At 44.6% G+C, this 68,738-nt stretch overlaps 29 non-coding genes and 2 pseudogenes across 29 annotated transcripts; 14 read left to right on the top strand and 17 right to left on the bottom strand.

Annotated features, from left to right (window-relative positions):
• The first annotated feature begins 17,416 nt into the window (after positions 1-17,416).
• On the top strand, positions 17,417-17,580 carry LOC135037424 (U1 spliceosomal RNA). The gene has a single exon (XR_010231977.1). It is a non-coding gene; the product is annotated as a U1 spliceosomal RNA (small nuclear RNA).
• A 152-nt stretch (positions 17,581-17,732) lies between these two features.
• LOC135037435 (U1 spliceosomal RNA) lies at positions 17,733-17,895 on the top strand. The gene has a single exon (XR_010231988.1). It is a non-coding gene; the product is annotated as a U1 spliceosomal RNA (small nuclear RNA).
• A 671-nt stretch (positions 17,896-18,566) lies between these two features.
• On the top strand, positions 18,567-18,730 carry LOC135037421 (U1 spliceosomal RNA). The gene has a single exon (XR_010231974.1). It is a non-coding gene; the product is annotated as a U1 spliceosomal RNA (small nuclear RNA).
• Positions 18,731-18,882: 152 nt separating this feature from the next.
• LOC135037439 (U1 spliceosomal RNA) lies at positions 18,883-19,045 on the top strand. Its single transcript, XR_010231992.1, has one exon. It is a non-coding gene; the product is annotated as a U1 spliceosomal RNA (small nuclear RNA).
• Positions 19,046-19,691: 646 nt separating this feature from the next.
• LOC135037427 (U1 spliceosomal RNA) lies at positions 19,692-19,855 on the top strand. The gene has a single exon (XR_010231980.1). It is a non-coding gene; the product is annotated as a U1 spliceosomal RNA (small nuclear RNA).
• Positions 19,856-20,007: 152 nt separating this feature from the next.
• Positions 20,008-20,170, top strand: LOC135037444 (U1 spliceosomal RNA). The gene has a single exon (XR_010231996.1). It is a non-coding gene; the product is annotated as a U1 spliceosomal RNA (small nuclear RNA).
• A 671-nt stretch (positions 20,171-20,841) lies between these two features.
• LOC135037429 (U1 spliceosomal RNA) lies at positions 20,842-21,005 on the top strand. The gene has a single exon (XR_010231982.1). It is a non-coding gene; the product is annotated as a U1 spliceosomal RNA (small nuclear RNA).
• A 152-nt stretch (positions 21,006-21,157) lies between these two features.
• Positions 21,158-21,320, top strand: LOC135037446 (U1 spliceosomal RNA). The gene has a single exon (XR_010231998.1). It is a non-coding gene; the product is annotated as a U1 spliceosomal RNA (small nuclear RNA).
• Positions 21,321-21,991: 671 nt separating this feature from the next.
• Positions 21,992-22,155, top strand: LOC135037425 (U1 spliceosomal RNA). The gene has a single exon (XR_010231978.1). It is a non-coding gene; the product is annotated as a U1 spliceosomal RNA (small nuclear RNA).
• Positions 22,156-22,307: 152 nt separating this feature from the next.
• On the top strand, positions 22,308-22,470 carry LOC135037433 (U1 spliceosomal RNA). Its single transcript, XR_010231986.1, has one exon. It is a non-coding gene; the product is annotated as a U1 spliceosomal RNA (small nuclear RNA).
• Positions 22,471-23,141: 671 nt separating this feature from the next.
• On the top strand, positions 23,142-23,305 carry LOC135037432 (U1 spliceosomal RNA). Its single transcript, XR_010231985.1, has one exon. It is a non-coding gene; the product is annotated as a U1 spliceosomal RNA (small nuclear RNA).
• Positions 23,306-23,457: 152 nt separating this feature from the next.
• LOC135037428 (U1 spliceosomal RNA) lies at positions 23,458-23,620 on the top strand. Its single transcript, XR_010231981.1, has one exon. It is a non-coding gene; the product is annotated as a U1 spliceosomal RNA (small nuclear RNA).
• Positions 23,621-23,772: 152 nt separating this feature from the next.
• On the top strand, positions 23,773-23,914 carry LOC135037447 (U1 spliceosomal RNA; annotated as a pseudogene).
• A 10,165-nt stretch (positions 23,915-34,079) lies between these two features.
• On the bottom strand, positions 34,080-34,242 carry LOC135037438 (U1 spliceosomal RNA). Its single transcript, XR_010231991.1, has one exon. It is a non-coding gene; the product is annotated as a U1 spliceosomal RNA (small nuclear RNA).
• A 152-nt stretch (positions 34,243-34,394) lies between these two features.
• Positions 34,395-34,558, bottom strand: LOC135037423 (U1 spliceosomal RNA). The gene has a single exon (XR_010231976.1). It is a non-coding gene; the product is annotated as a U1 spliceosomal RNA (small nuclear RNA).
• A 671-nt stretch (positions 34,559-35,229) lies between these two features.
• LOC135037442 (U1 spliceosomal RNA) lies at positions 35,230-35,392 on the bottom strand. The gene has a single exon (XR_010231995.1). It is a non-coding gene; the product is annotated as a U1 spliceosomal RNA (small nuclear RNA).
• A 152-nt stretch (positions 35,393-35,544) lies between these two features.
• On the bottom strand, positions 35,545-35,708 carry LOC135037418 (U1 spliceosomal RNA). The gene has a single exon (XR_010231971.1). It is a non-coding gene; the product is annotated as a U1 spliceosomal RNA (small nuclear RNA).
• Positions 35,709-36,381: 673 nt separating this feature from the next.
• LOC135037440 (U1 spliceosomal RNA) lies at positions 36,382-36,544 on the bottom strand. The gene has a single exon (XR_010231993.1). It is a non-coding gene; the product is annotated as a U1 spliceosomal RNA (small nuclear RNA).
• A 152-nt stretch (positions 36,545-36,696) lies between these two features.
• Positions 36,697-36,860, bottom strand: LOC135037422 (U1 spliceosomal RNA). The gene has a single exon (XR_010231975.1). It is a non-coding gene; the product is annotated as a U1 spliceosomal RNA (small nuclear RNA).
• A 698-nt stretch (positions 36,861-37,558) lies between these two features.
• On the bottom strand, positions 37,559-37,694 carry LOC135037448 (U1 spliceosomal RNA; annotated as a pseudogene).
• Positions 37,695-37,846: 152 nt separating this feature from the next.
• Positions 37,847-38,010, bottom strand: LOC135037431 (U1 spliceosomal RNA). The gene has a single exon (XR_010231984.1). It is a non-coding gene; the product is annotated as a U1 spliceosomal RNA (small nuclear RNA).
• A 671-nt stretch (positions 38,011-38,681) lies between these two features.
• On the bottom strand, positions 38,682-38,844 carry LOC135037436 (U1 spliceosomal RNA). The gene has a single exon (XR_010231989.1). It is a non-coding gene; the product is annotated as a U1 spliceosomal RNA (small nuclear RNA).
• Positions 38,845-38,996: 152 nt separating this feature from the next.
• Positions 38,997-39,160, bottom strand: LOC135037430 (U1 spliceosomal RNA). The gene has a single exon (XR_010231983.1). It is a non-coding gene; the product is annotated as a U1 spliceosomal RNA (small nuclear RNA).
• Positions 39,161-39,831: 671 nt separating this feature from the next.
• Positions 39,832-39,994, bottom strand: LOC135037437 (U1 spliceosomal RNA). Its single transcript, XR_010231990.1, has one exon. It is a non-coding gene; the product is annotated as a U1 spliceosomal RNA (small nuclear RNA).
• Positions 39,995-40,146: 152 nt separating this feature from the next.
• LOC135037420 (U1 spliceosomal RNA) lies at positions 40,147-40,310 on the bottom strand. Its single transcript, XR_010231973.1, has one exon. It is a non-coding gene; the product is annotated as a U1 spliceosomal RNA (small nuclear RNA).
• Positions 40,311-40,981: 671 nt separating this feature from the next.
• LOC135037445 (U1 spliceosomal RNA) lies at positions 40,982-41,144 on the bottom strand. The gene has a single exon (XR_010231997.1). It is a non-coding gene; the product is annotated as a U1 spliceosomal RNA (small nuclear RNA).
• Positions 41,145-41,296: 152 nt separating this feature from the next.
• On the bottom strand, positions 41,297-41,460 carry LOC135037426 (U1 spliceosomal RNA). Its single transcript, XR_010231979.1, has one exon. It is a non-coding gene; the product is annotated as a U1 spliceosomal RNA (small nuclear RNA).
• Positions 41,461-42,106: 646 nt separating this feature from the next.
• LOC135037441 (U1 spliceosomal RNA) lies at positions 42,107-42,269 on the bottom strand. The gene has a single exon (XR_010231994.1). It is a non-coding gene; the product is annotated as a U1 spliceosomal RNA (small nuclear RNA).
• Positions 42,270-42,421: 152 nt separating this feature from the next.
• Positions 42,422-42,585, bottom strand: LOC135037419 (U1 spliceosomal RNA). The gene has a single exon (XR_010231972.1). It is a non-coding gene; the product is annotated as a U1 spliceosomal RNA (small nuclear RNA).
• A 671-nt stretch (positions 42,586-43,256) lies between these two features.
• LOC135037434 (U1 spliceosomal RNA) lies at positions 43,257-43,419 on the bottom strand. The gene has a single exon (XR_010231987.1). It is a non-coding gene; the product is annotated as a U1 spliceosomal RNA (small nuclear RNA).
• Positions 43,420-59,074: 15,655 nt separating this feature from the next.
• On the top strand, positions 59,075-59,148 carry TRNAN-AUU (transfer RNA asparagine (anticodon AUU)). The gene has a single exon. It is a non-coding gene; the product is annotated as a tRNA-Asn (tRNA).
• The last annotated feature ends 9,590 nt before the right edge of the window (positions 59,149-68,738 follow it).

The following is a 68,738-nucleotide window of genomic DNA, read 5'->3' as shown; positions in this document are numbered from 1 at the left end:
GCTGCAGTAAAGATGTCTATTAGACCTAGCCTGCTGGAGCCCTTGTAGATTCTTATAAAAAAAAGTTCTTCTTTTCTTGTCAAAATTAATAGCTAAGAATAGGCTGCCTGAGGCAGCCCCCTCTTAAGTGGCCTGCTACTGAAGGCACCAACTACAAACTGAGCTCCCTGTTCATGGAAGCGAGGTTATAGAGGAGGGGGCGCTGAGCATCTTGGGAACAGTCAAAAGCTTTGAGCCTGTTGGTGCCTCAGATCAAGATCCTACTCTACACCCTAATGTGAATCCTTGTGGAGTCCAGTGTACCCCACAGAAGAAATGAATGTGTCACACCCATTGGCAGCAACATTAGAATAGCTGCTGATGGGCACAATTGAGAAAGGAAGGGGGGAAAACATTTGAATCCAGCACATATATGTAATTTGAATATGTAATTTGTACCTTCCTACTTTAAAATGTAATGGATGAACCTCACCCTGTGAGAACTATCTTCATGATCAAGAGATCTCATACGCAAGAAAAGCATGTGCTGGGATAGGGCTGTGGAGGGCGGCTGCTCGGGCACACACCCGTCAAGTTAAGGAGATTCAACTGAGGAAGCACAAGGGAACTGCAGGGAGACCACATATTTTCAGATGAACATGAGAGGGTGGAAGGCTGCCTAATACTGAAGCACCCTCAAACATCAAACCATATGCAACAACTAGTACAAGCATTCCTGGGGAAAGGTCTGCAGCAGACGGATTTGCATACGGTGATGTCATCCAAGCAATGGGCATAGTTGGCTGCAACCCTCGTCTGCATATGAAAAGAGAAAATGGTCACGCAGGGCATGGCGGCCTTTGTGGGGTTGCGCTTGGATGACCCCTAGATCGCTTTATACACCCCCATCAGTGTGGGGCTCATGTTGGCCATGCCCAAGCCCCTGAAGCATTCAAGCTGATTTCTTGCAGCAGCTGGACCCAGTAACAGCTCCAGAGTTGCTCTACAAGACAAGTAAAAGGGTGTGAGCCCTGCAGCACCACCTGTAGTTTGCATACACACATATATAGGACAGCATCTCTTATATGCCCCAGGGGCAATAAAATAGTAGCCTTATCTAGGGTATCCGTCCATGCCGCTACAGCACTACACACCCAGGCCGACGCAATTGCCGGTCTGAGTAAGGTACCTGAATGTGTATAAATGGACTTCAGGGTAATCTCCTGTTTGCGGTCAGCAGACTCTTTGAGGGTAGCCGTATCCTGGGACGGGAGGGCTACCTTCTTGGATAAGCGTGTTAATGCTTTGTCCACCCAAGGGGAGGATTCCCATCGTAACCTATCCGTTGATGGGAAAGGGGAATCCTTTTGGAAATCTGCAGGAGATTCCCAAGCTTTTTCACATAACTCGTTCAGCTCGTGTGAGGGGGGAAAGGTTACCTCAGGCTTCTTTCCCTTGTACATATGTACCCTCTTGTCAGGGATAGGGGGCTCCTCTGTGATGTGCAAAACATCTTTTATTGCCATAATCATATATCAAATGTATTTTGCCAATTTTGGCTGTAACTTTGCATCATCGTAATCGACACTGGAGTCAGAATCCGTGTCGGTATCTGTGTCAACAATCTGGATAGTGGGCGCTTATGAGACCCTGACAGTCCCTGCGACATAGGATTAGGCATTGGTTGAGACCCTGACTGTCCCAAAGCTTCTGCCTTGTCTAATCTTTTGTGCAATGAGTTTACACTAGCATTTAAAACATTCCACATATCCATCCAATCAGGTGTCGGCGGAGACACCACGTTCATTTGCTCCCGCTCCTCTCTAATATAGCCTTCTTCCTCAGACATGTCGACACACGCGTACCGACACACCACACACACAGGGAATACTTTTACTGAAGACATTTCCCCCACAAGGCCCTTTGGAGAGACAGAGAGAGAGTATGCCAGCACATACCCCAGCGCTATATAACCCAGGAATAGCACAGTAACTTAATGTTTGATCAATCGGTGAGGGGGAACATCTTGAAACCCCAGTTTGTACCCTTGGGACACTATTTGTAAAACACACGAGTCCATGTCCGAATGAATCCAGAACTGACTGAAGAGTTTTAGACGTGCCCCCACTGGTGCGGGCTCCTGCAAGAGAGCCCCAGCGTCATGCAGTGGATTTGGCAGAAGCAGAGGATGATCTCTGCTCCTGCGATCTTGAAGAGGATGCAGACCTCTTCTCTCTTCTCCTTCCTCTACCTGCAAAGAAAGGGGAATCTTAACTTCTTGCATATCTATTGGGCCGAAATGACTGCATCAGATAATGATGCGTCTTCATCCGTTGGGAGGGAACATAGGGCAAGAAGGTTGACTTACCTGCGGGAGCTGCCGAGATCAAATTAACTAGGCAGTCACCAAACAAGGCTTCACCTTCATAGGGAAGAGACTCCCTTTCTTCTTGGAGTCAGCATCAGCATTCTCTTGGTGAATCCACAATGCCCTCCTATCCGACACTGCCATGAAATTGGCCCGTGAACTCAAGAGTCCTATATCCCTTGCAGTCTCACGTAAGTATGCTGCAGTGTCCTTGATATGATACAACGTAAGGAGTATCCCATCTCTCCAGGGTATCTATATCGGATGACAAGGTATTCGACCAATTCTTGAATACTACTACTCACCCATGCACATGTAATGGCAGGTCTAAGTAATGTACCCGTGGTTACATAACTAGAAATAATGTAGCTTCCTGCATACGATCCGCTGGATTTGTGACAGGGCCCCGTGCAGAACAGGGGGTGACTCCCACTTTATTCTGTCCGCGGCGGGAAATGAATAAACAACCAGAATCCTTTTGGGGATTTGAAACCATCTTGTCGAGCTGGCCCAGACTTTCTCAAACAGAGATGGAGGAACGTTACATCAGCTTTCATTATATATCTATATATACATACATATAGAACCCTTTGTCAGGAACAGCAGGGTCTTCAGTGATTTTAATATGTCCTTAATATCCACAATCATGTACTGAATGCTCCTTGCCAATATTGGATCTAATCAGGAAACATTATGGTCGACATAAGTATCAGTATCCGTGTCAGTATCAGTGTGTAGTAACTGGGCAAAATAACATTTTTGCGACCCAGCGGGGCCTGAGGGAAAAGAAACATAGCCATGAATATCACATCTATTCTCTACATCTGTGTCTGGGACACAGATTTATCCAACCTTACTCTGATATTACTGAAACATTTACCCAGTCAGTTATTGGTGGTGCCAACAGGGCCACCATCATATGTCTGCATTCCTAATATAGTTTCCTCTTGGGAAAAACATTCAGCCACCGACATGTTGACACACATATACCAAGTACCCACAGACACACCGGCTTATGGGGGACAGACCGTCAGTAAATCTGTCAGAGGGACACAGAGGATTTTTCAGCTCACAATCCAGCGCCAAAAGTACACAGTCTGGGAAATAATAAACTCTATAGTGATAGACTTGTAATGCTCTAAAGATGTTCTGGTGAGGTGAGGAAGAAGCCCCGCCGCTGTAATGGCGCGTATCTGTCCCGTTCAGAAATAATTAATTACGCTAGCGGGGTAAGGACAGTGCCCAGGCACTAATGTCCACTTTTTCCAGCCTTTTGTGAGGAATTTATGCTGCCCATGGTGCCCCCCCCCGTGCCCTGCACCCTGCAGTGCCTGTGTTTGTGTGGGAGCATGGCGCGCAGCGTTCCGCTCGCTGCTCGGTACCTCAGAATGCCGTCACTGAAGAAGAAGTCTTCTGTTCTTCTGCTACTCACATGTCTTCTGGCTCTGTAAGGGGGTGACGGCAGGCTGCGGGAGTGTGCATCTAGGCGTACCCAGCGATCAGCACCCTCAGGAGCTAATGGTGTCCTGTCAGCCTGAAGCAGAGCCATTGAACTCACTAGAAGTTGGTCATACTTCTCTCCCCTAAGTCCCACGAAGCAGGGAGACTGTTGCCAGCAGCCTCCCTGAAAATAAAAAAAACTAACAAGTCTTTTCAGAGAAACTCAGTAGAGCTCCCCTGTAGTGCATCCAGTATCACTGCGCACAATACTAAAACTGGAGTCTGGAGGAGGGGCATAGAGGGAGGAGACAGTTCACACCCTTTGAAAGTCTTAAAGTGCCCATGTCTCCTGCGGATCCCGTCTATACCCCATGGTTCTTAATGTGACCCCAGCATCCTCTAGGACGTATGAGAAAACAAATAACGCACACACGAGGAGGAGAGAACTAAGGAAGCTATAAGGAGAAGAGGGGAGGGAGGGGGGGTTGAAAGGTAAGGTAGTAAAGGCATATTGGATAAACTACAACCTTATACATATTCATTAATGTACCAGTAGTTAGAAGTAGAAGAGCTCTAACAGAAACCACAAAGCTTATCTAAAGCCACACCACACTGGATATGCCCAATCTCATTTGATTTTTGAAGCAAAGCAGTATTGGACTTTGTTAATACATGGATGGGAGACTGCTTGGTAGTATCAGATTCTTTAGGTGTTTTTAAACTACCAACACCATTTTCTTGGTACATTTAATTTTTACATGTATTCTTTTATGTACCAGAAGTTAGAAGTAGAAGAGCTGTAACAGAAACCACCAGCTCATCTACAGCCACAGCACACTGGATTTGCCCAATCTCTCCTGATCATGGAAGCTGAGCAGTGTTGGTCCTGGTTTTAGTACTTGGATGGGAGACCACAAGGAAATACCAGGAGCTGTGTGTATTTTTACAATACTAACACCGTTCTCTTGATGCATTCCATTTTGAAACATTGGGGCAGATCTATTAAGCCTGGTGAACTGATAAAGTGCAAGGTGATAAAGTACCAGCCAGTCAGCTCCTAACTGTCATTTTTCAAACCCAGCCTGTGACATGGCAATTAGGAGCTGATTGGCTGGTACTTTATCACCATGCAAATTATCAATTCACCAGGTTTAATAAATCGGCTGCTTACTCATTTATGTACGAGTAGTTAGAAGTAGAAGAACTCTAACAGAAACCACTAAGCTCATCTACAGCCACACCACACTGTATATGCCCAATATCACCTGATTTTAGGCCTGGTTTGTTCTTGGATGTGAGACCACCTGGGAATACCAGGTGCTGTAGGTAGTTTTATACTACCAACACCGTTCTCTTGATGCATTCCATTTTGAAACATTGGGGCAGATCTATTAAGCCTGGTGAACTGATAAAGTGCAAGGTGATAAAGTACCAGCCAGTCAGCTCCTAACTGTCATTTTTCAAACCCAGCCTGTGACATGGCAATTAGGAGCTGACTGGCTGGTACTTTATCACCATGCAAATTATCATTTCACCAGGTTTAATAAATCGGCTGCTTACTCATTTATGTACGAGTAGTTAGAAGTAGAAGAACTCTAACAGAAACCACTAAGCTCATCTACAGCCACACCACACTGTATATGCCCAATATCACCTGATTTTAGGCCTGGTTTGTTCTTGGATGTGAGACCACCTGGGAATACCAGGTGCTGTAGGTAGTTTTATACTACCAACACCGTTCTCTTGATGCATTATATTTTGAAACTTATTCATTGATGTACCAGTAGTTAGAAGTAGAAGTTAGAAACAGCAAAAATCATCTACAGCCGCATCACACTGGATATGTCCAATCTCATCTGATGTTGGAAGCTAAGCAGTGTTGTGCCTGGTTAGTTTTTGGATTTCAGGTCCTGCCTTCTGGTTTGGCCACGGCACCTCGGAAATTCACCAAGGTCATGGCCGTGATGACGACCCTTCACCATCGGTGGACCAGGGAGGAATCTCTCCTCCCGATAAACATTCTGGAATTGCGGGCAGTGTTCAATTCATTGACACTGGCCCTGCCTCTAGTACAGAACAGGCCTGTTCAAGTACAATCGGACAACGACACCACGGTAGTGTACACAAATCATCAAGGCGGCACTCGAAATTGCATGGAAAAGCTGGAAGTATCAAAAATCCTCAGTTGGGTAGAACGTCATCTGCCAGCAATATCGGCAGTGTTCATTCCCGGAGTCCTCAACTGGGAAGCGGATTTCCTCAGTCGTCAGTACGTTCACGCTGGAGAGTGGAGAGGCCGCAGCAGAAATGTCTGCACTGGTGTCAGTAGGTGACTGAGGCAGGGATGACTGGGAGATAGTGGGTGACTGAAGCATGTATGACTGGGAGATAGTGGGTGACTGAGGCCGGGGTGACTGGGAGATAGTCAGTGACTAAGGCAGGGGTGATAGGGATATAGTGGATGACTGTGGCAGGGGTGACAGGGACAGTAGGAGACTGAGGCAGGGGTGACAGGGATAGTGGGTGACTGAGGCAGGGGTGATAGGGTGACAGTGGGTGACTGAGGCAGAGGTGACAGGGATAGTGGGTGACTGAGGTAGGGGTGATATGGAGATAGTGGTTGACTGAGGCAGGGGTGACAGAGATAGTGGGTGACTAAAGCAGGGGTGACTGGTATAGTGGGTGACTGAGGCAGGGGTCGCAGGTATAGTGGTTAACTGAGGCAGCGGTGACTGGGAGATAGTGGGTAACTGGGGCAGGGGTGACAGGGAAAGTGTGTGACTCAGGCAGGGGTGATAGGGAGATAGTGGGCAGCAGATCACTGCCTCGCTGACAGCAGCACATTCCTGCTTCACTGACAGCAGCACATCCCTGCCTCATTGACAGCAGCACATACCTGCCTCACTTATAGCAGCACATCCCTGCCTCACTGGCAGCAGCAGATCCCTGCCTCACTGGCAGCAGCAGATCACTGCTTCACTGACAGCAGCACATCCCTGCCTCACTGGCAGCAGCAGATCCCTGCCTTACTGACAGCTGTATATAGGGCCTAATTCAGACCTGATCTCTGCTGTGCATATTCACACAACAGGAGATCAGGTCTGAAGTGTGTGTGTGTGTGCTGGTGCCGCAGTGCACCGGCACATGCCAGAGATGCGATCAGCATCTCTGCCCAGTGAGCGCCTCTGCCAACACATACTTATCTTGCATATGAGATCTCTTGTTCATGAAGATAGTTCTCACAGGGTGAGGTTCATCCATTACATTTTAAAGTAGGAAGGTACAAATTACATATTCAAATTACATATATGTGCTGGATTCAAATGTTTTCCCCCCTTCCTTTCTCAATTGTGCCCATCAGCAGCTATTCTAATGTTGCTGCCAATGGGTGTGACACATTCATTTCTTCTGTGGGGTACACTGGACTCCACAAGGATTCACATTGGGGTGTAGAGTAGGATCTTGATCTGAGGCACCAACAGGCTCAAAGCTTTTGACTGTTCCCAAGATGCTCAGCGCCCCCTGCTCTATAACCTCGCTTCCATGAACAGGGAGCTCAGTTTGTAGTTGGTGCCTTCAGTAGCAGGACACTTAACAGGGGGCTGCCTCAGGCAGCCTATACTTAGCTATTAATTTTGACAAGAAAAGAAGAACTTTTTTTATAAGAATGTACAAGGGCTGCAGCAGGCTAGGTCTAATAGACATCTTTACTGCAGCTCCATCACTCCCAGCGGCGCAGTATACTCCCGTGCCCTGGTTGCTGGGTCACTGCAGCGGAGGCTCCGGTTTCTTCCTAAGGTCAGTCACACACACACCGCCCTCCGGGATCACGAGGCCGCTGATGAAAGGGAGGTAAGGGGCTTCTGTGCCCACACTATACCGTGATCCAGCGTGGCAGTAGGGGGCGGGCCGTGTGCGCACTGGCGTGGACACTGATTACTGGGCAGCCGCACCACTAGCCACCAGGGACAGTTAAGGAGCACAGCTCTGGGGGTTTTTCTCCTATATTAACCCCATTTTGTACTACCTGCAGTGCATTGTGATAGGTAATAGAGCCTGATTCAGGTTGGATTGCAATCACAATAAGCAATCCAACTGCAAAAATTGCTAAGAGCATACGCAAGCGCCTGCATTTTCTGTGACTGTCAATCGGTGTGGGGGGGGGGTCAGCAACACTCCATTTCAAAGTCGGAGATGGAGCGGTGCGGGGGCAGGGCTTCAACGGAGAAACAGGAGGCGTGGTCAGAGCGGCTGCATGACATCACATGCAGCCGTTGCGATCACAAAAATGGTGGCGGCTTCCTGCGCACACGTACAGTCTGCACCAACAGGAGGCTAACCCATTTTTTATGATCACGCTGAACTGCACTGAGACTGCAATTTCAGCGTGGTCAAGAAGGGAGGCGGCATGCTGGGTGGCCATGCCCTGTGATGGGTGGCCCCAGCATGCGAACCAAAGGATTGCAAATTCTGTTACTTAGCAGAATTTGCAATCCTTACTGAATTAGGCCATTGATTACAAAATTGTAAACAATATTTGAAGTTTTTCTTCAGGGACTAACACAAAAGATGCTTGGGGCTACTAACACATGGGTAAGCCACGTAAAGCTTCCCATGGGTCAGTGGCATCACAACGGGGTTGCGGCACACACCCGAGTGTCACCCGCCAAGTGGGGTGACACCAAAGTGCCGGCTTTTCTTCAGTGACAGAATATGGGTGTTTCACTGTGACATTACGTGCAACACCCAGTTTCTGTCACTGTGCAGGAGCCAGCACCACTCACACACTAGTCCCCGGGTACAGCCCCCAACCCCCGGGATACCCGCAGCAACAAAATGGTGATTCAGGCCACGCCCCTACCTATGAGACCATGCCTCCTTTTTACCATTGCGCTGCTTATCTGCGCGCACTGCATTACAATCTCCCTCGCCGCCTCTCTGGGTGTCACCAGTGATAGTGACACCTCTGCCATGCTTGTAGCAGCTGGTCCTAAGATCTACGCCTCCAGCCCTGAGTGTTTTCCCTTGTGACTTGTTGATCATCATAGCGAAGCAGATGCTTACAGAAAACTGCAGGGGCTTAGATTGAAAAGAAAAACATTGACGAACCCATCATTTCAGCGACAGGGTCTGCCACACGACTGACTGAAATGACTGGTTGGTTTGGGCCCCCACCAAAAAAGAATCAATCAATCTCTCCTTGCACAAACTGGCTCTACAGAGGCAAGATGTCCACCTCATCATCCTCCGATTCCTCACCCCTTTCACTGTGTACATCCCCCTCCTCACAGATTATTAATTCGTCCCCACTGGAATCCACCATCTCAGATCCCTGTGTACTTTCTGGAGGCAATTGCTGGTGAATGTCTCCACGGAGGAATTGATTATAATTAATTTTGATGATCATCATCTTCTCCACATTTTCTGGAAGTAACCTTGTACGCCGATTGCTGACAAGGTGAGCGGCCGCACTAAACACTCTTTCGGAGTCCACACTGGAGGGAGGGCAACTTAAGTAGAATAAAGCCAGTTTGTGCAAGGGCCTCCAAATTGCCTCTTTTTCTCCACCATTCTTTCAAAGGTGACAGAATCATATGCAGTGACAGTAGACGACATGTCAGTAATCGTTGCCAGGTCCTTCAGTCTGGACCAGATGTCAGCACTCACTCCAGACTGCCCTGCATCACCGCCAGCGGGTGGGCTCGGAATTCTTAGCCTTTTCCTCGCACCCCCAGTTGCGGGAGAATGTGAAGGAGGAGCTGTTGACGGGTCACGTTCCGCTTGACTTGACAATTTTCTCACCAGCAGGTCTTTGAACCTCTGCAGACTTGTGTCTGCCGGAAAGAGAGATACAATGTAGGTTTTAAATCTAGGATCGAGCACGGCGGCCAAAATGTAGTGCTCTGATTTCAACAGATTGAATCCTGGTTAAGCAAATTAAGGGCTCCATCCACAAGTCCCACATGCCTAGTTGAATCGCTCTGTTTTAGCTCCTCCTTCAATGTCTCCAGCTTCTTCTGCAAAAGCCTGATGAGGGGAATAACCTGACTCAGGCTGGCAGTGTCTGAACTGACTTCACGTGTGGAAAGTTCAAAGGGTTGCAGAACCTTGCACAACGTTGAAATCATTCTCCACTGCGCTTGAGTCAGGTGCATTCCCCCTCCTTTGCCTATATCGTGGGCAGATGTATAGGCTTGAATGGCCTTTTGCTGCTCCTCCATCCTCTGAAGCATATAGAGGGTTGAATTCCACCTCGTTACCACCTCTTGCTTCAGATGATGGCAGGGCAGGTTCAGGAATGTTTGGTGGTGCTCCAGTCTTCGGCATGCGGTGGCTGAAGGCAGAAAGTGGCCCGCAATTCTTCGGGCCACCGACAGCATCTCTTGCACGCCCCTGTCGTTTTTTAAATAATTCTGCACCACCAAGTTCAATGTATGTGCAAAACATGGGACGTGCTGGAATTTGCCCAGATGTAATGCACGCACAATATTGGTGGCGTTGTCCGATGTCACAAATCCCCAGGAGAGTTCAATTGGGGTAAGCCATTCTGCGATGATGTTCCTCAGTTTCCGTAAGAGGTTGTCAGCTGTGTGCCTCTTATGGAAAGCGGTGATACAAAGCGTAGCCTGCCTAGGAACGAGTTGGCAATTGCGAGATGCTGCTACTGGTGCCGCCGCTGCTGTTCTTGCTGCGGGAGGCAATACATCTACCCAGTGGGCTGTCACAGTCATATAGTCCTGAGTCTGCCCTGCTCCACTTAACCACAGACAAGTGGACATTGGGTACAACTGCATTTTTTAGGACACTGGTGACTCTTTTTCTGAGGTCTGTGTACATTTTCGGTATCGCCTGCCTAGAGAAATGGAACCTAGAGGGTATTTGGTACCGGGGACACAGTACCTCAATCAAGTCTCTAGTTGCCTCTAAATTAACGATGGATACCGGAACCACGTTTCTCACCACCCAGACCTGAGTTATCCGCTTTGCAGCAGGATGACTGCTGTGATATTTCATCTTCCTCGCAAAGGACTGTTGGACAGTCAATTGCTTACTGGAAGAAGTACAAGTGGTCTTCCGACTTCCCCTCTGGGATGACGATCGACTCCCAACAGCAACAACAGCAGCGCCAGCAGCAGTAGGCGTTACACTCAAGGATGCATCGGAGGAATCCCAGGCAGGAGAGGACTCGTCAGAGTTGCCAGTGACATGGCCTGCAGGACTATTGGCTCTCCTGTCTAAGGAGGAAATTGACACTGAGGGAGTTGGTGGTGTGGTTTGCAGGAGCTTGGTTACAAGAGGAAGGGATTTAGTGGTTAGTGGACTGCTTCCGCTGTCATCCAAAGTTTTTGAACTTGTCACTGACTTATGATGAATGCGCTGCAGGTGACATATAAGGGAGGATGTTCCGAGGTGGTTAACGTCCTTATCCCTACTTATTACAGCTTGACAAAGGCAACACACGGCTTGACACCTGTTGTCCGCATTTGTGTACAGGATGCATACCTTCATGTCCCCATTTATCCACCTCATCAGGCGTAACTCAGATTTGCGGTACAGGACTGTCATTGCCAATTTCAGACGTTGCTGTTTGGTCTCTCCATGGCCCTGAGAATTTTCACCAAGGTAATGGCGGAAATGATGGTGCTCCTGTGCAAGCAAGGTGTCACAATTATCCCGTACTTGGGCGATCTCATAAAAGCGAGATCAAGAGAGCAGTTGCTGAACAGCGTATCACTTTCACTGAAAGTGTTACAGCAACACGGCTGGATTCTCAATATCCCGAAGTCGCAGTTGATTCCTACTACTCGTCTGTCTTTCTTGGGCATGATTCTGGACACAGACCAGAAGAGGGTTTATCTCCTGATAGAAAAGGCCCAGGAACTCATGACTCTTGTCAGGAACCTATTGAAACCAAAACAGGTGTCAGTGCATCACTGCACTCGAGTCCTGGGAAAGATGGTGGCATCATACGAGGCCATTCCAATCGGCAGGTTCCATGCGAGGACTTTCCAATGGGACCTACTGGACAAGTGGTCCGGGTCACATTTACAGATGCACTGGTTGATCACCCTGTCCCCCAGGGTCAGGGTATCACTCTTGTGGTGGCTGCAGAGTGCTCACCTTCTCGAGGGACGCAGATTCAGCATTCAGGGCTGGATCCTGGTGACCACAGACGCAAGCCTCCAAGGTTGGGGAGCAGTCACACAGGGAAGAAATTTCCAAGGTCTTTGGTCAAGTCAAGAGACTTGTCTTCACATCAACATCCTGGAACTAAGGGCCATATACAATGCCCTACGTCAAGCGGAGACCTTACTTTGCGACCAACCGGTTCTGATCCAGTCAGACAACGTCACCGCAGTGGCTCATGTAAACCGCCAAGGCGGCACAAGAAGCAGAGTGGCGATGGCACAAGCCACCAGAATTCTTCGCTGGGTGGAGAATCACGCAAGCGCACTGTCAGCAGTGTTCATTCCGGGAGTGGACAACTGGGAAGCAGACATCCTCAGCAGACACGACCTACATCCGGGAGAGTGGGGACTTCATCAGGAAGTCTTTGCACAGATTACAAGTCGGTGGGAACTGCCACAGATAGACATGATGCCGTCCCGGCTCAACAAAAAGCTACAGAGGTATTGCGCAAGGTCAAGAGACCCTCAGGCAGTAGCTGTAGACGCCCTAGTGACACCGTGGGTGTTCCGGTCGGTCTATGTATTTCCTCCTCTTCCTCTCATACCCAAGGTGTTGAGGATAATAAGACAAAGAGGAGTGAGAACAATCCTCATTGTTCCAGATTGGCCACGGAGGACCTGGTATCCGGATCTGCAGGAAATGCTCACAGAAGATCTGTGGCCTCTCCCTCTAAGACAGGACCTGTTGCATCAGGGGCCCTGTCTGTTCCAAGACTTACCGCGGCTGCGTTTGACGGCATGGCGGTTGAATGCCGGATCCTAGCATTCCGGTTGAGGTCATCCCTACGCTGATAAAGGCTAGGAAGGATGTAACGTTAAAACATTACACCGTATATGGCGAAATTATGTTTCTTGGTGTGAGGCCAGGAATGCTCCTACGGAAGAATTCCATCTGGGCCGTTTCCTTCACTTCCTACAAACTGGAGTGAATTTGGGCCTAAAATTAGGCTCTATTAAGGTCCAGATTTCGGCCTTATCCATTTTCTTTCAAAAAGAATTGGCTTCTCTTCCAGAAGTTCAGACTTTTGTAAAAGGAGTGCTGCATATTCAGCCTCCTTTTGTGCCTCCGGTGGCACCTTAGGACCTTAACGTGGTGTTAAGTTTTCTAAAATTACACTGGTTTGAACCACTTAAAACAGTGGAGTTAAAATATCTCACATGGAAGGTGGTCATGTTATTAGCCTTGGCTTCGGCTAGGCGAGTGTCAGAATTAGCGGCTTTGTCACATAAAAGCCCATATTTGGTATTCCATGTGGATAGAGCGGAATTGCAGACCCGTCCTCAATTCCTACCAAAAGTGGTCTCATCTTTTCATATGAACCAACCTATTGTGGTGCCTGTGGCTACGCGTGACTTGGAGGATTCCGAGTTACTTGATGTGGTTAGGGCTTTGAAAATTTACGTGGCCAGGACGGCTAGAGTCAGGAAAACTGAAGCGCTGTTTGTCCTGTATGCAACCAACAAGATTGGTGCCCCTGCTTCAAAGCAGGCTATTGCTCGCCGGATTTGTAACACGATTCAGCAAGCGCATTCTATGGCTGGATTGCAGTTACTGAAATCGGTCAAGGCCCATTCCACGAGGAAAGTGGGCTCTTCTTGGGCGGCTGCCCGAGGGGTCTCGGCACTACAGCTGTGTCAAGCTGCTACTTGGTCGGGTTCACACACCTTTGCAAAATACTATAAGTTTGATACCCTGGCTGAGGAGGAACTCATGTTTGCTCAATCGGTGCTGCAGAGTCATCCGCACTCTCCCGCCCGTTTTGGAGCATTGGTATAATCCCCATGGTCCTTACGGAGTCCCCAGCATCCTCTAGGACGTTAGAGAAAATAAGATTTTAAACCTACTGGTAAATCTTTTTCTCGTAGTCCGTAGAGGATGCTGGGCGCCCGTCCCAAGTGCGGACTACTTCTGCAATACTTGTATATAGTTATTGCTTCAATAAGGGTTATGTTATAGTTGCATCGGTCCTGCACTGATGCTATGTTGTTTTTTCATACTGATAACTGGGTAGTTTATCACAAGTTATACGGTGTGATTGGTGTGGCTGGTATGAATCTTGCCCTGGATTAACAAAATCCTTTCCTCATACTGTCCGTCTCCTCTGGGCACAGTTTCTCTAACTGTGGCATAGAGGGAGGAGCCAGTGCACACCCAGAACTAAAGTCTTTCTTAAAGTGCCCATGTCTCCTGTGGAGCCCGTCTATCCCCATGGTCCTTACGGAGTCCCCAGCATCCTCTACGGACTACGAGAAAAAGATTTACCGGTAGGTTTAAAATCTTATTTTCTACTTTATTCTTTTCTATCCTAGTTTATTACGACCAACTCTCATCCAAGGAGTTTGATATTCTACTACCTGCATGCAATTTAAATTGCTTAAATTGTTTATATGGTTGATTTGTCCTTCACAATCCATAATCTGCAACTTGGATGTACTTGTGTCATTGAAAATCTTATAATAAAAATGTATATACAGATACTCAACCTGTATATTGAAAAAAAAAAAAAGTTATAAGACATATGCATTCAATATTTGAAGAAACAAAATAAAATAAAGCTATCTATTGGGTTTCACTAACAAGCACATTGGAAGACTTGACTACTGTTAAAAGACATGCATTACATGGTATAGAGCCACAAACCACAATGTAGTAAAATAAAAACAAACTTACATGTGTATCAAACCTATGTGAGGCTTACATTGATAGTGCAAGATCAACACTCTATCAACTGTGCAAACTAGACTGCACATAAATGCCATAAAATTTATCTGAGATTTTAGTAAATAAGGCCCGTTGCTGTCCGGGTCACGCAGCCGTCACGGCCTGCCCCCATACGGTCCGGTCATGTCTGCGTTGTCCTGACTGTGCCCCCAAAATGGCGGCACAACGCCGCTGGCCCGACTCCTCCTGCCCAGTGACCGCCTCTGCCTGTCAATCAGGCAGAGGCGCTCACTGGGCAGAGATGCTGATCGCATCTCTGGCATGTGCCGGTGCACTGCGGCACCAGCACACACGCACTTCAGACCTGATCTCCTGTTGTGTGAATATGCACAGCAGGGATCAGGTCTGAATTAGGCCCTATATACAGCTGTCAGTAAGGCAGGGATGTGCTGCTGCCAGTGAGGCAGGGATGTGCTGCTGGTAGTGAAGCAGTGATGTGCTGCTGTCAGCGAAGCAGTGCTGTGCTGCTGTCAGCGAGACAGGGATGTGCTGCTGTCAGCGAAGCAGGGATGTGCTGCTGTCAGCGAAGCAGGGATGTGCTGCTGTCAGCGAAGCAGGGATGTGCTGCTGTCAGCGAGGCAGGGATGTGCTGCTGTCAGCGAGGCAGGGATGTGCTGCTGTCAGCGAGGCAGGGATGTGCTGCTATAAGTGAGGTAGGGATGTGCTGCTGTCATTGAAGCAGGAATGCACTTGGCTTTGTGGACACTTTTCAGAGAACAAATTTGTTAGCATAAAAATAAAGCCAGAAAATGAAGAGCTGTTTAATCACTCAATTGGATTTTTCTGCCAGCATATTTTTTTTCTCTGCAACCCACTGCTAAATTGTGCTTCCTAGCTGTTTTTTATAAAATCACTGAATCAAATCTAACTCTGATTACATCAGAGAAGGCCAGGTACCCTACACAATAAGAGTGGGTTTGAAATTTTGACTTGTCTACTTAAATATCACCAAAATCTGATCACAAGGTCAATTACGTCGCTGGGTGGGATTGAACCACCAACCTTTTGGTTAATAGCCGAACACACTAACCGATTGCGCCACAGAGACACTTTGCAAACAGTACATACTGACAAAGGCTAATAAGCATACATCTAGAACGTTTCCTAGAAAAACATTAAAAAATCAATAATCTGGAGAGTTTTTGTAAGATGTTTCTTCCATCAACCAATGAATAAACACATTGGTACTTTCCCATGATGAGTGAGTGCTTCAGGATCTCTTGCACTTACATGTGCAGCAGAGTACTGCAATGGAAGCATGCTGGACCCATAACCCAGAGGTAGGCAGATTGAAACTATACTTTGCTATATGCATTTTTTTTTTGTTAATTTAAGTAATCAAAACTGGGATTGATATTTTTGCTCTTTTATTTTTACTTAAAGTACAATAACTTTTACCATTTTAATTTGTTTTAATAGTATATTGACAGTATAGTTTTCTTTCAAAAATCCACTTAATTTTCTTTACCCTATTATTAAAATGGTAATTGACAAAAAAAACGACATTGTCACCAGAAGAGCAATACAAAATGTACAAGTGATATATTAAAATCATCTTTCCAGCTTGAATTTCAATGATGCATTGGGGCAACAATTTTGTGAGAAACATCTTCACCCTTAAATAAAGATTTTCGTAATTTCTTACCTGTGTGCTAATTAGATATCACCTTGTTTTCACATTAAACAGACTTCCACATGAGAAAGCAGCAAGGATGCAGTGGCGTTAATGTTTCCTGGTGTCAACCTGTATTATTTCAGTAGACATTGAAATGAGGATGCATCTTGCTGCCTTTCCAATGAAGCAAGTTTAATTTAGTAATAGGTGAAAAACCATCCCTACAAAGGTGTTAATCAGAGACTTGGCTTTGTGGACACTTTTCAGAGAACAAATTTGTTAGCATAAAAATAAAGCCAGAAAATGAAGAGCTGTTTAATCACGCAATTTGATTTTTTTGCCAGCATATTTCTTTTTCTCTGCAACCCACTGCTAAATTGTGCTTCCTAGATGTTTTTATAAAATCACTGAATCAAATCTAACTCTGATTACATCAGAGAAGGCCAGGTACCCTACACCATAACAGGGGGTATGAAATTTGACTTGTCTACTTAAAGATCACCAAAATCTGATAACAAGGTCAATTAGGTCCCTGGGTGGGATTGAACCACCAACCTTTTGGTTAATAGCCGTACATACTAACTGATTGCGCCACAGAGACCCTTTTACTTGCCTTACAGAGCAGCTCTGGAGCTGTTACAGTGCCCAGCTGCTGCAAGAAATCAGCTTGAATGCTTAAGCGGCTGGGGCATAGCCAACATGAGCCCCACACCGAAGGAGGGTGGAGGTGTTTAATGCGAACTAGGGGTCATCCAAGCGCCGCAAAAGGCCGCCATGCCCTGCACACCCCTTTTCTCTTTTCATATGCAGATGAGGGTTCCAGCCAACTTTGGCCCACTGCTTGGATGACATCACCATATGCAAATCCATCTGCTGTAGGCCTTCCCCCAGGAATGCTTGCACTAGTTGTTGCATTTGGTTTGTTGTTTGGGGGTGCTTCAGTATTAGGCAGCCTTCTGCCCTCCCATGTTCATCTGAAAATATGTGTTCTCCCTGCAGTTGTTGTCCCCAGATGAGAGTTCCCTTGTGCTGCCTCAGTTGACTCTCCTTTACTTGACAGAGATGTGCCTGAGCAGCGGCCCTCCCCAGCTCTATCCCAAATCATACTTATTTTGCATAGGAGATACCATGGTCATGAAGATTGTTCTCCCAGGGTGAGGTTCATTCATTGCATTCTGGGTATGCTGACCCCTATGATTTCCCCAAATGTGGGAAACTCGACTGCATTATTTGTGGTAGTGGGGGACTGTGTTTGTGCTTTCCTCTGGTCAGCTCTGGTAAAAGTCAGATTTCTTTGTCTCAGATCTTCCTCTAGCCTTGTTCTTTTTTCTAGAGTTCCCTTGCGCTGCCTCAGTTGGATCTCCTTCACTTGACAGGGGGGTACCCGAGCAGCAACCCTCCCCAGCTCTAGCCCAACTCCTACTTACCTGCCAGGTGAGATACTATGATCATGAAGGTGCTTCTCCCAGGGCAAGGCTCACCCATTGCACTCTGGGTGTGCTGCTCCTGCGATTTCCCCAAATGTGGGAAACTTGACTGCATAATTTGTGTTTCCCCTGGTCGGCTCTCGTATAATTCAGATCTCTTTGTCTCAGGTCTCTCTCCAGCCTAGTTTGCTGTCTGTTTCCACTTCTCTTTTCTTGAGCCGCTCCCTTCTATGCCCTTGCGCACTATCCTGACTTCTCCCGTCTGCTTACTTTGTGCTTTCCAATGCACAATGCAAACTACAGGTAGTACTGCAGGGCCCACACCCTTTTACTTGCCTTACAGAGCAGCTCTGTGGCTGTTACAGTGCCCAGCTGCTGCAAGAAATCAGCTTGAATGCTTCAGGGGCTGGGGCATAGCCAACATGAGCCCCACACCGAAGGAGGGTGGAGGTGTTTAATGCGAACTAGGGGTCATCCAAGCGCCGCAAAAGGCCGCCATGCCCTGCACGCCCCTTTTCTCTTTTCATATGCAGACGAGGGTTGAAGCCAACTTTGACCCACTGCTTGGATGGCATTACCATATGCAAATCAATCTGCTGCAGGCCTTCCCCCAGGAATGCTTGCACTAGTTGTTGCATTTGGTTTGTTGTTTGGGGGTGCTTCAGTATTAGGCAGCCTTCTGCCCTCCCATGTTCATCTGAAAATATGTGTTCTCCCTGCAGTTGTTGTCCCCAGATGAGAGTTCCCTTGTGCTGCCTCAGTTGAATCTCCTTTACTTGACAGAGATGTGCCTGAGCAGCGGCCCTCCCCAGCCCTATCTCAAATCATACTTATTTTGCATAGGAGATACCATGGTCATGAAGATTGTTCTCCCAGGGTGAGGTTCATTCATTGCATTCTGGGTATGCTGACCCCTGTGATTTCCCCAAATGTGGGAAACTCGACTGCATTATTTGTGGTAGTGGGGGACTGTGTTTGTGCTTTCCTCTGGTCAGCTCTGGTAAAAGTCAGATTTCTTTGTCTCAGATCTTCCTCTAACCTTGTTCTTCTTTCGAGAGTTCCCTTGTGCTGCCTCAGTTGGATCTCCTTCACTTGACAGGGGGGTGCACGAGCAGCGACCCTCCCCAGCTCTAGCCCAACTCCTATTTACCTGCCAGGTGAGATACTATGATCAGGAAGGTGCTTCTCCCAGGGCAAGGCTCACCCATTGCACTCTGGGTGTGCTGCTCCTGCGATTTCCCCAAATGTGGGACACTTGACTGCATAATTTGTGTTTCCTCTGGTCGGCTTTCATATAATTCAGATCTCTTTGTCTCAGGTCTTTCTCCAGCCTAGTTTGCTGTCTGTTTCCACTTCTCTTTTCTTGAGCCGCTCCCTTCTATGCAGTTGCGCACTATCCTGACCTCTCCCGTCTGCTTACTTTGTGCCTTCCAACGCACAATGCATACTACAGGTAGTGCTGCAGGGCCCACACCCTTTTACATGCTTTACAGAGCAACTCTGGAGCTGTTACAGTGCCCAGCTGCTGCAAGAAATCATCTTGAATGCTTCAGGGGCTGGGGCATAGCCAACATGAGCCCCACACCGAAGGAGGGGTCATCCAAGCGCCACAAAAGGACACCATGCCCTGCACATCCCTTTTTTCTTTTCATATGCAGACGAGGGTTGAAGCCAACTTTGACCCACTGCTTGGATGACATCACCATATGCAAATCCATCTGCTGCAGGCCTTCCCCCAGGAATGCTTGCACTAGTTGTTGCATTTGGTTTGTTGTTTGGGGGTGCTTCAGTATTAGGCAGCCTTCTGCCCTCCCATGTTCATCTGAAAATATGTGTTCTCCCTGCAGTTGTTGTCCCCAGATGAGAGTTCCCTTGTGCTGCCTCAGTTGAATCTCCTTTACTTGACAGAGATGTGCCTGAGCAGCGGCCCTCCCCAGCCCTATCCCAAATCATACTTATTTTGCATAGGAGATACCATGGTCATGAAGATTGTTCTCCCAGGGTGAGGTTCATTCATTGCATTCTGGGTATGCTGACCCCTGTGATTTCCCCAAATGTGGGAAACTCGACTGCATTATTTGTGGTAGTGGGGGACTGTGTTTGTGCTTTCTTCTGGTCAACTCTGGTAAAAATCAGATTTCTTTGTCTCAGATCTTCCTCTAGCCTTGTTCCTCTTTCGAGAGTTCCCTTGTGCTGCCTCAGTTGGATCTCCTTCACTTGACAGGGGGGTACCCGAGCAGCAACCCTCCCCAGCTCTAGCCCAACTCCTACTTACCTGCCAGGTGAGAAACTATGATCATGTAGGTGCTTCTCCCAGGGCAAGGCTCACCCATTGCACTCTGGGTGTGCTGCCCCTGTGATTTCCCCAAATGTGGGAAACTTGACTGCATAATTTGTGTTTCCCCTGGTCGTCTCTCGTATAATTCAGATCTCTTTGTCTCAGGTCTCTCTCCAGCCTAGTTTGCTGTCTGTTTCCACTTCTCTTTTCTTGAGCCGCTCCCTTCTATGCCCTTGCGCACTATCCTGACTTCTCCCGTCTGCTTACTTTGTGCCTTCCAACACACAATGCAAACTACAGGTAGTGCTGCAGGGCCCACACCCTTTTACTTGCCTCACAGAGCAGCTCTGGAGCTGTTACAGTACCCAGCTGCTGCAAGAAATCAGCTTGAATGCTTCAGGGGCTGGGGCATTGCCAACATGAGCCCCACACCGAAGGAGGGTGGAGATGTTTAATGTGAACTAAGGGTCACCCAAGCGCCGCAAAAGGCCGCCATGCCCTGCACGCCCCTTTTCTCTTTTCATATGCAGACGAGGGTTGAAGCCAACTTTGACCCACTGCTTGGATGGCATTACCATATGCAAATCAATCTGCTGCAGGCCTTCCCCCAGGAATGCTTGCACTAGTTGTTGCATTTGGTTTGTTGTTTGGGGGTGCTTCAGTATTATGCAGCCTTCTGCCCTCCCATCTTCATCTGAAAATATGTGTTCTCCCTGCAGTTGTTGTCCCCAGATGAGAGTTCCCTTGTGCTGCCTCAGTTGAATCTCCTTTACTTGACAGAGATGTGCCTGAGCAGCGGCCCTCCCCAGCCCTATCCCAAATCATACTTATTTTGCATAGGAGATACCATGGTCATGAAGATTGTTCTCCCTGGGTGAGGTTCATTCATTGCATTCTGGGTATGCTGACCCCTGTGATTTCCCCAAATGTGGGAAACTCGACTGCATTATTTGTGGTAGTGGGGGACTGTGTTTGTGCTTTCTTCTGGTCAACTCTGGTAAAAATCAGATTTCTTTGTCTCAGATCTTCCTCTAGCCTTGTTCCTCTTTCGAGAGTTCCCTTGTGCTGCCTCAGTTGGATCTCCTTCACTTGACAGGGGGGTACCCGAGCAGCGACCCTCCCCAGCTCTAGCCCAACTCCTACTTACCTGCCAGGTGAGATACTATGATCATGTAGGTGCTTCTCCCAGGGCAAGGCTCACCCATTGCACTCTGGGTGTGCTGCCCCTGTGATTTCCCCAAATGTGGGAAACTTGACTGCATAATTTGTGTTTCCCCTGGTCGTCTCTCGTATAATTCAGATCTCTTTGTCTCAGGTCTCTCTCCAGCCTAGTTTGCTGTCTGTTTCCACTTCTCTTTTCTTGAGCCGCTCCCTTCTATGCCCTTGCGCACTATCCTGACTTCTCCCGTCTGCTTACTTTGTGCCTTCCAACACACAATGCAAACTACAGGTAGTGCTGCAGGGCCCACACCCTTTTACTTGCCTCACAGAGCAGCTCTGGAGCTGTTACAGTACCCAGCTGCTGCAAGAAATCAGCTTGAATGCTTCAGGGGCTGGGGCATTGCCAACATGAGCCCCACACCGAAGGAGGGTGGAGATGTTTAATGCGAACTAAGGGTCACCCAAGCGCCGCAAAAGGCCGCCATGCCCTGCACGCCCCTTTTCTCTTTTCATATGCAGACGAGGGTTGAAGCCAACTTTGACCCACTGCTTGGATGGCATTACCATATGCAAATCAATCTGCTGCAGGCCTTCCCCCAGGAATGCTTGCACTAGTTGTTGCATTTGGTTTGTTGTTTGGGGGTGCTTCAGTATTAGGCAGCCTTCTGCCCTCCCATGTTCATCTGAAAATATGTGTTCTCCCTGCAGTTGTTGTCCCCAGATGAGAGTTCCCTTGTGCTGCCTCAGTTGAATCTCCTTTACTTGACAGAGATGTGCCTGAGCAGCGGCCCTCCCCAGCCCTATCCCAAATCATACTTATTTTGCATAGGAGATACCATGGTCATGAAGATTGTTCTCCCAGGGTGAGGTTCATTCATTGCATTCTGGCTATGCTGACCCCTGTGATTTCCCCAAATGTGGGAAACTCGACTGCATTATTTGTGGTAGTGGGGGACTGTGTTTGTGCTTTCCTCTGCTCAGCTCTGGTAAAAGTCAGATTTCTTTGTCTCAGATCTTCCTCTAGCCTTGTTCTTCTTTCGAGAGTTCCCTTGTGCTGCCTCAGTTGGATCTCCTTCACTTGACAGGGGGGTGCCCGAGCAGCGACCCTCCCCAGCTCTAGCCCAACTCCTACTTACCTGCCAGGTGAGATACTATGATCAGGAAGGTGCTTCTCCCAGGGCAAGGCTCACCCATTGCACTCTGGGTGTGCTGCTCCTGCGATTTCCCCAAATGTGGGAAACTTGACTGCATAATTTGTGTTTCCTCTGGTCGGCTCTCGTATAATTCAGATCTCTTTGTCCCAGGTCTTTCTCCAGCCTAGTTTGCTGTCTGTTTCCACTTCTCTTTTCTTGAGCCGCTCCCTTCTATGCCCTTGCGCACTATCCTGACCTCTCCCGTCTGCTTACTTTGTGCCTTCCAATGCACAATGCATACTACAGGTAGTGCTGCAGGGCCCACACCCTTTTACATGCTTTACAGAACAGCTCTGGAGCTGTTACAGTGCCCAGCTGCTGCAAGAAATCATCTTGAATGCTTCAGGGGCTGGGGAATAGCCAACATGAGCCCCACACCGAAGGAGGGTGGAGATGTTTAATGCGAATTAAGGGTCATCCAAGCGCCACAAAAGGACGCCATGTCCTGCACATCCCTTTTTTCTTTTCATATGCAGACGAGGGTTGAAGCCAACTTTGACCCACTGCTTGGATGACATCACCATATGCAAATCCATCTGCTGCAGGCCTTCCCCCAGGAATGCTTGTACTAGTTGTTGCATTTGGTTTGTTGTTTGGGGGTGCTTCAGTATTAGGCAGCCTTCTGCCCTCCCATGTTCATCTGAAAATATGTGTTCTCCCAGCAGTTGTTGTCCCCAGATGAGAGTTCCCTTGTGCTGCCTCAGTTGAATCGCCTTTACTTGACAGAGATGTGCCTGAGCAGCGGCCCTCCCCAGCCCTATCCCAAATCATACTTATTTTGCATAGGAGATATCATGGTCATGAAGATTGTTCTCCCAGGGTGAGGTTCATTCATTGCATTCTGGGTATGATGACCCCTGTGATTTCCCCAAATGTGGGAAACTCGACTGCATTATTTGTGGTAGAGGGGGACTGTGTTTGTGCTTTCCTCTGGTCAGCTCTGGTAAAAGTCAGATTTCTTTGTCTCAGATCTTCCTCTAGCCTTGTTCTTCTTTCGAGAGTTCCCTTGTGCTGCCTCAGTTGGATCTCCTTCACTTGACAGGGGGGTGCCCGAGCAGCGACCCTCCCCAGCTCTAGCTCAACTCCTACTTACCTGCCAGGTGAGAAACTATGATCAGGAAGGTGCTTCTCCCAGGGCAAGGCTCACCCATTGCACTCTGGGTGTGCTGCCCCTGTGATTTCCCCAAATGTGGGAAACTTGACTGCATTATTTGTGGTAGTGGGGGACTGTGTTTGTGCTTTCTTCTGGTCAACTCTGGTAAAAATCAGATTTCTTTGTCTCAGATCTTCCTCTAGCCTTGTTCCTCTTTCGAGAGTTCCCTTGTGCTGCCTCAGTTGGATCTCCTTCACTTGACAGGGGGGTACCCGAGCAGCGACCCTCCCCAGCTCTAGCCCAACTCCTACTTACCTGCCAGGTGAGATACTATGATCATGTAGGTGCTTCTCCCAGGGCAAGGCTCACCCATTGCACTCTGGGTGTGCTGCCCCTGTGATTTCCCCAAATGTGGGAAACTTGACTGCATAATTTGTGTTTCCCCTGGCCGTCTCTCGTATAATTCAGATCTCTTTGTCTCAGGTCTCTCTCCAGCCTAGTTTGCTGTCTGTTTCCACTTCTCTTTTCTTGAGCCGCTCCCTTCTATGCCCTTGCGCACTATCCTGACTTCTCCCGTCTGCTTACTTTGTTCCTTCCAACACACAATGCAAACTACAGGTAGTGCTGCAGGGCCCACACCCTTTTACTTGCCTCACAGAGCAGCTCTGGAGCTGTTACAGTACCCAGCTGCTGCAAGAAATCAGCTTGAATGCTTCAGGGGCTGGGGCATTGCCAACATGAGCCCCACACCGAAGGAGGGTGGGGGTGTTTAATGCGAACTAAGGGTCATCTTGAACTTGAACCGTTTTATATACGTGTTCAAAGATTTAAAATGGGTCTCACCGAACCGTCCGGTTTCGGTACCACAAACATTGTGGAATAGTAACCCCTTCCTTGTTGAAGGAGGGGTACCTTGACTATCACCTGCTGCAAATACAGCTTGTGAATTTGCCTCTATCACAGCCTCCCTGTCCAAGGGAGATGTTGGCAAGGCAGATTTTAGGAAACGGCGAGGGGGAGACGTCTCGAATTCCAGCTTGAATCCCTGAGACACTACTTGTAGAATCCAGGGATCCACCTGTGAGCAAGCCCACTGATTGCTGAAGCACTTGAGACGGGCCCCCACCGCACCTGGCTCCACCAGTGGAGCCCCAGCGTCATGCTGTGGACTTAGCGGAAGCGGGGGAGGACTTTTGTTCCTGGGAACTGGCTGTATATATATATATATATATGCACACACACTCATGTATATACATGTATACACAAATACACGTATGTACATGTTTATGTATGTATAATACACTGAGTACATTATATTTATGAATTAATTGCTTCCCGATTCTGCAGCAGCATCATCAGCACCATCAGTGTTACTCACAGTCACTTCACACTGACTGCTGCACAACACATCACTTAATTTCCGGGCCGCCCGCCACCTGGTGAAGAGACATGGGAGATGAAGGACCAGCAGTGCCACGTTGAGCGGAAGTATTGTGATTTAGTTACCCACACACTCCTTGTGACACCTGCTCCCCGTCTGCCCTCCCACCCGCCGCCTGCCATCCGGAACCCGCACTGACAAGTAAGTCTCAGCAGAATGTGTCTGCCGGCGGCTCCCAGTCCCCCCTAGAGGAACACTGCCAGTGGTGTGGCAGCCGCGGCACACTAGGACTGAGAGACCGCAGCGGGAGGAAAGCACGGGTGGGCGGGAGGAGAGCATAGGCGGACATCACCACGTCACATTGCAAGGTGACACCAGTCCCCCCAGTGAGGCCGCCGACGAATGCACTCAGCATAGTATTAGCAGCAGGCAGAGGGGGGGCGGGCGCAGCGGTGGTGGGAGGTACGGAAATGAGCTACAGGCTAGGCTCCACCGATCACACACTCAGCGATCACTGTGCCACAGCAAGCGTATCGTGCAGCGGTGCTGGACATTAGGGAGTGCCTGTGCGCACCAGGCACCCCCTGTACGCACGCCTATGCGCTACCACCCCCCATATGCCACACTGCATCACTATGCTATAGCCCTCCCATATGCTGCACTTCATAGTTACACTATACCCCCCATACAACATACTACATCACCACAGTACACTACTCACAATAAAATTAAAACATCCCAGTTCCTCATTCTTAATGAGCTCACGTGAGTTCTCTCCCCAACGGAGCTCCAGACCAAGTAACAATGAAGACACCAGCAGCGTGTAGGGGGCAGGCCTGGTCCACTTGTCAGGAGAGAGCAGTCACTGGAGGGTAAGAAGGGGACGGGGCCTAGTCCTACAGACGGGAGAGAGCACAGACAGGAGAGAGCAAGGTACAGGGGTAGAAGGGGACGGCTGATGTGAAGAAGGGGGCGGGGCCTATTCTTGCATCCTTTCAAAATTCGACTTTTTAAAATTCGACATTTGACAAATTCGATTTTCTGCAATGGTACAAATGCGGCAATTCAACAAAAGTATATTCAATTGAAGTTTGTAAATTCGACAACAGTGCTTTTAAACAGTAAATTCGTCATTTTCAATCCGCCACACTTTGCAGGCGGAATCTAATAAAAAATAATATTTTTTTGGGGTAATAGCATATCTATTTATATTAGAAGGGATTAGGTACTTGGTTTGTCTTTTTTGGAGGCACAAGTATTATTTATATATTTTTTAAAAGATTATTATTATTATTATTATTATTATTTTTTTAAATGGAATGTGAAAAACCCGGAAAAGAAAAATTGCGTGGGGTCCCCCCTCCAAAGCATAACCAGCCTCGGGCTCTTCGATCTGGTCCTGGTTCTAAAAATCCGGGGGAAAAACGGACAGGGGATCCCCCGTATTTTTAAAACCAGCTCCGGGCTCTGCGCCTGGTGCTGGTGCAAAAAATACGGGGGACAAAAAGAGTAGGGTCCCCCATTATTTTTACACCAGCATCGGGCTCCACTAGCTGGACAGATAGTGCCACAGCCGGGGGTCACTTTTATACAGTGCCCTGCGGCCGTGGCATTAAATATCCAACTAGTCACCCCTGGCCGGGGTACCCTGGGGGAGTGGGGACCCCTTCAATCAAGGGGTCCCCCCCCAGCCACCCAAGGGCCAGGGGTGAAGCCCAAGGCTGTCCCCCCATCCAAGGGCTGCGGATGGGAGGGTGATAGCCTTGAGAAAATTGAAAGAATATTGTTTTTTCCAGTAGTACTACAAGTCCCAGCAAGCCTCCCCCGCAATCTGGTACTTTGAGAACCACAAGTACCAGCATGCGGGAGAAAAACGTGCCCGCTGGTACCTGTAGTTCTACTGGGGGAAAAATACCCAAATAAAAACAGGACACAGACACCGTGAAAGTATAACTTTATTTCACACCTGCCGACACACACATACTTACCTATGTTGACACGAAGCAGTCGGTCCTCTTCTCCAAGTAGAATCCACGGGTACCTGAAAATAAAAGATAATTATACTCACCTGATCCAGGTTCCAGATTAACTCCACGTACTTGGCAAAACAACAAACCGAACACCCGGACCAGACGGACTGAAAGGGGTCCCATGTTTACACATGGGACCCCTTTCCACGAATGCAGACATCCGAATCTCGCGGGAATCCGACAGCGGGATGATGACGTTCGGGCGCGCTCGGGTTAGCCGAGCAAGGCGGGAAGGTTCGAACCTGCCTCGGACCCATGTAAAATGGGTGAAGTTCGGGGGGTCCGGATTCCGACGAACCGAACCCACTCATCACTAGTATGTACGTGTGTGTCAGGTGCCGTGCGCGTACGTACGTGTGTGTCAGGTGTCGTGCGTGTACGTGTGTGTGTGTGTGTGTGTGTGTCAGGTGGCGCGTACCTACATGTGTGTATGTCAGGTGCTGTGCATGTGTGTACGTACACGCGTGTATGTGTCAGGTGCCGCGTGTGTGTGTGTGTGTGTGTGCCAGTGTGCCAGGAGCCACGCGTGTACATGCGTGAGGGTGTTAGGAGCCGCACGTATACGTACATACGTGTAGGTTTCAGGTGCCGCGCGTATACATACGTGTGTGTGTCAGGAGCCGAGCGCGTACGTACATGTGTGTGTGTCAGGAGCAACGCGCGTGTGTGTCAGGAGCCACACGTGTGCATACGTGTGTGTGTCAGGTGCCACACATGTACGTACGTGTGTGTGTGTTTGTGTCAGGTGCCGCGCGTGTACGTGTGTGTGTCAAGTGCCGCGTGTGTACGTACGTATGTGTGTGCCTGGAGCCGCGCGTGTACATACATGTGTGTGTGTGTGTCTCAGGTGCTGTACGTGTATGTGTGTGTCTCAGGTGCTGCACGTGTATATGTGTGTATTTCAGGTGCTGCATTTGTATGCGTCAGCTGCCACGTGGGTGTCAGGTGTTGAGCGTGTATGTGTTTGTGTCAGCTGTCGCATCTGTATGTGTGTGACTGTCAGGTGCTGCGCGTGTATGTGTGTTTCAGGTGCTGTTCATGTATGTGGGAGTGGCAGGTGCTGCATGTGTATATATGTGTGAGTGGCAGGTGCTGCGTGTGTATACGAGTGTGTGTGAGGTGCTGCGAGTGTATGTGTGTGTTAGGTGCACTGAGTGTATATGATTGTGTGTCAGGTGCTGTGCATGTGTGCGTTAAATGCCACATGTATATATGTGTGTCAGGTGCTGCGTGTGTGTGTGTGTGTGTGTCAGGTGCTGCATGTTTGTATGTGTGTGTGTGTGTCAGGTGCTGCATGTCTGTATGTGTGTGTGTGTCAGGCGCTGCATGTCTGTGTGTGTGTGTGTGTGTGTGTGTGTGTGTCAGGTGCTGCATGTCTGTATATGTGTGTGGGTGTGTCAGGTGATGCATGTCTGTGTGTGGGTGTGTCAGGTGATGCATGTGTGTGTGTGTGTGGGTGTGTCAGGTGCTGCATGTCTGTGTGTGTGTGTGTGGGTGTGTGTGTCTGTCAGGTGCTGCATGTGTGTGTCAGGTGCTGCATGTCTGCGTGTGTGTGTGTCAGGCGCTGTATGTCTGCGTGTGTGTGTCAGGCGCTGCATATCTGTGTCAGGTGCTGTGTGTGTGTGTGCGTGTCTGTCAGGTGCTGCGTGTCTGCGTGTGTGTCAGGCGCTGCGTGTCTGCGTGTGTGTCAGGCGCTGCGTGTCTGCGTGTGTCAGGCGCTGCGTGTCTGCGTGTGTGTCAGGCGCTGCGTGTGTGTCAGGCGCTGCGTGTGTGTCAGGCGCTGCGTGTGTGTCAGGCGCTGCGTGTCTGCGTGTGTGTCAGGCGCTGCGTGTCTGCGTGTGTGTCAGGCGCTGCGTGTGTGTCAGGCTCTGCGTGTGTCAGGCGCTGCGTGTGTGTCAGGCGCTGCGTGTCTGCGTGTGTGTCAGGCGCTGCGTGTCTGCGTGTGTGTCAGGCGCTGCGTGTCTGCGTGTGTGTCAGGCGCTGCGTGTGTGTCAGGCTCTGCGTGTGTCAGGCGCTGCGTGTGTGTCAGGCGCTGCGTGTCTGCGTGTGTGTCAGGCGCTGCGTGTCTGCGTGTGTGTCAGGCGCTGCGTGTCTGCGTGTGTGAGGGGAGGGTGACCGGACACACGGCAGGGAGGGGAGGGGGTGGCCGAACACAGCAGGAAGAGGGGGGAGTTGCCGAACACACAGCAGGGGAGGGGAGGGGATGGTGGCCAAACAAACAGCAGGGGAGGGGAGGGGGGGGAGGGGAGGCCGGACACACAGCAGGTGAGTGGGGGGGGTGGCTGGACACACAGCAGGGAGGGGGGGTAGGCAGGACACACAGCAGGGGAGGGGAGGGTGGCCGGACAAACAGCAGGGAGAGAGGGGGGGGGTAGGCCAGACACACAGCAGGGGAGGGGGGGTGGCTGGACACACAGCAGGTGAGGGGGGGCTGGACACACAGCAGGTGAGGGGGGGGGCTGGACACACAGCAGGTGAGGGGGGGGGCCTGGACACACAGCAGGTGAGGGGGGGGCTGGACACACAGCAGGTGAGGGGGGGGGCTGGACACACAGCAGGTGGGGGGGGGGCTGGACACGCAGCAGGTGAGGGGGGGGGCTGGACACGCAGCAGGTGAGGGGGGGTAGGCCGGACACACAGCAGGGGAGGGGAGGGTGGCCGGACACACAGCAGGGGAGGGGAGGGTGGCCGGACACACAGCAGGGGAGGGGAGGGTGGCCGGACAAACAGCAGGGGAGGGGAGGGTGGCCGGACAAACAGCAGGGAGGGGGGGGGTAGGCCGGACACACAGCAGGGGAGGAGGGGGGGCTGGACACACAGCAGGTGAGGGGGGGGGCTGGACACACAGCAGGTGAGGGGGGGGGGTAGGCCGGACACACAGCAGGGAGGGGGGGGGTAGGCCGCCGGACACACAGCAGGGAGGGGGGGTAGGCAGGACACACAGCAGGGGAGGGGAGGGTGGCCGGACAAACAGCAGGGAGAGAGGGGGGGGTAGGCCGGACACACAGCAGGGGAGGGGGGGTGGCTGGACACACAGCAGGTGAGGGGGGGCTGGACACACAGCAGGTGAGGGGGGGGGGCTGGACACACAGCAGGTGAGGGGGGGGGCCTGGACACACAGCAGGTGAGGGGGGGGGCTGGACACACAGCAGGTGAGGGGGGGGGGGGCTGGACACACAGCAGGTGGGGGGGGGGGGGCTGGACACGCAGCAGGTGAGGGGGGGGGCTGGACACGCAGCAGGTGAGGGGGGGTAGGCCGGACACACAGCAGGGGAGGGGAGGGTGGCCGGACACACAGCAGGGGAGGGGAGGGTGGCCGGACACACAGCAGGGGAGGGGAGGGTGGCCGGACAAACAGCAGGGGAGGGGAGGGTGGCCGGACAAACAGCAGGGAGGGGGGGGGGGTAGGCCGGACACACAGCAGGGGAGGAGGGGGGGCTGGACACACAGCAGGTGAGGGGGGGGGGCTGGACACACAGCAGGTGAGGGGGGGGTAGGCCGGACACACAGCAGGGAGGGGGGGGTAGGCCGCCGGACACACAGCAGGGGAGGGGAGGGTGGCCGGACAAACAGCAGGGAGGGGGGGGTAGGCCGGACACACAGCAGGTGAGGGGGGGGGGTGGCCGGACAAACAGCAGGGAGGGGGGGGGGTAGGCCAGACACACAGCAGGTGAGGGGGGGGGGGGGGGCTGGACACACAGCAGGGAGGGGGGGGTAGGCCGGACACACAGCAGGTGAGGGGGGGGGGCTGGACACACAGCAGGGAGGGGGGGGGGTAGGCCGGACACACAGCAGGTGAGGGGGGGGGGGGGGGCTGGACACACAGCAGGTGAGGGGGGGGGGGCTGGACACACAGCAGGTGAGGGGGGGGGGTAGGCCGGACACACAGCAGGTGAGGGGGGGGTGGCTGGACACACAGCAGGGAGGGAAGGGGGTAGGGGGGTGGCCTTATTATAATAACCGTGTGGGGGAGGAGTCTGCGGCGGTGGGTGAATGAGATGTGGGGGCAGGCTGCTAAGGGTGCAGGGGAGGAGGGGAAGGGAGCCGGATGGATCTGAATGTGAGCCGCACGTAAGGGACCATACTGATCCTCCCCACCTCAGCCCGCTGGTGCTGCTGCCTGACTTCTTCCGTGCAGCACAGCTGTCTTCTCCGGCTGCCGCTGCCGCTCCCGCACCCGCTTCAGGTGTGGGGGTACCACACCGCTCAGTAGGCAAGCGCTGTCAGTCAGGAGTCAGCGCTGCACCGGATGTCTCTTCTGGATGTCCTCTGACTTTCTCCTGCGGCGCAACTCCAGCTATTCCTCCCGCTGCGGCTCCCACTTTGGGTAAGGGGACCATATTGCTCAGTAGTGAGCACTTTCGGTAAGCCTGCGGCTGCTATGCCGCTACCCCTCTCCTCCACAGTCCTAATGGGTCGCTGCAGTCTGTAAGGGACCGCAGGTGCACACACCCAGGAACCGCTGGCTCTCCTCCCGCCGCCAGCAGCTACTTTTATAACCTCAGCCTGCACGAGACCCCTTCCCTCACTCACTCTCGCTCTCCTGGCGGCCACTGCGCAGCCGCAACAAATTGAAAAGCCCTATCTCTATAATGGGGCATATTTCTCTTAATTAAAAAAACCCTATAACTTTCTGAAAAACCACAACCCCAAAAGGCACTACACTGGGGCATACTCTATCTAGTAAAACAAACCCCAAGTCTTAATTCGTCCTCTATCCGGAGTTATGCCTTCCCAAAAAATATCTACAGTAATTCACTCTATAGGAAAACGGTGTCAAAAAGCCACAAAGGAAGCCACAGAAAAAAACTGACAGTTGGAACTTTAGGTTACTCCCAATTCCTCATTTTTTATTATTTTGCCCTGAAATTTGGCATGCAGCACCGGGTGACGATTCTACACGCCCATGCCAAATTTCAGCTCAGTACGTCCAATCAGTTTTGAGGTGTAGCCCCTCAAACACCATGCCCCCATCTCAGAAGTTCCCTATGGGAGAATTCCGTTTGTTCGATTCAGCCTTAATATAAGGGCACGACCGTGCCCTTATAATATCTATCTATCTATCTATCTATCTATCTATCTATCTATCTATCTATCTATCTATCTATCTATCTATCGTATGTGTGTGTATATATACATCTATACATACATGCGCTAACACCTGGACATACACTGATGTACCCACACCTAATATCCATACATACACGCCCTGACACCTGGACATACACCAACATTCCCACACCTGCATCTATACATACACATGCTGACACCTGGACATACACCAACATACAAGCACCTGCATCTATATATACACGCGCTGACAAATGGACATACACCGACGTACCCACACTTGCATCTATACATACATGCACTGACATCTGGACATACAAGCACCTGCATCTATACATACACGCGCTGACACCTGAACCTACACTGACCTTCCCACACCTGCATCTATACATACACATTCTGACACCTGGACATACACAGACGTACCCACACCTGCATCTATACATACACGCGTTGACACCTGGACGTACACTGACGTACACACACCTAAATCTATATATGCATGGATGCAAATGTGGGTACGTCTGTATACGTCCAGGTGTTAGCATGTGTATGTATAGATGTTAGGTGTGGGTACATCAGTGTATATCCAGGTGTCAGCACATGTATGTATAGATTCACATGTGGGTAAGCCGGTGTACGTCCACGTGTCAGCATGTGTAGGTATAGATGCAGGTGTGGGTACGTTGGTGTACGTTTAGGGGTCAGCGTGTTAATGTATAGATGTTGGTGTGTATGTCAGTGTACGTACAGATATAGGTGTGTGTGTGTGTGTGTGTATGTATGTATGTATGTATATGTATAGAGGAAGGTGTGATACATACATATAACACATACATGATAGATACATACATATATCACACACACGATAGATAGATAGATAGATAGATAGATAGATAGATAGATAGATAGATAGATAGATAGATAGATACATACAAGATAGATACATACATACATGATAGATACATATATATACACACACACATACGATAGATAGATAGATAGATAGATAGATAGATAGATAGATAGATAGATAGATAGATAGATATCACAAACATATATGATTCATACATATATCACACACACATACATGATACATACATGAGAAAGACCTGGGATGGTGATGAGGCCAGGGCCCCCTGCTGATGTTGCGTTGAGGAAGGCAGTGTTCCAGGGCAGATGCCAGTCGGGGAGAGCGCCGCGCAGCCCGGGAAAAATACTGCTGAGGAGCTACATCTGGAAGAGCCCCTGGGAGGGAGAGTGCCACATGCCCCATCCTGCGCGGCAGACTCTGCAGGCCTGCACATGGGAAGGGAGGTCTCTGGCCACACGTACTCACCCTTCTGCTGAAGCCCCGCTGCTGTCCCCATCAGCGCTCTCCAGCGGGGAGCGGGGCCAGGATGAACCTCAACCTGTGAGAACTATCTTCATGATTAAGAGATCTCATATGCAAGATAAGTATGTGTTGGGATAGGGCTGGGGAGGGTGGCTGCTCGGGCACACCCCCGTCAAGTTAAGGAGATTTAACTGAGGAAGCACAAGGGAACTCTCGTCTGGGGACAACAACTGCAGGGAGACCACATCTTTTCAGATGAACATGGGAGGGCAGAAGGCTGCCTAATACTGAAGCACCCCCAAACAACAAACCAAATGCAACAACTAGTGCAAGCATTCCTGGGGGAAGGCCTGCAGCAGATTGATTTGCATATGGTAATGCCATCCAAGCAGTGGGTCAAAGTTGGCTTCAACCCTCGTCTGCATATGAAAAGAGAAAAGGGGCGTGCAGGGCATGGCGGCCTTTTGCGGCGCTTGGGTGACCCTTAGTTCGCATTAAACATCTCCACCCTCCTTCGGTGTGGGGCTCATGTTGGCAATGCCCCAGCCCCTGAAGCATTCAAGCTGATTTCTTGCAGCAGCTGGGTACTGTAACAGCTCCAGAGCTGCTCTGTGAGGCAAGTAAAAGGGTGTGGGCCCTGCAGCACTACCTGTAGTTTGCATTGTGTGTTGGAAGGCACAAAGTAAGCAGACGGGAGAAGTCAGGATAGTGCGCAAGGGCATAGAAGGGAGCGGCTCAAGAAAAGAGAAGTGGAAACAGACAGCAAACTAGGCTGGAGAGAGACCTGAGACAAAGAGATCTGAATTATACGAGAGCCGACCAGAGGAAACACAAATTATGCAGTCAAGTTTCCCACATTTGGGGAAATCACAGGGGCAGCACACCCAGAGTGCAATGGGTGAGCCTTGCCCTGGGAGAAGCACCTACATGATCATAGTATCTCACCTGGCAGGTAAGTAGGAGTTGGGCTAGAGCTGCGAAGGGTCGCTGCTCGGGTACCCCCCTGTCAAGTGAAGGAGATCCAACTGAGGCAGCACAAGGGAACTCTCGAAAGAGGAACAAGGCTAGAGGAAGATCTGAGACAAAGAAATCTGATTTTTACCAGAGTTGACCAGAAGAAAGCACAAACACAGTCCCCCACTACCACAAATAATGCAGTTGAGTTTCCCACATTTGGGGAAATCACAGGGGTCAGCATACCCAGAATGCAATGAATGAACCTCACCCTGGGAGAACAATCTTCATGACCATGGTATCTCCTATGCAAAATAAGTATGATTTGGGATAGGGCTGGGGAGGGCCGCTGCTCAGGCACATCTCTGTCAAGTAAAGGAGATTCAACTGAGGCAGCACAAGGGAACTCTCATCTGGGGACAACAACTGCAGGGAGAACACATATTTTCAGATGAACATGGGAGGGCAGAAGGCTGCCTAATACTGAAGCACCCCCAAACAACAAACCAAATGCAACAACTAGTGCAAGCATTCCTGGGGGAAGGCCTGCAGCAGATGGATTTGCATATGGTGATGTCATCCAAGCAGTGGGTCAAAGTTGGCTTCAACCCTCGTCTGCATATGAAAAGAAAAAAGGGATGTGCAGGGCATGGCGTCCTTTTGTGGCGCTTGGATGACCCCTAATTCGCATTAAACATCTCCACCCTCCTTCGGTGTGGGGCTCATGTTGGCTATGCCCCAGCCCCTGAAGCATTCAAGATGATTTCTTGCAGCAGCTGGGCACTGTAGCAGCTCCAGAGCTTCTCTGTAAAGCATGTAAAAGGGTGTGGGCCCTGCAGCACTACCTGTAGTATGCATTGTGCGTTGGAAGGCACAAAGTAAGCAGACGGGAGAGGTCAGGATAGTGCGCAAGGGCATAGAAGGGAGCGGCTCAAGAAAAGAGAAGTGGAAACAGACAGCAAACTAGGCTGGAGAAAGACCTGAGACAAAGAGATCTGAATTATATGAGAGCCGACCAGAGGAAACACAAATTATGCAGTCAAGTGTCCCACATTTGGGGAAATCGCAGGAGCAGCACACCCAGAGTGCAATGGGTGAGCCTTGCCCTGGGAGAAGCACCTTCCTGATCATAGTATCTCACCTGGCAGGTAAATAGGAGTTGGGCTAGAGCTGGGGAGGGTCGCTGCTCGTGCACCCCACTGTCAAGTGAAGGAGATCCAACTGAGGCAGCACAAGGGAACTCTCGAAAGAAGAACAAGGCTAGAGGAAGATCTGAGACAAAGAAATCTGACTTTTACCAGAGCTGACCAGAGGAAAGCACAAACACAGTCCCCCACTACCACAAATAATGCAGTTGAGTTTCCCACATTTGGGGAAATCACAGGGGTCAGCATACCCAGAATGCAATGAATGAACCTCACCCTGGGAGAACAATCTTCATGACCATGGTATCTCCTATGCAAAATAAGTATGATGTGGGATAGGGCTGGGGAGGGCCGCTGCTCAGGCACATCTCTGTCAAGTAAAGGAGATTCAACTGAGGCAGCACAAGGGAACTCTCATCTGGGGACAACAACTGCAGGGAGAACACATATTTTCAGATGAACATGGGAGGGCAGAAGGCTGCCTAATACTGAAGCACCCCCAAACAACAAACCAAATGCAACAACTAGTGCAAGCAATCCTGGGGGAAGGCCTGCAGCAGATTGATTTGCATATGGTAATGCCATCCAAGCAGTGGGTCAAAGTTGGCTTCAACCCTCGTCTGCATATCAAAAAAGAGAAAAGGGGCGTGCAGGGCATGGCGGCCTTTTGCGGCGCTTGGATGACCCCTAGTTTGCATTAAACACCTCCACCCTCCTTCGGTGTGGGGCTCATGTTGGCTATGCCCCAGCCCCTGAAGCATTCAAGCTGATTTCTTGCAGCAGCTGGGCACTGTAACAGCTCAAGAGCTGCTCTGTAAGGCAAGTAAAAGGGTGTGGGCCCTGCAGCACTACCTGTAGTTTGCATTGTGCATTGGAAGGCACAAAGTAAGCAGACGGGAGAAGTCAGGATAGTGCGCAAGGGCATAGAAGGGAGCGGCTCAAGAAAAGAGAAGTGGAAACAGACAGCAAACTAGGCTGGAGAGAGACCTGAGACAAAGAGATCTGAATTATACGAGAGCCGACCAGGGGAAACACAAATTATGCAGTCAAGTGTCCCACATTTGGGGAAATTGCAGGAGCAGCACACCCAGAGTGCAATGGGTGAGCCTTGCCCTGGGAGTAGCACCTTCATGATCATAGTATCTCACCTGGCAGGTAAGTAGGAGTTGGGCTAGAGCTGGGGAGGGTCGCTGCTCGGGCACCCCCCTGTCAAGTGAAGGAGATCCAACTGAGGCAGCACAAGGGAACTCTTGAAAGAGGAACAAGGCTAGAGGAAGATCTGAGACAAAGAAATCTGACTTTTATCAGAGCTGACCAGAGGAAAGCACAAACACAGTCCCCCTCTACCACAAATAATGCAGTCGAGTTTCCCACATTTGGGGAAATCACAGGGGTCAGCATACCCAGAATGCAATGAATGAACCTCACCCTGGGAGAACAATCTTCATGACCATGGTATCTCCTATGCAAAATAAGTATGATTTGGGATAGGGCTGGGGAGGGCCGCTGCTCAGGCACATCTCTGTCAAGTAAAGGAGATTCAACTGAGGCAGCACAAGGGAACTCTCATCTGGGGACAACAACTGCAGGGAGAACACATATTTTCAGATGAACATGGGAGGGCAGAAGGCTGCCTAATACTGAAGCACCCCCAAACAACAAACCAAATGCAACAACTAGTACAAGCATTCCTGGGGGAAGGCCTGCAGCAGATGGATTTGTATAGGGTGATGTCATCCAAGCAGTGGGTCAAAGTTGGCTTCAACCCTCATCTGCATATGAAAAGAGAAAAGGGGCGTGCAGGGCATGGCGGCCTTTTGCGGCGCTTGGATGACCCCTAGTTCGCATTAAACACCTCCACCCTCATTCGGTGTGGGGCTCATGTTGGCTATGCCCCAGCCCCTGAAGCATTCAAGCTGATTTCTTGCAGCAGCTGGGCACTGTAACAGCTCCAGAGCTGCTCTGTAAGGCAAGTAAAAGGGTGTGGGCCCTGCAGCACTACCTGTAGTTCGCATTGTGCGTTGGAAGGCACAAAGTAAGCAGACGGGAGAAGTCAGGATAGTGCGCAAGGGCATAGAAGGGAGCGGCTCAAGAAAAGAGAAGTGGAAACAGACAGCAAACTAGGCTGGAGAGAGACCTGAGACAAAGAGATCTGAATTATATGAGAGCCGACCAAGGGAAACACAAATTATGCAGTCAAGTTTCCCACATTTGGGGAAATCAAAGGGGCAGCACACCCAGAGTGCAATAGGTGAGCCTTGCCCTGGGAGAAGCACCTACATGATCATAGTATCTCACCTGGCAGGTAAGTAGGAGTTGAGCTAGAGCTGGGGAGGGTCGCTGCTCGGGCACCCCCCTGTCAAGTGAAGGAGATCCAACTGAGGCAGCACAAGGGAACTCTCGAAAGAAGAACAAGGCTAGAGGAAGATCTGAGACAAAGAAATCTGACTTTTGCCAGAGCTGACCAGAGGAAAGCACAAACACAGTCCCCCTCTACCACAAATAATGCAGTCGAGTTTCCCACATTTGGGGAAATCACAGGGGTCATCATACCCAGAATGCAATGAATGAACCTCACCCTGGGAGAACAATCTTCATGACCATGATATCTCCTATGCAAAATAAGTATGATTTGGGATAGGGCTGGGGAGGGCCGCTGCTCAGGCACATCTCTGTCAAGTAAAGGCGATTCAACTGAGGCAGCACAAGGGAACTCTCATCTGGGGACAACAACTGCAGGGAGAACACATATTTTCAGATGAACATGGGAGGGCAGAAGGCTGCCTAATACTGAAGCACCCCCAAACAACAAACCAAATGCAACAACTAGTACAAGCATTCCTGGGGGAAGGCCTGCAGCAGATGGATTTGCATATGGTGATGTCATCCAAGCAGTGGGTCAAAGTTGGCTTCAACCCTCGTCTGCATATGAAAAGAAAAAAGGGATGTGCAGGGCATGGCGGCCTTTTGCGGCGCTTGCATGACCCCTAATTCGCATTAAACACCTCCACCCTCCTTCGGTGTGGGGCTCATGTTGGCTATGCCCCAGTACCTGAAGCATTCAAGCTGATTTCTTGCAGCAGCTGGGCACTGTAACAGCTCCAGAGCTGCTCTGTAAGGCATCTAAAAGGGTGTGGGCCCTGCAGCACTACCTGTAGTTCGCATTGTGCGTTGGAAGGCACAAAGTAAGCAGACGGGAGAAGTCAGGATAGTGCGCAAGGGCATAGAAGGGAGCGGTTCAAGAAAAGAGAAGTGGAAACAGACAGCAAACTAGGCTGGAGAGAGACCTGAGACAAAGAGATCTGAATTATACGAGAGCCGACCAGAGGAAACACAAATTATGCAGTCAAGTGTCCCACATTTGGGGAAATCGCAGGAGCAGCACACCCAGAGTGCAATGGGTGAGCCTTGCCCTGGGAGAAGCACCTTCCTGATCATAGTATCTCACCTGGCAGGTAAGTAGGAGTTGAGCTAGAGCTGGGGAGGGTCGCTGCTCGGGCACCCCCCTGTCAAGTGAAGGAGATCCAACTGAGGCAGCACAAGGGAACTCTCGAAAGAAGAACAAGGCTAGAGGAAGATCTGAGACAAAGAAATCTGACTTTTACCAGAGCTGACCAGAGGAAAGCACAAACACAGTCCCCCTCTACCACAAATAATGCAGTCGAGTTTCCCACATTTGGGGAAATCACAGGGGTCATCATACCCAGAATGCAATGAATGAACCTCACCCTGGGAGAACAATCTTCATGACCATGATATCTCCTATGCAAAATAAGTATGATTTGGGATAGGGCTGGGGAGGGCCGCTGCTCAGGCACATCTCTGTCAAGTAAAGGCGAATCAACTGAGGCAGCACAAGGGAACTCTCATCTGGGGACAACAACTGCAGGGAGAACACATATTTTCAGATGAACATGGGAGGGCAGAAGGCTGCCTAATACTGAAGCACCCCCAAACAACAAACCAAATGCAACAACTAGTACAAGCATTCCTGGGGGAAGGCCTGCAGCAGATGGATTTGCATATGGTGATGTCATCCAAGCAGTGGGTCAAAGTTGGCTTCAACCCTCGTCTGCATATGAAAAGAAAAAAGGGATGTGCAGGGCATGGCGTCCTTTTGTGGCGCTTGGATGACCCTTAATTCGCATTAAACATCTCCACCCTCCATCGGTGTGGGGCTCATGTTGGCTATGCCCCAGCCCCTGAAGCATTCAAGATGATTTCTTGCAGCAGCTGGGCACTGTAACAGCTCCAGAGCTGTTCTGTAAAGCATGTAAAAGGGTGTAGGCCCTGCAGCACTACCTGTAGTATGCATTGTGCGTTGGAAGGCACAAAGTAAGCAGACGGGAGAGGTCAGGATAGTGCGCAAGGGCATAGAAGGGAGCGGCTCAAGAAAAGAGAAGTGGAAACAGACAGCAAACTAGGCTGGAGAAAGACCTGAGACAAAGAGATCTGAATTATACGAGAGCCGACCAGAGGAAACACAAATTATGCAGTCAAGTTTCCCACATTTGGGGAAATCGCAGGAGCAGCACACCCAGAGTGCAATGGGTGAGCCTTGCCCTGGGAGAAGCACCTACATGATCATAGTATCTCACCTGGCAGGTAAGTAGGAGTTGGGCTAGAGCTGGGGAGGGTCGCTGCTCGGGCACCCCCCTGTCAAGTGAAGGAGATCCAACTGAGGCAGCACAAGGGAACTCTCGAAAGAAGAACAAGGCTAGAGGAAGATCTGAGACAAAGAAATCTGACTTTTACCAGAGCTGAGCAGAGGAAAGCACAAACACAGTCCCCCACTACCACAAATAATGCAGTCGAGTTTCCCACATTTGGGGAAATCACAGGGGTCAGCATACCCAGAATGCAATGAATGAACCTCACCCTGGGAGAACAATCTTCATGACCATGGTATCTCCTATGCAAAATAAGTATGATTTGGGATAGGGCTGGGGAGGGCCGCTGCTCAGGCACATCTCTGTCAAGTAAAGGAGATTCAACTGAGGCAGCACAAGGGAACTCTCATCTGGGGACAACAACTGCAGGGAGAACACATATTTTCAGATGAACATGGGAGGGCAGAAGGCTGCCTAATACTGAAGCACCCCCAAACAACAAACCAAATGCAACAACTAGTGCAAGCATTCCTGGGGGAAGGCCTGCAGCAGATTGATTTGCATATGGTAATGCCATCCAAGCAGTGGGTCAAAGTTGGCTTCAACCCTCGTCTGCATATGAAAAGAGAAAAGGGGCGTGCAGGGCATGGCGGCCTTTTGCGGCGCTTGGGTGACCCTTAGTTCGCATTAAACACCCCCACCCTCCTTCGGTGTGGGGCTCATGTTGGCAATGCCCCAGCCCCTGAAGCATTCAAGCTGATTTCTTGCAGCAGCTGGGTACTGTAACAGCTCCAGAGCTGCTCTGTGAGGCAAGTAAAAGGGTGTGGGCCCTGCAGCACTACCTGTAGTTTGCATTGTGTGTTGGAAGGCACAAAGTAAGCAGACGGGAGAAGTCAGGATAGTGCGCAAGGGCATAGAAGGGAGCGGCTCAAGAAAAGAGAAGTGGAAACAGACAGCAAACTAGGCTGGAGAGAGACCTGAGACAAAGAGATCTGAATTATACGAGAGACGACCAGGGGAAACACAAATTATGCAGTCAAGTTTCCCACATTTGGGGAAATCACAGGGGCAGCACACCCAGAGTGCAATGGGTGAGCCTTGCCCTGGGAGAAGCACCTACATGATCATAGTATCTCACCTGGCAGGTAAGTAGGAGTTGGGCTAGAGCTGGGGAGGGTCGCTGCTCGGGTACCCCCCTGTCAAGTGAAGGAGATCCAACTGAGGCAGCACAAGGGAACTCTCGAAAGAGGAACAAGGCTAGAGGAAGATCTGAGACAAAGAAATCTGATTTTTACCAGAGTTGACCAGAAGAAAGCACAAACACAGTCCCCCACTACCACAAATAATGCAGTCGAGTTTCCCACATTTGGGGAAATCACAGGGGTCAGCATACCCAGAATGCAATGAATGAACCTCACCCTGGGAGAACAATCTTCATGACCATGGTATCTCCTATGCAAAATAAGTATGATTTGGGATAGGGCTGGGGAGGGCCGCTGCTCAGGCACATCTCTGTCAAGTAAAGGAGAGTCAACTGAGGCAGCACAAGGGAACTCTCATCTGGGGACAACAACTGCAGGGAGAACACATATTTTCAGATGAACATGGGAGGGCAGAAGGCTGCCTAATACTGAAGCACCCCCAAACAACAAACCAAATGCAACAACTAGTGCAAGCATTCCTGGGGGAAGGCCTGCAGCAGATGGATTTGTATATGGTGATGTCATCCAAGCAGTGGGTCAAAGTTGGCTTCAACCCTCGTCTGCATATGAAAAGAAAAAAGGGATGTGCAGGGCATGGTGTCCTTTTGTGGCGCTTGGATGACCCCTCCTTCGGTGTGGGGCTCATGTTGGCTATGCCCCAGCCCCTGAAGCATTCAAGATGATTTCTTGCAGCAGCTGGGAACTGTAACAGCTCCAGAGTTGCTCTGTAAAGCATGTAAAAGGGTGTGGGCCCTGCAGCACTACCTGTAGTATGCATTGTGCGTTGGAAGGCACAAAGTAAGCAGACGGGAGAGGTCAGGATAGTGCGCAACTGCATAGAAGGGAGCGGCTCAAGAAAAGAGAAGTGGAAACAGACAGCAAACTAGGCTGGAGAAAGACCTGAGACAAAGAGATCTGAATTATATGAGAGCCGACCAGAGGAAACACAAATTATGCAGTCAAGTGTCCCACATTTGGGGAAATCGCAGGAGCAGCACACCCAGAGTGCAATGGGTGAGCCTTGCCCTGGGAGAAGCACCTTCCTGATCATAGTATCTCACCTGGCAGGTAAATAGGAGTTGGGCTAGAGCTGGGGAGGGTCGCTGCTCGTGCACCCCCCTGTCAAGTGAAGGAGATCCAACTGAGGCAGCACAAGGGAACTCTCGAAAGAAGAACAAGGTTAGAGGAAGATCTGAGACAAAGAAATCTGACTTTTACCAGAGCTGACCAGAGGAAAGCACAAACACAGTCCCCCACTACCACAAATAATGCAGTCGAGTTTCCCACATTTGGGGAAATCACAGGGGTCAGCATACCCAGAATGCAATGAATGAACCTCACCCTGGGAGAACAATCTTCATGACCATGGTATCTCCTATGCAAAATAAGTATGATTTGAGATAGGGCTGGGGAGGGCCGCTGCTCAGGCACATCTCTGTCAAGTAAAGGAGATTCAACTGAGGCAGCACAAGGGAACTCTCATCTGGGGACAACAACTGCAGGGAGAACACATATTTTCAGATGAACATGGGAGGGCAGAAGGCTGCCTAATACTGAAGCACCCCCAAACAACAAACCAAATGCAACAACTAGTACAAGCATTCCTGGGGGAAGGCCTGCAGCAGATTGATTTGCATATGGTAATGCCATCCAAGCAGTGGGTCAAAGTTGGCTTCAACCCTCGTCTGCATATGAAAAGAGAAAAGGGGCGTGCAGGGCATGGCGGCCTTTTGCGGCGCTTGGATGACCCCTAGTTCGCATTAAACACCTCCACCCTCCTTCGGAGTGGGGCTCATGTTGGCTATGCCCCAGCCCCTGAAGCATTCAAGCTGATTTCTTGCAGCAGCTGGGCACTGTAACAGCCCCAGAGCTGCTCTGTAAGGCAAGTAAAAGGGTGTGGGCCCTGCAGTACTACCTGTAGTTTGCATTGTGCATTGGAAAGCACAAAGTAAGCAGACGGGAGAAGTCAGGATAGTGCGCAAGGGCATAGAAGGGAGCGGCTCAAGAAAAGAGAAGTGGAAACAGACAGCAAACTAGGCTGGAGAGAGACCTGAGACAAAGAGATCTGAATTATACGAGAGCCGACCAGGGGAAACACAAATTATGCAGTCAAGTTTCCCACATTTGGGGAAATCGCAGGAGCAGCACACCCAGAGTGCAATGGGTGAGCCTTGCCCTGGGAGAAGCACCTTCATGATCATAGTATCTCACCTGGCAGGTAAGTAGGAGTTGGGCTAGAGCTGGGGAGGGTTGCTGCTCGGGTACCCCCCTGTCAAGTGAAGGAGATCCAACTGAGGCAGCACAAGGGAACTCTCATCTGGGGACAACAACTGCAGGGAGAACACATATTTTCAGATGAACATGGGAGGGCAGAAGGCTGCCTAATACTGAAGCACCCCCAAACAACAAACCAAATGCAACAACTAGTGCAAGCATTCCTGGGGGAAGGCCTGCAGCAGATGGATTTGCATATGGTGATGTCATCACATCAACCCTCGTCTGCATATGAAAAGAGAAAAGGGGCGTGCAGGGCATGGCGGCCTTTTGCGGCGCTTGGATGACCCCTAGTTCGCATTAAACACCTCCACCCTCCTTCGGTGTGGGGCTCATGTTGGCTATGCCCCAGCCGCTTAAGCATTCAAGCTGATTTCTTGCAGCAGCCGGGCACTGTAACAGCTCCAGAGCTGCTCTATAAGGCAAGTAAAAGGGTCTATGTGGCGCAATCAGTTAGTATGTACGGCTATTAACCAAAAGGTTGGTGGTTCAATCCCACCCAGGGACCTAATTGACCTTGTTATCAGATTTTGGTGATCTTTAAGTAGACAAGTCAAATTTCATACCCCCTGTTATGGTGTAGGGTACCTGGCCTTCTCTGATGTAATCAGAGTTAGATTTGATTCAGTGATTTTATAAAAACAAGTAGGAAGCACTATTTAGCAGTGGGTTGCAGAGAAAAAGAAATATGCTGGCAAAAAAATCAAATTGCGTGATTAAACAGCTCTTCATTTTCTGGCTTTATTTTTATGCTAACAAATTTGTTCTCTGAAAAGTGTCCACAAAGCCAAGTCTCTGATTAACACCTTTGTAGGGATGGTTTTTCACCTATTACTAAATTAAACTTGCTTCATTGGAAAGGCAGCAAGATGCATCCTCATTTCAATGTCTACTGAAATAATACAGGTTGACACCAGGAAACATTAACGCCACTGCATCCTTGCTGCTTTCTCATGTGGAAGTCTGTTTAATGTGAAAACAAGGTGATATCTAATTAGCACACAGGTAAGAAATTACGAAAATCTTTATTTAAGGGTGAAGAGGTTTCTCACAAAATTGTTGCCCCAATGCATCATTGAAATTCAAGCTGGAAAGATGATTTTAATATATCACTTGTACATTTTGTATTGCTCTTCTGGTGACAATGTAGTTTTTTTTGTCAATTACCATTTTAATAATAGGGTAAAGAAAATGAAGTGGATTTTTGAAAGAAAAGTATACTGTCAATATACTATTAAAACAAATTAAAATGGTAAAAGTTGTTGTACTTTAAGTAAAAATAAAAGAGCAAAAATATCAATCCCAGTTTTGATTACTTAAATTAACAAAAAAAAATGCATATAGCAAAGGATAGTTTCAATCTGCCTACCTCTGGGTTATGGGTCCAGCATGCTTCCATTGCAGTACTCTGCTGCACATGTAAGTGCAAGAGATCCTGAAGCACTCACTCATCATGGGAAAGTACCAATGTGTTTATTCATTGGTTGATGGAAGAAACATCTTACAAAAACTCTCCAGATTATTGATTTTTTAATGTTTTTCTAGGAAACGTTCTAGATGTATGCTTATTAGCCTTTGTCAGTATGTACTGTTTGCAAAGTGTCTCTGTGGCGCAATCGGTTAGTGTGTTCGGCTATTAACCAAAAGGTTGGTGGTTCAATCCCACCCAGGGACGTAATTGACCTTGTGATCAGATTTTGGTGATATTTAAGTAGACAAGTCAAAATTTCAAACCCCCTCTTATTGTGTAGGGTACCTGGCCTTCTCTGATGTAATCAGAGTTAGATTTGATTCAGTGATTTTATAAAAAACAGCTAGGAAGCACAATTTAGCAGTGGGTTGCAGAGAAAAAAAATATGCTGGCAGAAAAATCCAATTGAGTGATTAAACAGCTCTTCATTTTCTGGCTTTATTTTTATGCTAACAAATTTGTTCTCTGAAAAGTGTCCACAAAGCCAAGTCTCTGATTAACACCTTTGTAAGGATGGTTTTTCACCTATTACTAAATTAAACTTGCTTCATTGGAAAGGCAGCAAGATGCATCCTCATTTCAATGTCTACTGAAATAATACAAGTTGACACCAGGAAACATTAACGCCACTGCATCCTTGCTGCTTTCTCATGTGGAAGTCTGTTTAATGTGAAAACAAGGTGATATCTAATTAGCACACAGGTAAGGAATTAAGAAAATCTTTATTTAAGGGTGAAGATGTTTCTCACAAAATTGTTGACCCAATGCATCATTGAAATTCAAGCTGGAAAGATGAATTTAATATATCACTTGTACATTTTGTATTGCTCTTCTGGTGACAATGTAGTTTGTTTTTGTCAATTACCATTTTAATAATAGGGTAAAGAAAATGAAGTGGATTTTTGAAAGAAAACAATACTGTCAATATACTATTAAAACAAATTAAAATGGTAAACGTTATTGTACTTTAAGTAAAAATAAAAGAGACAAAATATCAATCCCAGTTTTGGATTACTTTAATTAACAAAAAAAAATGCATATAGCAGAGGATAGTTTCAATCTGCCTACCTCTGGTTTATGGGCCCAGCATGCTTCCATTGCAGTACTCTGCTGCACATGTAAGTGCAAGAGATCCTGAAGCACTCACTCATCATGGGAAAGTACCAATGTGTTTCTTCGTTGGTTGATGGAAGAAACATCTTACAAAAACTCTCCCGTTTATTGACTTTTTAAAGTTTTGCAAGGAAACGTTTTAGATGAATGCTTATTAGCCTTTGTCAGTATGGACTTTTGCAAAGTGTCTCTGTGGCGCAATCAGTTAGTATGTACGGCTATTAACCAAAAGGTTGGTGGTTCAATCCCACCCAGGGACCTAATTGACCTTGTTATCAGATTTTGGTGATCTTTAAGTAGACAAGTCAAAATTTCAAACCCCCTGTTATGGTGTAGGGTACTTGGCCTTCTCTGATGTAATTAGAGTTAGATTTGATTCAGTGATTTTATAAAAACAGCTAGGAAGCACAATTTAGCAGTGGGTTGCAGAGAAAAAAAATATGCTGGCAGAAAAATCCAATTGAGTGATTAAACAGCTCTTTATTTTCTGGCTTTATTTTTATGCTAACAAAATTGTTCTCTGAAAAGTGTCCACAAAGCCAAGTCTCTGATTAACACCTTTGTAAGGATGGTTTTTCACCTATTACTAAATTAAACTTGCTTCATTGGAAAGGCAGCAAGATGCATCCTCATTTCAATGTGTACTGAAATAATACAGGTTGACACCAGGAAACATTAACGCCACTGCATCCTTGCTGCTTTCTCATGTGGAAGTCTGTTTAATATGAAAACAAGGTGATATCTAATTAGCACACAGGTAAGGAATTAAGAAAATCTTTATTTAAGGGTGAAGATGTTTCTCACAAAATCGTTGCCCCAATGCATCATTGAAATTCAAGCTGGAAAGATGATTTTAATATATCACTTGTACATTTTGTATTGCTCTTCTGGTGACAATGTAGTTTGTTTTTGTCAATTACCATTTTAATAATAGGGTAAAGAAAATGAAGTGGATTTTTGAAAGAAAACAATACTGTCAATATACTATTAAAACAAATTAAAATGGTAAAAGTTATTGTACTTTAAGTAAAAATAAAAGAGCCAAAATATCAATCCCAGTTTTGGATTACTTTAATTAACAAAAAAAAATGCATATAGCAGAGGATAGTTTCAATCTGCCTACCTCTGGGTTATGGGCCCAGCATGCTTCCATTGCAGTACTCTGCTGCACATGTAAGTGCAAGAGATCCTGAAGCACTCACTCATCATGGGAAAGTACCAATGTGTTTCTTCGTTGGTTGATGGAAGAAACATCTTACAAAAACTCTCCAGATTATTGACTTTTTAAAGTTTTTCTAGGAAACGTTTTAGATGAATGCTTATTAGCCTTTTTCAGTATGAACTTTTGCAAAGTGTCTCTGTGGCGCAATCAGTTAGTATGTATGGCTATTAACCAAAAGGTTGGTGGTTCAATCCCACCCAGGGACCTAATTGACCTTGTTATCAGATTTTGGTGATCTTTAAGTAGACAAGTCAAATTTCATACCCCCTGTTATGGTGTAGGGTACCTGGCCTTCTCTGATGTAATCAGAGTTAGATTTGATTCAGTGATTTTATAAAAACATATAGGAAGCACAATTTAGCAGTGGGTTGCAGAGAAAAAGAAATATGCTGGCAAAAAAATCAAATTGCGTGATTAAACAGCTCTTAATTTTCTGGCTTTATTTTTATGCTAACAAATTTGTTCTCTGAAAAGTGTCCACAAAGCCAAGTCTCTGATTAACACCTTTGTAGGGATGGTTTTTCACCTATTACTAAATTAAACTTGCTTCATTGGAAAGGCAGCAAGATGCATCCTCATTTCAATGTCTACTGAAATAATACAGGTTGACACCAGGAAACATTAACGCCACTGCATCCTTGCTGCTTTCTCATGTGGAAGTCTGTTTAATGTGAAAACAAGGTGATATCTAATTAGCACACAGGTAAGAAATTACGAAAATCTTTATTTAAGGGTGAAGATGTTTCTCACAAAATTGTTGCCCCAATGCATCATTGAAATTCAAGCTGGAAAGATGATTTTAATATATCACTTGTACATTTTGTATTGCTCTTCTGGTGACAATGTAGTTTTTTTTGTCAATTACCATTTTAATAATAGGGTAAAGAAAATTAAGTGGATTTTTGAAAGAAAACTATACTGTCAATATACTATTAAAACAAATTAAAATGGTAAAAGTTATTGTACTTTAAGTAAAAATAAAAGAGCAAAAATATCAATCCCAGTTTTGATTACTTAAATTAACAAAAAAATGCATATAGCAAAGGATAGTTTCAATCTGCCTACCTCTGGGTTATGGGTCCAGCATGCTTCCATTGCAGTACTCTGCTGCACATATAAGTGCAAGAGATCCTGAAGCACTCACTCATCATGGGAAAGTACCAATGTGTTTATTCGTTGGTTGATGGAAGAAACATCTTACAAAAACTCTCCAGATTATTGATTTTTTAATGTTTTTCTAGGAAACGTTTTAGATGAATGCTTATTAGCCTTTGTCAGTATGGACTTTTGCAAAGTGTCTCTGTGGCGCAATCAGTTAGTATGTATGACTATTAACCAAAAGGTTGGTGGTTCAATCCCACCCAGGGACCTAATTGACCTTGTTATCAGATTTTGGTGATCTTTAAGTAGACAAGTCAAAATTTCAAACCCCCTGTTATGGTGTAGGGTACCTGGCCTTCTCTGATGTAATCAGAGTTAGATTTGATTCAGTGATTTTATAAAAACAGCTAGGAAGCACAATTTAGCAGTGGGTTGCAGAGAAAAAAAATATGCTGGCAGAAAAATCCAATTGAGTGATTAAACAGCTCTTTATTTTCTGGCTTTATTTTTATGCTAACAAATTTGTTCTCTGAAAAGTGTCCACAAAGCCAAGTCTCTGATTAACACCTTTGTAAGGATGGTTTTTCACCTATTACTAAATTAAACTTGCTTCATTGGAAAGGCAGCAAGATGCATCCTCATTTCAATGTCTACTGAAATAATACAGGTTGACACCAGGAAACATTAACGCCACTGCATCCTTGCTGCTTTCTCATGTGGAAGTCTGTTTAATGTGAAAACAAGGTGATATCTAATTAGCACACAGGTAAGGAATTAAGAAAATCTTTATTTAAGGGTGAAGATGTTTCTCACAAAATCGTTGCCCCAATGCATCATTGAAATTCAAGCTGGAAAGATGATTTTAATATATCACTTGTACATTTTGTATTGCTCTTCTGGTGACAATGTAGTTTGTTTTTGTCAATTACCATTTTAATAATAGGGTAAAGAAATTTAAGTGGATTTTTGAAAGAAAACAATACTGTCAATATACTATTAAAACAAATTAAAATGGTAAAAGTTATTGTACTTTAAGTAAAAATAAAAGAGCCAAAATATCAATCCCAGTTTTGGATTACTTTAATTAACAAACAAAAAAATGCATATAGCAGAGGATAGTTTCAATCTGCCTACCTCTGGGTTATGGGCCCAGCATGCTTCCATTGCTGTACTCTGCTGCACATGTAAGTGCAAGAGATCCTGAAGCACTCACTCATCATGGGAAAGTACCAATGTGTTTCTTCGTTGGTTGATGGAAGAAACATCTTACAAAAACTCTCCAGATTATTGACTTTTTAAAGTTTTTCTAGGAAACGTTTTAGATGAATGCTTATTAGCCTTTGTCAGTATGAACTTTTGCAAAGTGTCTCTGTGGTGCAATCAGTTAGTATGTATGGCTATTAACCAAAAGGTTGGTGGTTTAATCCCACCCAGGGACCTAATTGACCTTGTTATCAGATTTTGGTGATCTTTAAGTAGACAAGTCAAATTTCATACCCCCTGTTATGGTGTAGGGTACCTGGCCTTCTCTGATGTAATCAGAGTTAGATTTGATTCAGTGATTTTATAAAAACATCTAGGAAGCACAATTTAGCAGTGGGTTGCAGAGAAAAAGAAATATGCTGGCAAAAAAATCAAATTGCGTGATTAAACAGCTCTTCATTTTCTGGCATTGTTTTTATGCTAACAAATTTGTTCTCTGAAAAGTGTCCACAAAGCCAAGTCTCTGATTAACACCTTTGTAGGGATGGTTTTTCACCTATTACTAAATTAAACTTGCTTCATTGGAAAGGCAGCAAGATGCATCCTCATTTCAATGTCTACTGAAATAATACAGGTTGACACCAGGAAACATTAACGCCACTGCATCCTTGCTGCTTTCTCATGTGGAAGTCTGTTTAATGTGAAAACAAGGTGATATCTAATTAGCACACAGGTAAGGAATTAAGAAAATCTTTATTTAAGGGTGAAGATGTTTCTCACAAAATCGTTGACCCAATGCATCATTGAAATTCAAGCTGGAAAGATGATTTTAATATATCACTTGTACATTTTGTATTGCTCTTCTGGTGACAATGTAGTTTGTTTTTGTCAATTACCATTTTAATAATAGGGTAAAGAAAATGAAGTGGATTTTTGAAAGAAAACAATACTGTCAATATACTATTAAAACAAATTAAAATGGTAAAAGTTATTGTACTTTAAGTAAAAATAAAAGAGACAAAATATCAATCCCAGTTTTGGATTACTTTAATTAACAAAAAAAAAAAGCATATAGCAGAGGATAGTTTCAATCTGCCTACCTCTGGGTTATGGGCCCAGCATGCTTCCATTGCAGTACTCTGCTGCACATGTAAGTGCAAGAGATCCTGAAGCACTCACTCATCATGGGAAAGTACCAATGTGTTTCTTCGTTGGTTGATGGAAGAAACATCTTACAAAAACTCTCCAGATTATTGACTTTTTAAAGTTTTTCTAGGAAACGTTTTAGATGAATGCTTATTAGCCTTTGTCAGTATGGACTTTTGCAAAGTGTCTCTGTGGCGCAATCAGTTAGTATGTATGGCTATTAACCAAAAGGTTGGTGGTTCAATCCCACCCAGGGACCTAATTGACCTTGTTATCAGATTTTGGTGATCTTTAAGTAGACAAGTCAAAATTTCAAACCTCCTGTTATGGTGTAGGGTACCTGGCCTTCTCTGATGTAATCAGAGTTAGATTTGATTCAGTGATTTTATAAAAACAGCTAGGAAGCACAATTTAGCAGTGGGTTGCAGAGAAAAAAAATATGCTGGCAGAAAAATCCAATTGAGTGATTAAACAGCTCTTTATTTTCTGGCTTTATTTTTATGCTAACAAAATTGTTCTCTGAAAAGTGTCCACAAAGCCAAGTCTCTGATTAACACCTTTGTAAGGATGGTTTTTCACCTATTACTAAATTAAACTTGCTTCATTGGAAAGGCAGCAAGATGCATCCTCATTTCAATGTGTACTGAAATAATACAGGTTGACACCAGGAAACATTAACGCCACTGCATCCTTGCTGCTTTCTCATGTGGAAGTCTGTTTAATATGAAAACAAGGTGATATCTAATTAGCACACAGGTAAGGAATTAAGAAAATCTTTATTTAAGGGTGAAGATGTTTCTCACAAAATCGTTGCCCCAATGCATCATTGAAATTCAAGCTGGAAAGATGATTTTAATATATCACTTGTACATTTTGTATTGCTCTTCTGGTGACAATGTAGTTTGTTTTTGTCAATTACCATTTTAATAATAGGGTAAAGAAAATGAAGTGGATTTTTGAAAGAAAACAATACTGTCAATATACTATTAAAACAAATTAAAATGGTAAAAGTTATTGTACTTTAAGTAAAAATAAAAGAGCCAAAATATCAATCCCAGTTTTGGATTACTTTAATTAACAAAAAAAAATGCATATAGCAGAGGATAGTTTCAATCTGCCTACCTCTGGGTTATGGGCCCAGCATGCTTCCATTGCAGTACTCTGCTGCACATGTAAGTGCAAGAGATCCTGAAGCACTCACTCATCATGGGAAAGTACCAATGTGTTTCTTCGTTGGTTGATGGAAGAAACATCTTACAAAAACTCTCCAGATTATTGACTTTTTAAAGTTTTTCTAGGAAACGTTTTAGATGAATGCTTATTAGCCTTTTTCAGTATGAACTTTTGCAAAGTGTCTCTGTGGCGCAATCAGTTAGTATGTATGGCTATTAACCAAAAGGTTGGTGGTTCAATCCCACCCAGGGACCTAATTGACCTTGTTATCAGATTTTGGTGATCTTTAAGTAGACAAGTCAAATTTCATACCCCCTGTTATGGTGTAGGGTACCTGGCCTTCTCTGATGTAATCAGAGTTAGATTTGATTCAGTGATTTTATAAAAACATATAGGAAGCACAATTTAGCAGTGGGTTGCAGAGAAAAAGAAATATGCTGGCAAAAAAATCAAATTGCGTGATTAAACAGCTCTTAATTTTCTGGCTTTATTTTTATGCTAACAAATTTGTTCTCTGAAAAGTGTCCACAAAGCCAAGTCTCTGATTAACACCTTTGTAGGGATGGTTTTTCACCTATTACTAAATTAAACTTGCTTCATTGGAAAGGCAGCAAGATGCATCCTCATTTCAATGTCTACTGAAATAATACAGGTTGACACCAGGAAACATTAACGCCACTGCATCCTTGCTGCTTTCTCATGTGGAAGTCTGTTTAATGTGAAAACAAGGTGATATCTAATTAGCACACAGGTAAGAAATTACGAAAATCTTTATTTAAGGGTGAAGATGTTTCTCACAAAATTGTTGCCCCAATGCATCATTGAAATTCAAGCTGGAAAGATGATTTTAATATATCACTTGTACATTTTGTATTGCTCTTCTGGTGACAATGTAGTTTTTTTTGTCAATTACCATTTTAATAATAGGGTAAAGAAAATTAAGTGGATTTTTGAAAGAAAACTATACTGTCAATATACTATTAAAACAAATTAAAATGGTAAAAGTTATTGTACTTTAAGTAAAAATAAAAGAGCAAAAATATCAATCCCAGTTTTGATTACTTAAATTAACAAAAAAATGCATATAGCAAAGGATAGTTTCAATCTGCCTACCTCTGGGTTATGGGTCCAGCATGCTTCCATTGCAGTACTCTGCTGCACATATAAGTGCAAGAGATCCTGAAGCACTCACTCATCATGGGAAAGTACCAATGTGTTTATTCGTTGGTTGATGGAAGAAACATCTTACAAAAACTCTCCAGATTATTGATTTTTTAATGTTTTTCTAGGAAACGTTTTAGATGAATGCTTATTAGCCTTTGTCAGTATGGACTTTTGCAAAGTGTCTCTGTGGCGCAATCAGTTAGTATGTATGACTATTAACCAAAAGGTTGGTGGTTCAATCCCACCCAGGGACCTAATTGACCTTGTTATCAGATTTTGGTGATCTTTAAGTAGACAAGTCAAAATTTCAAACCCCCTGTTATGGTGTAGGGTACCTGGCCTTCTCTGATGTAATCAGAGTTAGATTTGATTCAGTGATTTTATAAAAACAGCTAGGAAGCACAATTTAGCAGTGGGTTGCAGAGAAAAAAAATATGCTGGCAGAAAAATCCAATTGAGTGATTAAACAGCTCTTTATTTTCTGGCTTTATTTTTATGCTAACAAATTTGTTCTCTGAAAAGTGTCCACAAAGCCAAGTCTCTGATTAACACCTTTGTAAGGATGGTTTTTCACCTATTACTAAATTAAACTTGCTTCATTGGAAAGGCAGCAAGATGCATCCTCATTTCAATGTCTACTGAAATAATACAGGTTGACACCAGGAAACATTAACGCCACTGCATCCTTGCTGCTTTCTCATGTGGAAGTCTGTTTAATGTGAAAACAAGGTGATATCTAATTAGCACACAGGTAAGGAATTAAGAAAATCTTTATTTAAGGGTGAAGATGTTTCTCACAAAATCGTTGCCCCAATGCATCATTGAAATTCAAGCTGGAAAGATGATTTTAATATATCACTTGTACATTTTGTATTGCTCTTCTGGTGACAATGTAGTTTGTTTTTGTCAATTACCATTTTAATAATAGGGTAAAGAAATTTAAGTGGATTTTTGAAAGAAAACAATACTGTCAATATACTATTAAAACAAATTAAAATGGTAAAAGTTATTGTACTTTAAGTAAAAATAAAAGAGCCAAAATATCAATCCCAGTTTTGGATTACTTTAATTAACAAACAAAAAAATGCATATAGCAGAGGATAGTTTCAATCTGCCTACCTCTGGGTTATGGGCCCAGCATGCTTCCATTGCTGTACTCTGCTGCACATGTAAGTGCAAGAGATCCTGAAGCACTCACTCATCATGGGAAAGTACCAATGTGTTTCTTCGTTGGTTGATGGAAGAAACATCTTACAAAAACTCTCCAGATTATTGACTTTTTAAAGTTTTTCTAGGAAACGTTTTAGATGAATGCTTATTAGCCTTTGTCAGTATGAACTTTTGCAAAGTGTCTCTGTGGTGCAATCAGTTAGTATGTATGGCTATTAACCAAAAGGTTGGTGGTTTAATCCCACCCAGGGACCTAATTGACCTTGTTATCAGATTTTGGTGATCTTTAAGTAGACAAGTCAAATTTCATACCCCCTGTTATGGTGTAGGGTACCTGGCCTTCTCTGATGTAATCAGAGTTAGATTTGATTCAGTGATTTTATAAAAACATCTAGGAAGCACAATTTAGCAGTGGGTTGCAGAGAAAAAGAAATATGCTGGCAAAAAAATCAAATTGCGTGATTAAACAGCTCTTCATTTTCTGGCATTGTTTTTATGCTAACAAATTTGTTCTCTGAAAAGTGTCCACAAAGCCAAGTCTCTGATTAACACCTTTGTAGGGATGGTTTTTCACCTATTACTAAATTAAACTTGCTTCATTGGAAAGGCAGCAAGATGCATCCTCATTTCAATGTCTACTGAAATAATACAGGTTGACACCAGGAAACATTAACGCCACTGCATCCTTGCTGCTTTCTCATGTGGAAGTCTGTTTAATGTGAAAACAAGGTGATATCTAATTAGCACACAGGTAAGGAATTAAGAAAATCTTTATTTAAGGGTGAAGATGTTTCTCACAAAATCGTTGACCCAATGCATCATTGAAATTCAAGCTGGAAAGATGATTTTAATATATCACTTGTACATTTTGTATTGCTCTTCTGGTGACAATGTAGTTTGTTTTTGTCAATTACCATTTTAATAATAGGGTAAAGAAAATGAAGTGGATTTTTGAAAGAAAACAATACTGTCAATATACTATTAAAACAAATTAAAATGGTAAAAGTTATTGTACTTTAAGTAAAAATAAAAGAGACAAAATATCAATCCCAGTTTTGGATTACTTTAATTAACAAAAAAAAAAAGCATATAGCAGAGGATAGTTTCAATCTGCCTACCTCTGGGTTATGGGCCCAGCATGCTTCCATTGCAGTACTCTGCTGCACATGTAAGTGCAAGAGATCCTGAAGCACTCACTCATCATGGGAAAGTACCAATGTGTTTCTTCGTTGGTTGATGGAAGAAACATCTTACAAAAACTCTCCAGATTATTGACTTTTTAAAGTTTTTCTAGGAAACGTTTTAGATGAATGCTTATTAGCCTTTGTCAGTATGGACTTTTGCAAAGTGTCTCTGTGGCGCAATCAGTTAGTATGTATGGCTATTAACCAAAAGGTTGGTGGTTCAATCCCACCCAGGGACCTAATTGACCTTGTTATCAGATTTTGGTGATCTTTAAGTAGACAAGTCAAAATTTCAAACCTCCTGTTATGGTGTAGGGTACCTGGCCTTCTCTGATGTAATCAGAGTTAGATTTGATTCAGTGATTTTATAAAAACAGCTAGGAAGCACAATTTAGCAGTGGGTTGCAGAGAAAAAAAATATGCTGGCAGAAAAATCCAATTGAGTGATCAAACAGCTCTTTATTTTCTGGCTTTATTTTTATGCTAACAAATTTGTTCTCTGAAAAGTGTCCACAAAGCCAAGTCTCTGATTAACACCTTTGTAAGGATGGTTTTTCACCTATTACTAAATTAAACTTGCTTCATTGGAAAGGCAGCAAGATGCATCCTCATTTCAATGTCTACTGAAATAATACAGGTTGACACCAGGAAACATTAACGCCACTGCATCCTTGCTGCTTTCTCATGTGGAAGTCTGTTTAATGTGAAAACAAGGTGATATCTATTTAGCACACAGGTAAGGAATTAAGAAAATCTTTATTTAAGGGTGAAGATGTTTCTCACAAAATCGTTGCCCCAATGCATCATTGAAATTCAAGCTGGAAAGATGATTTTAATATATCACTTGTACATTTTGTATTGCTCTTCTGGTGACAATGTAGTTTGTTTTTGTCAATTACCATTTTAATAATAGGGTAAAGAAAATTAAGTGGATTTTTGAAAGAAAACAATACTGTCAATATACTATTAAAACAAATTAAAATGGTAAAAGTTATTGTACTTTAAGTAAAAATAAAAGAGCCAAAATATCAATCCCAGTTTTGGATTACTTTAATTAACAAACAAAAAAATGCATATAGCAGAGGATAGTTTCAATCTGCCTACCTCTGGGTTATGGGCCCAGCATGCTTCCATTGCTGTACTCTGCTGCACATGTAAGTGCAAGAGATCCTGAAGCACTCACTCATCATGGGAAAGTACCAATGTGTTTCTTCGTTGGTTGATAGAAGAAACATCTTACAAAAACTCTCCAGATTATTGATTTTTTAAGTTTTTCTAGGAAACGTTTTAGATGAATGCTTATTAGCCTTTGTCAGTATGAACTTTTGCAAAGTGTCTCTGTGGCGCAATCAGTTAGTATGTACGGCTATTAACCAAAAGGTTGGTGGTTCAATCCCACCCAGGGACCAAATTGACCTTGTTATCAGATTTTGGTGATCTTTAAGTAGACAAGTCAAATTTCATACCCCCTGTTATGGTGTAGGGTACCTGGCCTTCTCTGATGTAATTAGATTTGATTCAGTGATTTTATAAAAACATCTAGGAAGCACAATTTAGCAGTGGGTTGCAGAGAAAAAGAAATATGCTGGCAAAAAAATCAAATTGCGTGATTAAACAGCTTTTCATTTTCTGGCTTTATTTTTATGCTAACAAATTTGTTCTCTGAAAAGTGTCCACAAAGCCAAGTCTCTGATTAACACCTTTGTAGGGATGGTTTTTCACCTATTACTAAATTAAACTTGCTTCATTGGAAAGGCAGCAAGATGCATCCTCTTTTCAATGTCTACTGAAATAATACAGGTTGACACCAGGAAAAATTAACGCCACTGCATCCTTGCTGCTTTCTCATGTGGAAGTCTGTTTAATGTGAAAACAAGGTGATATCTAATTAGCACACAGGTAAGGAATTAAGAAAATCTTTATTTAAGGGTGAAGATGTTTCTCACAAAATTGTTGCCCCAATGCATCATTGAAATTCAAGCTGGAAAGATGATTTTAATATATCACTTGTACATTTTGTATTGCTCTTCTGGTGACAATGTAGTTTTTTTTGTCAATTACCATTTTAATAATAGGGTAAAGAAAATTAAGTGGATTTTTGAAAGAAAACTATACTGTCAATATACTATTAAAACAAATTAAAATGGTAAAAGTTATTGTACTTTAAGTAAAAATAAAAGAGCAAAAATATCAATCCCAGTTTTGATTACTTAAATTAACAAAAAAAATGCATATAGCAAAGGACAGTTTCAATCTGCCTACCTCTGGGTTATGGGTCCAGCATGCTTCCATTGCAGTACTCTGCTGCACATGTAAGTGCAAGAGATCCTGAAGCACTCACTCATCATGGGAAAATACCAATGTGTTTATTCATTGGTTGATGGAAGAAACATCTTACAAAAACTCTCCAGATTATTGATTTTTTAATGTTTTTCTAGGAAACGTTCTAGATGTATGCTTATTAGCCTTTGTCAGTATGTACTGTTTGCAAAGTGTCTCGGTAGCGCAATCGGTTAGTGTGTTCAGCTATTCACCAAAAGTTTGGTGGTTCAATCCCACCCAGGGACGTAATTGACCTTGTGATCAGATTTTGGTGATCTTTAAGTAGACAAGTCAAAATTTCAAACCCCCTCTTATTGTGTAGGGTACCTGGCCTTCTCTGATGTAATCAGAGTTAGATTTGATTCAGTGATTTAAAAAAAAACAGCTAGGAAGCACAATTTAGCAGTGGGTTGCAGAGAAAAAAAATATGCTGGCAGAAAAATCCAATTGAGTGATTAAACAGTTCTTCATTTTCTGGCTTTATTTTTATGCTAACAAATTTGTTCTCTGAAAAGTGTCCACAAAGCCAAGTCTCTGATTAACACCTTTGTAAGGATGGTTTTTCACCTATTACTAAATTAAACTTGCTTCATTGGAAAGGCAGCAAGATGCATCCTCATTTCAATGTCTACTGAAATAATACAGGTTGACACCAGGAAACATTAACGCCACTGCATCCTTGCTGCTTTCTCATGTGGAAGTCTGTTTAATGTGAAAACAAGGTGATATCTAATTAGCACACAGGTAAGGAATTACGAAAATCTTTATTTAAGGGTGAAGATGTTTCTCACAAAATTGTTGCCCCAATGCATCATTGAAATTCAAGCTGGAAAGATGATTTTAATATATCACTTGTACATTTTGTATTGCTCTTCTGGTGACAATGTAGTTTTTTTGTCAATTACCATTTTAATAACAGGGTAAAGAAAATTAAGTGGATTTTTGAAAGAAAACTATACTGTCAATATACTATTAAAACAAATTAAAATGGTAAAAGTTATTGTACTTTAAGTAAAAATAAAAGAGCAAAAATATCAATCCCAGTTTTGATTACTTAAATTAACAAAAAAAATGCATATAGCAAAGGATAGTTTCAATCTGCCTACCTCTGGGTTATGGGTCCAGCATGCTTCCATTGCAGTACTCTGCTGCCCATGTAAGTGCAAGAGATCCTGAAGCACTCACTCATCATGGGAAAGTACCAATGTGTTTATTCGTTGGTTGATGGAAGAAACATCTTACAAAAACTCTCCAGATTATTGATTTTTTAATGTTTTTCTAGGAAACGTTCTAGATGTATGCTTATTAGCCTTTGTCAGTATGTACTTTTTGCAAAGTGTCTCTGTGGCGCAATCGGTTAGTGTGTTTGGTTATTAACCAAAAGGTTGGTGGTTCAATCCCACCCAGGGACGTAATTAACCTTGTGATCAGATTTTGGTGATATTTAAGTAGACAAGTCAAAATGTCAAACCTCCTCTTATGGTGTAGGGTACATGGCCTTCTCTGATGTAATCAGAGTTAGATTTGATTCAGTGATTTTATAAAAAACAGCTAGGAAGCACAATTTAGCAGTGGGTTGCAGAGAAAAAAAATATGCTGGCAGAAAAATCCAATTGAGTGATTAAACAGCTCTTCATTTTCTGGCTTTATTTTTATGCTAACAAATTTGTTCTCTGAAAAGTGTCCACAAAGCCAAGTCTCTGATTAACACCTTTGTAAGGATGGTTTTTCACCTATTACTAAATTAAACTTGCTTCATTGGAAAGGCAGCAAGATGCATCCTCATTTCAATGTCTACTGAAATAATACAGGTTGACACCAGGAAACATTAACGCCACTGCATCCTTGCTGCTTTCTCATGTGGAAGTCTGTTTAATGTGAAAACAAGGTGATATCTAATTAGCACACAGGTAAGGAATTAAGAAAATCTTTATTTAAGGGTGAAGATGTTTCTCACAAAATCGTTGCCCCAATGCATCATTGAAATTCAAGCTGGAAAGATGATTTTAATATATCACTTGTACATTTTGTATTGCTCTTCTGGTGACAATGTAGTTTGTTTTTGTCAATTACCATTTTAATAATAGGGTAAAGAAAATTAAGTGGATTTTTGAAAGAAAACAATACTGTCAATATACTATTAAAACAAATTAAAATGGTAAAAGTTATTGTACTTTAAGTAAAAATAAAAGAGCCAAAATATCAATCCCAGTTTTGGATTACTTTAATTAACAAACAAAAAAATGCATATAGCAGAGGATAGTTTCAATCTGCCTACCTCTGGGTTATGGGCCCAGCATGCTTCCATTGCTGTACTCTGCTGCACATGTAAGTGCAAGAGATCCTGAAGCACTCACTCATCATGGGAAAGTACCAATGTGTTTCTTCGTTGGTTGATGGAAGAAACATCTTACAAAAACTCTCCAGATTATTGACTTTTTTAAGTTTTTCTAGGAAACGTTTTAGATGAATGCTTATTAGCATTTGTCAGTATGTACTTTTGCAAAGTGTTTCTGTGGCGCAATCAGTTAGTGTGTACGGCTATTAACCAAAAGGTTGGTGGTTCAATCCCACCCAGGGATGTAATTGACCTTGTTATCAGATTTTGGTGATCTTTAAGTAGACAAGTCAAATTTCATACCCCCTGTTATGGTGTAGGGTACCTGGCCTTCTCTGATGTAATCAGAGTTAGATTTGATTCAGTGATTTTATAAAAACATCTAGGAAGCACAATTTAGCAGTGGGTTGCAGAGAAAAAGAAATATGCTGGCAAAAAAATCAAATTGCGTGATTAAACAGCTCTTCATTTTCTGGCTTTATTTTTATGCTAACAAATTTGTTCTCTGAAAAGTGTCCACAAAGCCAAGTCTCTGATTAACACCTTTGTAAGGATGGTTTTTCACCTATTACTAAATTAAACTTGCTTCATTGGAAAGGCAGCAAGATGCATCCTCATTTCAATGTCTACTGAAATAATACAGGTTGACACCAGGAAACATTAACGCCACTGCATCCTTGCTGCTTTCTCATGTGGAAGTCTGTTTAATGTGAAAACAAGGTGATATCTAATTAGCACACAGGTAAGGAATTAAGAAAATCTTTATTTAAGGGTGAAGATGTTTCTCACAAAATTGTTGCCCCAATGCATCATTGAAATTCAAGCTGGAAAGATGATTTTAATATATCACTTGTACATTTTGTATTGCTCTTCTGGTGACAATGTAGTTTGTTTTTGTCAATTACCATTTTAATAATAGGGTAAAGAAAATGAAGTGGATTTTTGAAAGAAAACAATACTGTCAATATACTATTAAAACAAATTAAAATGGTAAAAGTTATTGTACTTTAAGTAAAAATAAAAGAGACAAAATATCAATCCCAGTTTTGGATTACTTTAATTAACAAACAAAAAAATGCATATAGCAGAGGATAGTTTCAATCTGCCTACCTCTGGGTTATGGGCCCAGCATGCTTCCATTGCTGTACTCTGCTGCACATGTAAGTGCAAGAGATCCTGAAGCACTCACTCATCATGGGAAAGTACCAATGTGTTTCTTCGTTGGTTGATAGAAGAAACATCTTACAAAAACTCTCCAGATTATTGACTTTTTTAAGTTTTTCTAGGAAACGTTTTAGATGAATGCTTATTAGCATTTGTCAGTATGTACTTTTTGCAAAGTGTCTCTGTGGCGCAATCAGTTAGTGTGTACGGCTATTAACCAAAAGGTTGGTGGTTCAATCCCACCCAGGGACGTAATTGACATTGTTATCAGATTTTGGTGATCTTTAAGTAGACAAGTCAAATTTCATACCCCCTGTTATGGTGTAGGGTACCTGGCCTTCTCTGATGTAATCAGAGTTAGATTTGATTCAGTGATTTTATAAAAACATCTAGGAAGCACAATTTAGCAGTGGGTTGCAGAGAAAAAGAAATATGCTGGCAAAAAAACCAAATTGCGTGATTAAACAGCTCTTCATTTTCTAGCTTTATTTTTATGCTAACAAATTTGTTCTCTGAAAAGTGTCCACAAAGCCAAGTCTCTGATTAACACCTTTGTAGGGATGGTTTTTCACCTATTACTAAATTAAACTTGCTTCATTGGAAAGGCAGCAAGATGTATCCTCATTTCAATGTCTACTGAAATAATACAGGTTGACACCAGGAAACATTAACGCCACTGCATCCTTGCTGCTTTCTCATGTGGAAGTCTGTTTAATGTGAAAACAAGGTGATATCTAATTAGCACACAGGTAAGGAATTAAGAAAATCTTTATTTAAGGGTGAAGATGTTTCTCACAAAATCGTTGCCCCAATGCATCATTGAAATTCAAGCTGGAAAGATGATTTTAATATATCACTTGTACATTTTGTATTGCTCTTCTGGTGACAATGTAGTTTGTTTTTGTCAATTACCATTTTAATAATAGGGTAAAGAAAATTAAGTGGATTTTTGAAAGAAAACAATACTGTCAATATACTATTAAAACAAATTAAAATGGTAAAAGTTATTGTACTTTAAGTAAAAATAAAAGAGCCAAAATATCAATCCCAGTTTTGGATTACTTTAATTAACAAACAAAAAAATGCATATAGCAGAGGATAGTTTCAATCTGCCTACCTCTGGGTTATGGGCCCAGCATGCTTCCATTGCTGTACTCTGCTGCACATGTAAGTGCAAGAGATCCTGAAGCACTCACTCATCATGGGAAAGTACCAATGTGTTTCTTCGTTGGTTGATGGAAGAAACATCTTACAAAAACTCTCCAGATTATTGACTTTTTTAAGTTTTTCTAGGAAACGTTTTAGATGAATGCTTATTAGCATTTGTCAGTATGTACTTTTGCAAAGTGTCTCTGTGGCGCAATCAGTTAGTGTGTACGGCTATTAACCAAAAGGTTGGTGGTTCAATCCCACCCAGGGACGTAATTGACCTTGTTATCAGATTTTGGTGATCTTTAAGTAGACAAGTCAAATTTCATACCCCCTGTTATGGTGTAGGGTACCTGGCCTTCTCTGATGTAATCAGAGTTAGATTTGATTCAGTGATTTTATAAAAACATCTAGGAAGCACAATTTAGCAGTGGGTTGCAGAGAAAAAGAAATATGCTGGCAAAAAAATCAAATTGCGTGATTAAACAGCTCTTCATTTTCTTGCTTTATTTTTATGCTAACAAATTTGTTCTCTGAAAAGTGTCCACAAAGCCAAGTCTCTGATTAACACCTTTGTAAGGATGGTTTTTCACCTATTACTAAATTAAACTTGCTTCATTGGAAAGGCAGCAAGATGCATCCTCATTTCAATGTCTACTGAAATAATACAGGTTGACACCAGGAAACATTAACGCCACTGCATCCTTGCTGCTTTCTCATGTGGAAGTCTGTTTAATGTGAAAACAAGGTGATATCTAATTAGCACACAGGTAAGGAATTAAGAAAATCTTTATTTAAGGGTGAAGATGTTTCTCACAAAATCGTTGCCCCAATGCATCATTGAAATTCAAGCTGGAAAGATGATTTTAATATATCACTTGTACATTTTGTATTGCTCTTCTGGTGACAATGTAGTTTGTTTTTGTCAATTACCATTTTAATAATAGGGTAAAGAAAATGAAGTGGATTTTTGAAAGAAAACAATACTGTCAATATACTATTAAAACAAATTAAAATGGTAAAAGTTATTGTACTTTAAGTAAAAATAAAAGAGACAAAATATCAATCCCAGTTTTGGATTACTTTAATTAACAAACAAAAAAATGCATATAGCAGAGGATAGTTTCAATCTGCCTACCTCTGGGTTATGGGCCCAGCATGCTTCCATTGCTGTACTCTGCTGCACATGTAAGTGCAAGAGATCCTGAAGCACTCACTCATCATGGGAAAGTACCAATGTGTTTCTTCGTTGGTTGATAGAAGAAACATCTTACAAAAACTCTCCAGATTATTGACTTTTTTAAGTTTTTCTAGGAAACGTTTTAGATGAATGCTTATTAGCATTTGTCAGTATGTACTTTTTGCAAAGTGTCTCTGTGGCGCAATCAGTTAGTGTGTACGGCTATTAACCAAAAGGTTGGTGGTTCAATCCCACCCAGGGACGTAATTGACATTGTTATCAGATTTTGGTGATCTTTAAGTAGACAAGTCAAATGTCATACCCCCTGTTATGGTGTAGGGTACCTGGCCTTCTCTGATGTAATCAGAGTTAGATTTGATTCAGTGATTTTATAAAAACATCTAGGAAGCACAATTTAGCAGTGGGTTGCAGAGAAAAAGAAATATGCTGGCAAAAAAACCAAATTGCGTGATTAAACAGCTCTTCATTTTCTAGCTTTATTTTTATGCTAACAAATTTGTTCTCTGAAAAGTGTCCACAAAGCCAAGTCTCTGATTAACACCTTTGTAGGGATGGTTTTTCACCTATTACTAAATTAAACTTGCTTCATTGGAAAGGCAGCAAGATGTATCCTCATTTCAATGTCTACTGAAATAATACAGGTTGACACCAGGAAACATTAACGCCACTGCATCCTTGCTGCTTTCTCATGTGGAAGTCTGTTTAATGTGAAAACAAGGTGATATCTAATTAGCACACAGGTAAGGAATTAAGAAAATCTTTATTTAAGGGTGAAGATGTTTCTCACAAAATCGTTGCCCCAATGCATCATTGAAATTCAAGCTGGAAAGATGATTTTAATATATCACTTGTACATTTTGTATTGCTCTTCTGGTGACAATGTAGTTTGTTTTTGTCAATTACCATTTTAATAATAGGGTAAAGAAAATGAAGTGGATTTTTGAAAGAAAACAATACTGTCAATATACTATTAAAACAAATTAAAATGGTAAAAGTTATTGTACTTTAAGTAAAAATAAAAGAGACAAAATATCAATCCCAGTTTTGGATTACTTTAATTAACAAACAAAAAAATGCATATAGCAGAGGATAGTTTCAATCTGCCTACCTCTGGGTTATGGGCCCAGCATGCTTCCATTGCTGTACTCTGCTGCACATGTAAGTGCAAGAGATCCTGAAGCACTCACTCATCATGGGAAAGTACCAATGTGTTTCTTCGTTGGTTGATAGAAGAAACATCTTACAAAAACTCTCCAGATTATTGACTTTTTTAAGTTTTTCTAGGAAACGTTTTAGATGAATGCTTATTAGCATTTGTCAGTATGTACTTTTTGCAAAGTGTCTCTGTGGCGCAATCAGTTAGTGTGTACGGCTATTAACCAAAAGGTTGGTGGTTCAATCCCACCCAGGGACGTAATTGACATTGTTATCAGATTTTGGTGATCTTTAAGTAGACAAGTCAAATGTCATACCCCCTGTTATGGTGTAGGGTACCTGGCCTTCTCTGATGTAATCAGAGTTAGATTTGATTCAGTGATTTTATAAAAACATCTAGGAAGCACAATTTAGCAGTGGGTTGCAGAGAAAAAGAAATATGCTGGCAAAAAAACCAAATTGCGTGATTAAACAGCTCTTCATTTTCTAGCTTTATTTTTATGCTAACAAATTTGTTCTCTGAAAAGTGTCCACAAAGCCAAGTCTCTGATTAACACCTTTGTAGGGATGGTTTTTCACCTATTACTAAATTAAACTTGCTTCATTGGAAAGGCAGCAAGATGTATCCTCATTTCAATGTCTACTGAAATAATACAGGTTGACACCAGGAAACATTAACGCCACTGCATCCTTGCTGCTTTCTCATGTGGAAGTCTGTTTAATGTGAAAACAAGGTGATATCTAATTAGCACACAGGTAAGGAATTAAGAAAATCTTTATTTAAGGGTGAAGATGTTTCTCACAAAATCGTTGCCCCAATGCATCATTGAAATTCAAGCTGGAAAGATGATTTTAATATATCACTTGTACATTTTGTATTGCTCTTCTGGTGACAATGTAGTTTGTTTTTGTCAATTACCATTTTAATAATAGGGTAAAGAAAATGAAGTGGATTTTTGAAAGAAAACAATACTGTCAATATACTATTAAAACAAATTAAAATGGCAAAAGTTATTGTACTTTAAGTAAAAATAAAAGAGACAAAATATCAATCCCAGTTTTGGATTACTTTAATTAACAAAAAAAAATGCATATAGCAGAGGATAGTTTCAATCTGCCTACCTCTGGGTTATGGACCCAGCATGCTTCCATTGCTGTACTCTGCTGCACATGTAAGTGCAAGAGATCCTGAAGCACTCACTCATCATGGGAAAGTACCAATGTGTTTCTTCGTTGGTTGATGGAAGAAACATCTTACAAAAACTCTCCAGATTATTGACTTTTTTAAGTTTTTCTAGGAAACGTTTTAGATGAATGCTTATTAGCATTTGTCAGTATGTACTTTTGCAAAGTGTCTCTGTGGCGCAATCAGTTAGTGTGTACGGCTATTAACCAAAAGGTTGGTGGTTCAATCCCACCCAGGGACGTAATTGACCTTGTTATCAGATTTTGGTGATCTTTAAGTAGACAAGTCAAATTTCATACCCCCTGTTATGGTGTAGGGTACCTGGCCTTCTCTGATGTAATCAGAGTTAGATTTGATTCAGTGATTTTATAAAAACATCTAGGAAGCACAATTTAGCAGTGGGTTGCAGAGAAAAAGAAATATGCTGGCAAAAAAATCAAATTGCGTGATTAAACAGCTCTTCATTTTCTGGCTTTATTTTTATGCTAACAAATTTGTTCTCTGAAAAGTGTCCACAAAGCCAAGTCTCTGATTAACACCTTTGTAAGGATGGTTTTTCACCTATTACTAAATTAAACTTGCTTCATTGGAAAGGCAGCAAGATGCATCCTCATTTCAATGTCTACTGAAATAATACAGGTTGACACCAGGAAACATTAACGCCACTGCATCCTTGCTGCTTTCTCATGTGGAAGTCTGTTTAATGTGAAAACAAGGTGATATCTAATTAGCACACAGGTAAGGAATTAAGAAAATCTTTATTTAAGGGTGAAGATGTTTCTCACAAAATCGTTGCCCCAATGCATCATTGAAATTCAAGCTGGAAAGATGATTTTAATATATCACTTGTACATTTTGTATTGCTCTTCTGGTGACAATGTAGTTTGTTTTTGTCAATTACCATTTTAATAATAGGGTAAAGAAAATGAAGTGGATTTTTGAAAGAAAACAATACTGTCAATATACTATTAAAACAAATTAAAATGGTAAAAGTTATTGTACTTTAAGTAAAAATAAAAGAGACAAAATATCAATCCCAGTTTTGGATTACTTTAATTAACAAACAAAAAAATGCATATAGCAGAGGATAGTTTCAATCTGCCTACCTCTGGGTTATGGGCCCAGCATGCTTCCATTGCTGTACTCTGCTGCACATGTAAGTGCAAGAGATCCTGAAGCACTCACTCATCATGGGAAAGTACCAATGTGTTTCTTCGTTGGTTGATAGAAGAAACATCTTACAAAAACTCTCCAGATTATTGACTTTTTTAAGTTTTTCTAGGAAACGTTTTAGATGAATGCTTATTAGCATTTGTCAGTATGTACTTTTTGCAAAGTGTCTCTGTGGCGCAATCAGTTAGTGTGTACGGCTATTAACCAAAAGGTTGGTGGTTCAATCCCACCCAGGGACGTAATTGACATTGTTATCAGATTTTGGTGATCTTTAAGTAGACAAGTCAAATTTCATACCCCCTGTTATGGTGTAGGGTACCTGGCCTTCTCTGATGTAATCAGAGTTAGATTTGATTCAGTGATTTTATAAAAACATCTAGGAAGCACAATTTAGCAGTGGGTTGCAGAGAAAAAGAAATATGCTGGCAAAAAAACCAAATTGCGTGATTAAACAGCTCTTCATTTTCTAGCTTTATTTTTATGCTAACAAATTTGTTCTCTGAAAAGTGTCCACAAAGCCAAGTCTCTGATTAACACCTTTGTAGGGATGGTTTTTCACCTATTACTAAATTAAACTTGCTTCATTGGAAAGGCAGCAAGATGTATCCTCATTTCAATGTCTACTGAAATAATACAGGTTGACACCAGGAAACATTAACGCCACTGCATCCTTGCTGCTTTCTCATGTGGAAGTCTGTTTAATGTGAAAACAAGGTGATATCTAATTAGCACACAGGTAAGGAATTAAGAAAATCTTTATTTAAGGGTGAAGATGTTTCTCACAAAATCGTTGCCCCAATGCATCATTGAAATTCAAGCTGGAAAGATGATTTTAATATATCACTTGTACATTTTGTATTGCTCTTCTGGTGACAATGTAGTTTGTTTTTGTCAATTACCATTTTAATAATAGGGTAAAGAAAATGAAGTGGATTTTTGAAAGAAAACAATACTGTCAATATACTATTAAAACAAATTAAAATGGTAAAAGTTATTGTACTTTAAGTAAAAATAAAAGAGACAAAATATCAATCCCAGTTTTGGATTACTTTAATTAACAAAAAAAAATGCATATAGCAGAGGATAGTTTCAATCTGCCTACCTCTGGGTTATGGGCCCAGCATGCTTCCATTGCTGTACTCTGCTGCACATGTAAGTGCAAGAGATCCTGAAGCACTCACTCATCATGGGAAAGTACCAATGTGTTTCTTCGTTGGTTGATGGAAGAAACATCTTACAAAAACTCTCCAGATTATTGACTTTTTTAAGTTTTTCTAGGAAACGTTTTAGATGAATGCTTATTAGCATTTGTCAGTATGTACATTTGCAAAGTGTCTCTGTGGCGCAATCAGTTAGTGTGTACGGCTATTAACCAAAAGGTTGGTGGTTCAATCCCACCCAGGGACGTAATTGACCTTGTTATCAGATTTCGGTGATCTTTAAGTAGACAAGTCAAATTTCATACCCCCTGTTATGGTGTAGGGTACCTGGCCTTCTCTGATGTAATCAGAGTTAGATTTGATTCAGTGATTTTATAAAAACATCTAGGAAGCACAATTTAGCAGTGGGTTGCAGAGAAAAAGAAATATGCTGGCAAAAAAATCAAATTGCGTGATTAAACAGCTCTTCATTTTCT

This window comes from Pseudophryne corroboree, unplaced genomic scaffold (assembly GCF_028390025.1).
Source record: "Pseudophryne corroboree isolate aPseCor3 unplaced genomic scaffold, aPseCor3.hap2 scaffold_674, whole genome shotgun sequence".
In the NCBI taxonomy this organism is placed as follows: Eukaryota; Metazoa; Chordata; class Amphibia; order Anura; family Myobatrachidae; genus Pseudophryne; species Pseudophryne corroboree.
The sequence above is the reverse complement of the archived record's forward strand: the minus strand, read 5'-3'. Positions and strand labels throughout refer to the sequence as shown.